The following is a 72,089-nucleotide window of genomic DNA, read 5'->3' as shown; positions in this document are numbered from 1 at the left end:
GGAAGAATGTGGCAGCTCAGAACATGGTACCAGGAAGCAGAGAGAGACAGCTCCCTTCACCAAGCACAAAATAAAATCCAAGGACATACCCCCAGTAACCTTCCTCCTCCAACCACACCTTCAAACTTTCACCTTCAAACTTTCTTGCATTTTCTCAGACATGAGTTTTTGTTGAACACCTCATATCCAAACCTTGCCTGATTTCATAACTTGAACCTTGTGGATTATGCTTCAACAAAGATATGCACAAACAAGGGTCTGCATTTATCTCTAAAGTATGCTGACTTTAATTCTTTTAGGTAAATACCCATGAGAGGTATAGCTGGATCATATGGTAGCAGTGCTGAATTCATCACCATACCCAATTTCAAATTATACTACAGACCCACAGAAACAAAAACAGCATGGTACTGGCATAAAAGCAGGCCTGCAGATCAATGGAATAAAACTGAAGATGCAGAATCATATCCACACAACTGTTATTATCTGACTCTTGACAGGTGCTCAAAACCTACGTTGAAGAAAGGCAGACTCCTTAACCCGTGGTGCTGGGAAAACTGGATATCCATACATGGCATAATGACATTAGATCTCTATCTCCCACCCTGCACAAAAGGCAACTCAAAATGGACCAAAGACCTAGTATAAGGCTAGAAACTTCACAATTGCTAGAATAAAATTTAGGGCAAATGTTTCAACATATAAGCATAGGCAACAACTTATCAAATTCCTATGAGGAATTGATAAATGAGATGATATTAAATTATAAACTTCTGCATAATCACCCATTCAACAGATAGGCAAGTGAACTAAATGTATTTCTCAAAAGAAGAAGTGAAAATGTTCCAACAACTCTATGAAAATATGTGCCATGTCTTTGTCCACCAGGAAAAGGAAATCAAAGTTACACTGAGATTTCATCTCATTCCAGTTGGAATAGCAATCTTCCAGAATGTAAACAACAATAAATGACAGAGAAAATGTGGGGATAAAGGAGCTCTTGTACACTGTTAGTGGGAATGTAAGTATGTACAGCCATTATGGAATCAGTCTCAAGGCTTTTTAAAAAAATATAAATTGCACTACCATATTGTAGTGAGGACCTGACCCAGGCCTGGATACAAAGTAAACTAAGGTCTATAGAAATTAGTGCCTGGGAAAGGGAGAGAGTTCCCACCCATTCAATAATTAGCACCATTCACTCCTTCCTTTTCCTTTTGGATTGTAAAGGACTTTCTCTACGATCTAACTACTTCCCTTTGAAGTGTAAGCCCTCTGTGAAGGTCCAAGGCTAAAGATGTACCGAAGGCCTTGTAAGAGGATCCAATCTCCCTTACCTCACTGGGTTTTTTGTAAACACACCTCCACTTGATAACCCTTACACACAACCATATATTGTGTTTTTTAAAACCTTGTGCACAGTTATGTATTGTTTTAGACTAGAAAATTTATGACACTAGATAGCCTATGAATGTTGTGAAACACTGGTAAGGGATGCTCAGAATTTGGAGCGCTGATCGCCTCTGGGTCTGTCAGCATAAAATAAAGTTTGGTTTCTCCCACTCTATGAGTGCCCTGTGCCACTTCTTGCATGATTCCCATAACAATATGGTTCAACTATAATGCTCCTTAGAGTTATTTACAATTTGTTTTTATTTATATAGTGTACTTACATATCTAAACATTTAAAAATAAAAGGCAAAGATCTAGTTTCTATATGTATTTGTTATGTGACAGTATTTCATAGGTATCATTCAATCACATTGTGGAGCACCTTTTAATTCCTTTATTCAGTTGCACAGTACTTCAATGCCACTTAGATATTGCTACATAACAAACACTCCAAAGTTTAATAGCTTAAGACAACAATTATTTATTTATTTGTATTGGCCTATGAGTCTTTTGGTTGCTCTGATTATGTGCCAGTTTAACTAACCTCAGTTGGGCTTCATCCTGTTTGTGGTCATCTTAAAGTATAAAATGAGTCTTGCCAGATCATTCATCTTTGCTCCAGTTGGTCTCTCATTTCCCAACAGGATGTTATGGTTTAGATACAAGGTATTCCCTCAAAGCTCATGTGTGAGACAATACAGGAAATATTAGAGGTGAGATGATTGAGTCGTGAAGAGTCTTTAAAATAATCAGTGTATTAATCCCCTGATAGGCAGGTAGGTTGGGGCTGGAGCAGGTAGTTCCCCTGAGGGTGCGCCTTTAGGGTACATATTTTATCCTTGTTGAGAAACTCTTTCTCTGCTTCCTGGTACCATGTCCCCAGCTATTTTCCTCCAACATGCATTTCTTCTACGATGTCTATTAGGTCCGAGGCTTAGCATCTATGCAGCCATTTTAAATTCTTACCATAAGTTGCCTTCCCACCCTAGAGGGGTACTTGCAGGGACTTGCCCTTCCCACCTCTCATTAACCACCCTACCAGAACATCCCCTTACTCATCCTGTCAGCCCATCCTAAGTTCTTACACAACAGCTCTTATGAGTTCATGCCACCTTACCCAAGCTGTCCAAACTGCCCTAAAAAATACCCCGAAGCTAATACTTCCTACCTCTCTCTCTCGCTTTTCCCTAGTGATGGCCTTTGTCAGATCCTGATGGGCAAATCAAATTTCTACATGTGACTCTCCTCGCCTGGTTCCTGCGTTGCTCATCAGTGTCACATTTTCCTTTCATTTGATGCCATGACTCTGATGGGGCTCCCCAGTGTGCTTGCTCCCCTTGTTTTAAGGGTCTGAGCTGCCCTGGGACTCCATCGAACCCTCTTTGGAGACCAGGCTTCCTTCTTACCGAGTGCTGTCCTCCACATCCAGACACTGACCTCATTGAGTGAGTGACTCCTTCCCTGGCTTTTGGCTAAATGACCCATGAGACCTGGGAAGTGACCATTGAGCATCCAGCACCTCCGAGGCTCCCCACAGGCCGGGGAACCCTAGCCACAGTTCTTGTGACTATGGCTGAATCCTTGTACTGATTGCTGGGGGAGAGCTCCGGGTTGATGGGGGACTCTTTCCTGGGAGGATTGCCTCTTGTGAGACCTACTTCTGGTTCTGGGTCTCATCTCTATGACTTGTTCTCTACAAAGCCCCAGTGCTGGGCACCCAGGTCCCTACAGACTTAGCCTGGACACTTACCTAGAGGGGATGAAGACTTGCCTAAGTAATCCACCCTTCACTTGGGTGATTCCCTATGGCTGGGGGACTCCTAGCCTCTACATTCACCAATTATTCTCTCACAATGGCAGCTGACACTCAATCCCCACCCATTCCCCCTGGGTTACCTCTTAGCTAATTTAGAGTTCTTCTGCCTCACCCTGGACTTCAAACCAAGGGTGCCCGTTTATGTAATCAAATTTGACCATCCTATACTCTAGATAGTAGCTCCAAATGACTGCTTAACAGCACTCTAGATCCCAACATTTTTTTAGGAATCTTTTTAACTCCTGGGAACGCTGGGGGAAATGGAGGAGATCGCTTACATTCAGACTTTTTCTTTCCTGTGTACTAAACCTTCCCTTCTGTGACTCTTGCTCTCCTTCTCAAATTCTCCTTCCTCTTACTAAACGGGCACCTATTCCACTTAGCAAAAATTTAAACTGCTCGTTAATGAGAGAGAGAAAAATAACACTAACCAGTCCAATGGCCAGTGGCGTATCTCAGAAAGGAGTGTGATGTAGCAGCTCCATTCCTTAAAAGTAGTGGGAGATAATGTTTCATAATTTTCTGCATTCAAACTTGACCAAATTACCAACCAGGGAAAACGGTTAAAAAGCCCTGGGCAGCAATTTCCCTTGCCTGACCTTGCTGAAGCCTACATTGGAATGTAAACTGCAAAAGCCAGTAGGCTCAGCAAGGGACCAACGTGAGACTGAAGGAAAAGAAATCATCCATTTTAAACTTCTCCTGGGTTGCAACACAGAAAAATGGTTTTACGGTTTTCTCTCTTTCTCACTCCCTCCCTCCTTCTCTCTGCCTTTCTTTCTCTTTCTTGCTCTCTCATGCTATTTTACTAAACTAATCAATGATCATTATCATTTTTTCTTCTAGGACTCTTGTTTTGTTTTTCCTAAATGCTATATTTTTTGAGCTCACAATTTTGATCCTACATACCTAAGTTAATGTTTTTTATGATTAGTTCTATTTGTATTCAACTCTAGAGTTTATTTATTTGTTTGTCTTTTTTAAACATCCATAATGTTGCAATGGAGATTCACCTAGAGAAAGCTACAAGGCCTTTGCTTTTGTGTTATGTGTATATTGTGTTATCTGTCTATATATGTGTGTGTATCCATATATCATGTACATGATACCAAAATTGGCCTATAATGAATGCTCATGAATTAAAATTTTAAAAATGTTTCCAAGTACCTTTAATTCAGATGGTTTAAAAGGTTCAGTTTACATTGGGCACACAGATGACAATGTAAAGGTATAAATTATTTCAAGGATTTTTCTTTCAGCAAGGAAGAGGTGAATGCTGCCCAATACACTTGTCTGATTCCCTGATTCTTACAGTTAATAAGTAAATTAGATTTGACACATGGAATTAATATTTATAAATGTGTTTGCTAGAACACATTGATTAATTTCCAAAGTTAAAATGCTAACGAATATAACAAAGTACTCTTAACTTCTTGAATTCCATGGGGTGATATACTTGAATGTTGTTTGTGTTTTCATAAATTGGTAAACAAACAGATGTGATTCTATGTACAAGGAGTCCAAAAGCTTGAACTGTTTCAATTAGAGTACTATAAATAACATAAAGTATTTATTCTTATTAAAATGGAGTAATTAATTTCAATTCAGAAATTTCATGAGGGTTGTTTCAAAATGTGAACAAAAAGAGGGGTCAACAGATGAATAAGGGAAAATAGAAGGTTCTAGGAATGGAAATATATTTAACAGAAGGAAAAGGAAAATGTTTCTGAGTAAGAAAGTCTTTGTGTGATAAAACTCATGAGGGTCTAAATAAGTGCTAAGAAAGTCTGTTTATAAGTAAAGGGCAAATTTCAACAAGTTTGTGTGTAACTAAGTTGGTTATATGTATGCGAGACAATCTGTTAAAGTTATTTAAGATTTTTCCCTAAGGTCAAATATTAATGTGCTGATATAAACCAAGGTTTAATCTATATGTTAAAATGACAAGAATTTCTTAAAAACACTAATTTACTCTTATCATTGTGTCTGTTAAATTTTATTCTTTAAAACAATTAGTCTTAAAAATTAGGGTTTGTACAATTATGGTTAAACAACAACTATTAAATATGCTACATTACAGTGTCTGAATTTTCCTTTAAAAGCTGAACTTAATTAATGTAAAAACATCACTATGACATACTGAATGTGTTCATATCTTCCAGGTATACAATCTTTAAAGCAGAAAATTAATCAAGCTGCTATTCTCCAAACTAAACTTGTCTGTAATGGTAATTTTAAACTTATAAGAATAGTGAATTTTATTGGGGATTTATTTATATCATTTAATGTTCTATAACTGTACCTGAGCCTTATGTTACCTTCTACACTGGGATAAAAATGTAAATGTAATTCTAAAAGATAAGGAGAGACTGATTTGCTCAAAGGTTAATATCATGAAACATGAAAGCATTTTGCCACCTTTCCACACAAAAGGAAAATTAAAAGCTCTCTCAGGCTTTCTCTGATTCATGTTTTAGATATAATGTTATATTGTGTTAACTAATGTTCATGTAGACTCAGGAAACAATATATGTAAACTTTGTAAAGTGACATTTAAGAAAGAGGCAAAAATCAGCTTCAGGACTAGAAGACTTTACCTAAGATTTGTGAAGAGCCTCCACCTTACCTGAGATAAGGCTCTGCATCCTACCTCACTGCATGTTAGAATGACTCCAAAGTAGGCTAGGCTCAAATTGTACTCAAAAGATTCATTTTTGTTGTAATCTCAAATAAGGGATATAATGTATAACTCAGTCAAAATTCAAGATAACTATTATGCAAGCTGAACGTATTTTTACTCTTGCTAATTTCATTTTGTAAAACTGTTATCTGTTAATGTTTTACAGAGGTATTGCTTCAAGAACACACAACCTAGGTTAACTTGAGATAATAAGCCATCACCTACAGGACAGATAGTATATAATGGTAACTTCCAGTACTAATAAAACCCCAATTAAATAAAAGAGTGGATAACTATAAGGTTATAGACATTAAAGTTAAAACCCAGTATTCTTACTTTAAGACTGGTGAGACTACCTTGCTGGATATTTAAGATCAAGTTTAAGATCAAGATTAACACAACAGGGCCAAGAAAACCAGTATTTGGCTCTTGTCCTCTGAGACAGCCTGAACCCAGGGAATGGGAGAATTTCTCTAAGGAGCTTTGCAATTCTGGGCCACATGATCTCCCAATTAGGGAAATTAATGAGACCACTGGAGAATAGAAAGCCAATCAGTGTACCATCTGTAAAAAGGAGGATCATTGGAAAAGGGAGACATACCTAATGCTTCCAAGGGAAGCCATATCATCAAGGAGACCCTACCTAGCAGATTGCACTAAAAGAGCTAAGAAGCTGCTCTTAAGTTCCCCAAGAGGGACCCCTGTGGGAACTCGGCTAGCTCTTCACAACAGATAAGAACAGGGTCAGTTTGACCAGCCCAGTCTTGAAGACCTAGCAAAACCAGTTATAAGGAAAATACAGTCATAACTGGGTTTAAAAAGAAAGACAGTATTTCCTTTATTGGAACTTAAGACCTACACTTGTGTCAGTTCCACAGCCCTGATGCCCCCAAATTATGAGTTTTTATTTCCTCTGACTCATATTTATCCCTGCCTACCAAAATTACTCCTCAAATTGACACTTTATCCCACAACCAAAACCTACCCATTCCAATAAGAGCACACACCAAATACAAAAGTCCCTCCCCCAAATTATTCCCTTACTGATAGGGCTGAAAACATCCACCAGGATTAACACAGGAACAGCAGGGTTAGGAACCTCTAGTCTCTATAAAAATAGTGCAGGGTATTGCAGATATCCAATGGGTCACTGATTTGGTACTGACTTTGCAAACTCAATTGGACTCCCTGACATCTGTCAATCAGGGGTAAGAATGCTGTCTCTATGTAAACCAATCAGGAGTGATGAGAGACGAGATTAAACAGCTCTAGGACCACCTGAAATAAGGAAAGTAAGTCTGACTCAGGAGCCTTTACAAATATCAAACAGTGATTTTCAATATAATAAGTTTAAAATGTTACCCATGTTAATATTTCCTTTCTTAAGGAGTCTTAACTCACAGCAGATGTATTAAATACCTATGTTTTATTATCTGGACTTAGGCAAGTACAATATAATGCCTCACAAAATATATGTTATATTGAATGTGAAAATTCTATGTTACAACAATGTACCAGACTATATGATAGAGTTCAAGAAAAATTGTTATGTTTCCCAAAAGGCCAGTAGCCACCTGGTTCCCTATAAACATGCTAAACATTTTATATGAGGGCTAATAGCCGGCATTGTTACCTTGGCTGGGATAATAACTTCTGCATCTACTGCAGGGGTGGCATTGCACCAGCAGGCGCCACAACTCATTTCCTTCAACAATTTCAAAAAATTTTACTGAGACCAGGCAAACTCAAGTACATATTGATCCTTTTCACAATGCCGCTTTGGACGTGTTAAAATTAAAATCTCAGGTTCTGCTCCTGGTCAATGCAAAAATACCTACTTTTAATAATGAAGTTTGATACAGTTTACCTGAAGGAATTTCTTCTCTTAACCCTTTTAAATGCTTTTCTACACATGTAGCTGGGTTACTAGATGTGACTGTGCTGTAAATTCTATCTCTGTTCTTGTTTTGCATAGTTTGTCAAGCAGAATGGAGGTGGTTAAAACATCAGGAAATTATGGTTCCAAAGTTAATCATGCTTGCTATGCTTCAGAGGACCCCAACTCCTGAAATCATGGAGAGCGCACCCTACATTTAAATGGGGCACAGTGGTCTTGATAAGGAAAACCGGGTCCCAACTATTTTACCTGATGTGTTTTGAGGTGTATGATTCCTGGCATTTTAGAAGAATATGTCCTGTTTTGACACTGGAAAATTGTTTTCCTAGCACTAGCAAATTAATTAATGCTTATAATCTCTAAGTACTTGGATCAACTCCTCCACTACAGGACCCTGCATGCTGGTTACGCTCTCCCCTCAACTCACTCTTTAGAGTTATCCAGAATCCATGCCAACGCTCCCTCCAGCCACCCGACAAAGGCGCACAGCCTTTCTCCCAGTTCTGGTAGACCTCACTCTAACCACCCCCCTCACCTCCTTAGGACTTTTGGGGGAGGCAGGACCCTAGGGCACAGTTTAATCCCAGCCAAAAAATCTGAACGATTGAGTGATAAGGTGGCCAAATCTATCCAGACCTCCACTGAAGCCATTCACATCCTCCAGGCCCAAATTCCTCCCTTGCGGGAGGTGGTCTTGCAGAATAGGTGAACTCTGGACCTCCTCACAGCTGAAAAAGAGTGGAACCTGTTTCTTTATTAAGGAACAATGCTAATACTATATCAATCAATCTGGGAAAATTGAACAAAATATACAAACCTTACAAGATCTGGCCACAAAAATTCGACCAAAGGGCTTCATACCTAGTCTTTCCCCTCTCTCCTCATTCTCTTGGAACCTCTTCCTGTCCTGGGTACTCCCTCTCATAGGTCCATTGACTTTCTTACCCGCTGGGGCTGCTCTTTTCTGCCTTTGGGCACTTATGCAGGATGGAAAGAGGGGATGGGGAGGAGGAGAGGAAATCTAAGATCTATAAACAGGCAAGACACACCCACTCCTGCAGGCACCCAGATCTGGGCCTTGGCTTTCTTAGTTCCCTGTCTCTTCAGAAGCCTCCAAGAAACCATCCTGGAGAGGAACAAGATCTTCGACAATCAATCAACCAGGTGATCCTTGGGGAATACCAACACTTATCCAAAGATGATGACTACCGCTAAATGTTGCCACTGCCTCCAGATTCAGGTCCTCCTCAGCATCTTAATCACCCCCCACACCCCTAACATCTTGAGACTACGCACTGTTCTAGCTGGAAGTAGCTAGAAGAGCAATCTTCACCCATACCCCTGCCCAATATAAGACAGAAAAGGGAGGAATATTAGGTCTAAGGCTTAGCATCTATGCAGTAATTTAAAATTCTTATCAGAGTTGCTTTTCCCACCCTAGAGTGGTACTTACAGAGACTTGCCCTCCCCACCTCTCATCACCCCACCAGAACATCCCCTTTCTTGTCTTGTTAGCCCATCCTACGTTCTTACACAAGCAGCTCATATGGAACCTTATCCAAACTGTCCAAACTGCCCTACAAAATAGCCCAGAGCTAAGTTCTTCCTTCCTCTGTCGCTTTTCTCCAGTGATGGTCTTTGTCAGACCCTGACTGGCAAATCAAATTTTCTATGTATGGATCTCCTCACCTGGTTCCTGCATTGCTCATCCTCATCACATTTTTCTTTCAATGTCCAGCCTCACAATGGTCCCAGAGCAATGTTGGTGACTCTCTATGGAGTAAGACCTATGAATCCCCAAATAAACTTTTCCTCCTCTAATTGTTCTTGTCTGTTCTGATCTTTTGATTTCAGTAGTGAAAAAGCTGACTAATACAGAGATTGTTACAGAGAAGTGGGATCCTCCCTGTTACTAACCTGATCAAATGGTTTAAATGCATTTGAAGTTTTTTGGGATTTGTGGGAGGAAAGTTGAAAAGTTTCAAGATGCAAGATAGAAAATCTCTAGATTATTGTAAGCAGAGCTTAATGGGTGATTATGGTAAGAGTTCAGAAGACCAGAAGGCTGATAGGACTGTACACAGTAAAGACTGGTGTCCTGAGGTTTCAGAGAAGAAGGAGGACTCTAAGGGAAATTTGTATTAGTTTCTGGATGAGAAGTTGTCTGCATTTTGCCCACCTCCTGAGACTTCCTGTGAGGCTGAATTTAAAGGTGATGAACTTCTTAATCTGGTGGAAGAAATTTCTAGGCAGCACAGCATCCAGGTGTGCTGTGGATATTTCTGGCAACTTTTAGTGAATTTCATTGTGATAACTGGAAGCAGAAAGATTTGAAAAACTTGCAGTTTGATCAGAAAACTGTAAGTAAAACTGGAGCTAAAGAAGGTGTGATAGTTAAAGACCTTACAGTCACTAAAGACTGCCCAAAGGCAATAAGAAAGATGGCTTTAGGGCATCTCAGGAATTGGCAAAAGCACACCCAACTCAGGCTCCAAGGTATAAAAGCAAAAATTCTTCTGAGAAGAGACTCAGTGGGGCACCCAGCTTGCAGGAGAGGGCCTAGGAAATCAGCCACCTAGGCACTCAGAGGATTCTGCAACCAGAGTTCCTGGAGGCTTGGCTACTATTTGAGATGGCAATTATACTGGTCTTGGAAATCAGGATTGTGTTCTCCTTCTCCCAGTGTTGAAGATTAAGCACTGAAGAAACACCAAGGCCAAGCATAGAAAGCAAGTTTTATTTAAGAAAGAGAACAGATATAGCAGACTTCTCTGAAGAGAAACTGGGGCCCAGATCTGGGTGCATGCAGGAGTGGATGTGTCTTGCCTTTTTATAGATCTTAGATTTCCTCTCCTTCTCCCCATCTCCACTTTCCATCCTGTATAAGTGCCCAAAGGCAGGAAAGAGCAACCCCAATGTAATCACTTGCATTGGAAAGTGTGAATCTTCATAGATGAGCTGGTTGAGTGGGCGGGGAGAGCAAGATGGAGGTAGAAACCCATTTCCTTTTCTTTGACAATTAGCCCTCATCTGTCTGACCTAATCATTTACTACCTACGCCACCACTACCTGTCCTTTTCCCTTGTCTCAGCATCAGATCTTGGGGCCAACCACACGGTGCTAGTTCTGTAGGATTGTAGGATGCTGGAGTTAGCGGATCATGGAAGCTTCCACAGAGATGTCAAAGGAAGGCCTGGTAGGCCAGGCAAATTGTTCCAGGGTTCGAGTTACTGCAGGGAGCCCTTGAGAGGGCAATGCATGAAAATGTGAGGAGGAAGCTGAAGCTGCAGTGGAGATCCCCCAAGATTAAGAAATGCCAGTAACCTGGGATGTCTACCAAGGAAAGCCATAGGAATTTAGCAGAGAAAAGCTCCGAGGGCTGCAATCAGCAAAGCCATAGTGGGCAGAGCCACATAAGCCCTTTGGAGAGACATCCCAAAGTTATGTGCCTAGGATGCTGGATGTGGAACTATAGGACTTGTTTGCCCAGCTGCACTTCAGTCTTGTTCTAGTTCTGTTACCTCTTTCTATGCTCTTCCATCCCTGTGGAATGGAAATGTTTAATCTGTACCTTTATGTATTTGATACATGTAACTTGCTTTTGATTTTTATAGGGGCTTATGCTGAGAGTTTGCTTTAGGTTTAGGTAGAGATTTTGGACTCAGGCTTTTGGGAAATATTAAATCTGTTAAGACTATGGGGACTCTTGTGAATGAACTAAGTGTGTTTTGCATTGTGAAATAATCATGGGCTTTTAGGTCCTAGGGATGGAATGTTGTGGTTTACATATAAGGTTTGTCCCCAAAACTCAAGTGTGTGACAATGCAGGAAAGTTTAGAGGAGAAATGATTGGGTTATAAGAGTTTTAACCTAATCAGGACGTTAATCCCCTGAAAGGGATTAACTGGGTGGTAACTCAAGGCAGGTAGGATGTGACTGGAGGAGGTGGGTCCCTAGGAGTGCACCTTTGAAGTACATATTTTGACCTTGTTGAGTGGAACTCTCTCTGTTTCCTGGTGCTATGTCTCCCAGCTGCTTTTCTCTAACACACAATTTCACCATGATGTTCTGCCTCATCTAAGGCCCTGAAGAATGGATTTGGGCATCTATGGACTGAGACCTCTAAGAGCATAATCTACCAAATAAACTTTTTCTCCTCTCATTGTTCTTTTTAGGTTTTTGGTTTCAGAAGCAAAAAAGCTGAGTAAAACACAGGATATGAAGCACATGTTCTTCTGGCAAAATCAGGAATACAAGAGGTGGAATATAAAATCACAAACCTTTTTAAAACTTGTGTTTACATCAAGTATATCAACATCTCATTGATCAAAATACTGATCAATGAGTCTCTATTATGTCTGAGTCCACAGTTGGGAAATGAAATTGACTGCCTCACCTAAGTTGAGAGGACCGAGATTAGGACCATCAGTGCAATCAACCAATTACCACTCCATTGTGTAAGTGTGATATATTTAGTAAAAATTAATCTCTTTGTTTTTGGAAAATAGATGACAGCGGAAATAACTATACAGAGGAAGTCAATTTAATTATTATGAAAAGTTAGAATTGTTATGTAAAAAGCAACATGGAGAAATATGCTTGGAATTCAGGGAACTCACTGGGTGGTTCTATACCCTTCCATGCCCAGAAATAATTTCAAATAAGCATTTGGAACAGTCAAGGTTTAAGAAGACAGGGAAGATGAGCTTAGGCCTTCTAGGATGAAGTCCTGGCTCATCCTAAGGGCAGAGCATCCTAGACCATCCTAGGTGCTGGTTGAGAGTGAGGGAAATCTAAAACATAAGGGTAGTGTCTTTCATTGCTCACAGAGTCACATGTTCAGTGAGTTATCTTTACATAGTTCTCATCTTACCTTTAACTTTCAGGGAAAATAAAACCAGATATTGTTTTTCTATTACTGACTGAAATCTCTCTGGTTTAGTCCCCTTCAAATGGCTTCAGCCTCATCCTCTTTGCTCCCACCATTTTTATTTTGTGCATTTTGTACATCCAGAAATATTTCCTTATGAGTCTTTGTCTTTTCACTACATATTTCCAAGATCAGAGACTTGTTGAGGTAGGGATTATGGAATTAGAAATTACCACAGCCCAACTCTGTCAAATTGCCATACCTGTTTTCTTATAGTAAATTCTTCTCCAAAATAAGATTTTATGTGATTGTTTACAATAAAATGATTGAAATTGAGAATTTTCTTGTATCTTGATTCTTTCCAAAATATTTTAGTTAGAAAGAAAGCAAGAAATAAATAAATAAATATAGTTTAAGGTCAAACATAAATGTGTTAAGAATCAGTAGGTAAAGTGGCCTCAAATCATTCTAATTATGCAGGAGTGTTCATTTCAACAATACACATGTAGGAGTGGGCGTGCTTCATACTTTTTCTTGATTGGAATGCAGGAGTCTTCTGTGGCTCACAGTTGTTCTGTTGGTTCTGAAACAAGGTGCTCTCCCATGATCTTGGTCTAAAGCCAAGTGGTCAGGTGTGCCATGTGTTGTGACTTGATCTCACTTGGTGGTGGTACCTCAAGATGATAGAAGGGATGTCGCACTTGTATCAGTTCTAATCATCTCTTGGAGAAAACTGTGAGGCATGATATATTTTAATTGAATAAGCTTAATATTTGATATGGTCTGTACTGGCACCATTCAATCTCAGATGTTGGGAGGAAGGGATAATGAGAAGCACCATAGTATTCAGGGGGTTGAAAGGTAGTGAGATGAATTTTTCAAAACTCAGCATTATTTCTACTCTTTGTAATGCTATGCTTCCCAGAAACTTAATTGCTCAGAACATCTGTCTGCAAGGCTTGTGCTTACTTTCAATATTGGAGGGGTGTTTGTAAGAGATTTGAAAGGTGGAAGAGATCAAAATATATTATAATTGTGTCAAAAATGAAGACATTCAGGGCCTTCGGTAGTGGTAAGGTTTTTCAACATCCTCTCAACATTGTTCTAAGAATTATTCAGCTCAGAAAGAGAGAAACTCACCAAATGAAAATCATGTTTTCCCTAATTCCTACAATTTTTTGATTCTGAAGTCTAGCAGAGAATGTGCAGAAGGTGAGGGAATCCTCTAAAGTTTTATTCTCCTGTGTTTCCAGTGGCTGTTATTGCATCTTGAACTCCCTTTGTAGTCACCTGAAAGGAGTTCAGATGCATTCAGTTTTACTGATCAAGCACTGTTGGACAAGCAGTGAAATACCCACCATATTTCTCAAGATGGGTACATAAATAAATAATGTGTAAATTAAAGAATCCATTTGTATTAGGAGATATATTGTTGAATAGTTTGATGTATCCAAATATCAAAAACCAGGAATAATTGTCTTCTTAAAGTAGTCATCAAATTAAAAAAAAATCAATTTGTTTAATTCTTTATTCTTTATCATAAGAAGTTTTTCAGAGTAGATTATTTCACACTGTTTATGAAACAAATTCCTCTCACAGTATTTATGTTCACCCCATAAATTATACGGAGAATTAACAATACCACTGTTGTAGATTGCTTACTAACAAGGCAGAAATTCTTCATTCTTCTCTGGATTTATGTACCTCACAATGTGAATTTGCAGTTTCTCCTAACAAGGGAAGGAGATCTCCAATCTTTTATGGCCATCAGAGTGCAGTGTAACGGTACTTATAATCTGAAAGGGCACCTTATGTTTCTGAATGCCAGGGTCCCAAATGATGAAATCCCCAAAGATCAAATCCCTGAAGTCCAAAGCCCCCAAAATGACAATCCCAAAAGATCAAAATTCCAAATGTTGAAATCATGAAAGTCCAAATGACTAAAACTGAAATTTTCACTTTAAAAACAAAAAAAGGATACCCAAGAGGAATAGCAGACCAAACTCTGGGGAAGCAATTGACAAAACAAGGACAAAAACTTCAGTTTAAGAATTAATCATGTGTCAGCCTTGCCATTCCTTCCCCACAATGGAATTCCAGGGACTTTCAGAGAATTGAAACCATGATTCCTGAAGAAGCAAGAAAAGTCATGGTTTGAAAATAATTCTGTTTGGGCCAGGATAAGAAGACACCAATAATGTCACTGTTCCATCACCAATACCATTTCTGACAGGTTTTCCTCTCCACTTGAATGAATGTGGTATGGATTTTCATGTACCACAAACCACATAAAATTATGGCACAGAAGATGGGAAAATTTATTAGGAATGTTACTGACTTTGTGTATTAAGTCATAGAAGTATTTCAAAACCAGTAGTGAAGTGCAGACAATGAATATAAATATATTCTCCTAAGAGAGTCATGTTTAAAAAAATAAAAAATAAAAACTATTCCTTGTGACATCAAAATATCATTAACAATTGTGGAAAATGACCCTCTCTGAAACTGTCCATAATCCCTATAATATGGTTTTTCATGTCAAATTGTCTTTTTAGTCTTCTTTTGTTTTGTTCTTTCTTATCATTTTAAGTTTTTTTTTTTTTTATTTTATTGTGAACAAATGGGATACATGTTCTTTCTCTGTTTGTACATAGAGTAAAGGCATACCATTTGTGTAATCATACGTTTACATAGGGTGATGTTGGTTGATTCATTCTGTTATTTTTTTCCCCTTCCCCCCACCCCTCCCATCCCTCTTTTCCGTCTATACAGTCCTTCCTTCCCCCATTCTTGCCCCCCTCCCTAACCCTCACTCTAACCCTAAAACTAACCCCTCCCACGCCCCATTATGTATCATCATCCACTTATCAGCAAGATCATTCTTCCTTTGGTTTTTTGAGATTGGCTTATCTCACTTAGCATGATATTCTCCAATTTCGTCCATTTGCTTGCAAATGCCATAATTTTATCATTCTTCATTGCGGAGTAATATTCCATTGTATAAATATGCCACAGTTTCTTTATCCATTCATCAACTGAAGGGCATCTAGGTTGGTTCCACAATCTGGCTATGGTGAATTGAGCAGCAATGAACATTGATGTGGCTGTATCTCTGTAGTATGCTGATTTTAAGTCCTTTGGGTATAGGCCAAGGAGTGGGATAGCTGGGTCAAATGGTAGTTCCATTCCAAGTTTTTTAAGGAATCTCCATACTGCCTTCCAGAGTGGTTGCACTAATTTGCAACCCCACCAGCAATGTATGAGTGTACCTTTTTCCCCACATCCTCGCCAACACCTGTTGTTGCTTGTGTTCTTGATAATCGCCATTCTGATTGGGGTGAGATGGAATCTTAGGATGGTTTTGATTTGCATTTCTTTTATTACTAGAGATGTTGAACATTTTTCCATATGTTTGTTGATTGTTTGTAGGTCTTCTTCTGTGAAGTGTCTGTTCATTTCCTTAGACCATTTGTCGATTGGATTATTTGTAGTCTTGGTGTTGAGTTTTTTGAGTTCTTTATAGATTCTGGAGATTAGTGCTCTATCTGAAGTATGATTGGCAAAGATTTTCTCCCACTCTGTAGGCTCTTTCTTCACATTGCTGATAGTTTCCTTTGCTGAGAGAAAGCTTTTTAGTTTGAATCTATCCCAGTTGTTGATTCTTGCTTTTATTTCTTGTGCTATGGGAGTCCTGTTGAGAAAGTCTGGTCCTAAGCCGACATGTTGAAGATCTGGACCTACTTTTTCTTCTATAAGATGCAGGGTCTCTGGTCTGATTCCGAGGTCCTTAATCCATTTTGAGTTTAGTTTTGTGCACGGTGAGAGATATGGGTTTATTTTCATTTTGTTGCATATGGATTTCCAATTTTCCCAGCACCATTTATTGAAGAGGCTATCTTTTCTCCATTGCATATTTTTGGCCCCTGTGTCTAGTATGAGGAAATTATATTTGTTTGGGTTTGTGTCCATGTCCTCTATTCTGTACCATTGATCTACCTGTCTATTTTGGTACCAATACCATGCCATTTTTGTTACTATTGCTTTGTAGTACAGTTGAAGTTCAGGTATTGCAATACCCCCTGCTTCATTTTTCCTGCGAAGGATTGCTTTAGCAATTCTGGGTTTCTTATTCTTCCAGATGAATTTCATGATTGCTTGTTCTACTTCTGTAAGGTACATCATTGGGATTTTAATTGGAATTGCATTGAATCTAAATAGCACTTTTGGTAGTATGGCCATTTTGACAATATTAATTCTGCCTATCCAGGAACATGGGAGATCTTTCCATCTTCTAAGGTGTTCCTTAATTTGTTTCTTTAGTGTTCTGTAGTTCTCATTGTAGAGATCTTTCACCTCTTTTGTGAGATTGATTCCCAAGTATTTTATTTTTTTCGAGGCTATTGTGAATGGAGTAGTTTTCCTAACTTCTCTTTCTGAAGATTCATCACTTATGTATAAAATTGCATTGGATTTATGAGCATTGATCTTGTATCCCGCTACTTTACTGAATTCACTTATGAGTTCTAAGAGTTTTCTGGTGGAATTTCCTGGTTCCTCTAAGTATATAATCATATCATCAGCAAATAGGGATAGTTTGAGTTCTTCTTTTCCAATTCGTATCCCTTTAATTTCTTTGGTCTGTCTAATTGCTCTGGCTAGAGTTTCAAGGACGATATTGAATAGGAGTGGTGAGAGAGGGCATCCCTGCCTTGTTCCGGATTTTAGGGGGAATGCTTTCAGTTTTTCACCATTAAGAATAATATTAGCCATGGGCTTAGCATAGATGGCCTTTACAATGTTAAGGAACGTTCCCACTATCCCTATTTTTTCTAGTGTTTTGAGCATGAAGGGGTGCTGTATTTTATCAAATGCTTTTTCTGCATCTATTGAAATAATCATGTGATTCTTGACTTTAAGTCTGTTGATATGGTGAATTACATTTATTGATTTCCTGATGTTGAACCAACCTTGCATCCCTGGGATGAAACCCACTTGATCATGGTGCACTATCTTTTTAATACATTTTTGTATGCGATTTGCTAAAATTTTGTTGAGAATTTTTGCGTCGATGTTCATTAAGGATATTGGTCTGAAATTTTCTTTCCTCGATGTGTCTCTGTCTGGTTTAGGTATCAGGGTGATATTGGCTTCGTAGAATGAGTTTGGGAGGGTTCCCTCCTCTTCTATTTCATGGAATACTTTGAAAAGTATTGGAATGAGCTCTTCTTTAAAGGTTTTGTAGAACTCGGCTGAGAAACCATCAGGTCCTGGACTTTTCTTTGTTGGTAGGCTTTTGATGACTTCTTCTATTTCATTACTTGAAATTGGTCTATTTAAATTGTGTATGTCCTCCTCGTTTAGTTTAGGCAATTCATAGGTCTCTAGAAACTTGTTGATATCTTCGAAATTTTCTATTTTGTTGGAATATAGATTTTCAAAATAGCTTCTAATTATGTTTTGTATTTCAGTCGTGTCTGTTGTGATATTTCCTTGTTCATTCCGAATTTTGGTGATTTGGGTTTTCTCTCGTCTTCTCTTTGTTAGTGTGGCTAAAGGTTTATCAATTTTGTTTATTTTTTCGAAGAACCAACTATTTATTTTGTCAATTTTTTGTATTGTTTCTTTCGTTTCAATTTCGTTGATTTCAGCTCTGAGTTTAACTATTTCCTGTCTTCTACTACTTTTGGTGTTGGTCTGTTCTTCTTTTTCTAGGGCTTTGAGCTGTAGTGTTAGGTCATTTATTTTTGAGTTTTACTTCTTTTATTAAATGCGCTCCATGAAATAAATCTTCCTCTAAGTACCGCTTTCATAGTGTCCCAGAGATTTTGATATGATGTTTCTTTGTTCTCGTTTACCTCTAAGAATTTTTTAATTTCCTTCCTAATATCTTCTGTTATCCATTCCTCATATAATAGCATATTGTTTAATCTCCAGGTGTTGGAGTAATTTCTGTTTTTTGCTCTTTCATTTATTTCCAGTTTCAATCCATTATGGTCTGATAAATACAAGGAAGTGTCTCTATCTTCTTGTATTTGCTAACATTAGCTTTGTGGCATAATATATGGTCTATTTTAGAGAAGGATCCATGTGCTGCTGAGAAGAAAGTGTATTCACTCTTCGTTGGATGGTATATTCTATAAATGTCTGTTAAGTCTAAATTATTGATTGTGTTAATGAGATCTATGGTTTCTTTGTTCAATTTTTGTTTGGAAGATCTGTCCAGTGGTGAGAGAGGCGTGTTAAAATCTCCTAGTAGTATTGGGTCGTGGTCTATTTGATTTCTGGAATTGAGAAGGATTTGTTTGACATACATGGGTGAGCCACTGTTTGGGGCATAGATATTTATGATTGTTATGTCTTGCTGATTTATGCTTCCCTTAAGCATTACGAAATGTCCTTCTTTATCCCTTCTGATTAACTTTGGCTTGAAGTCCACTTTATCTGAAATGAGGATGGATACCCCAGCTTTTTTGCTGGGTCCATGTGCATGGTAAGTTTTTTCCCATCCTTTCACCTTTAGTCTATGGGTATCTCTTTCTAAGAGATGAGTCTCTTGCAGGCAACATATTGTTGGATCTTTCTTTTTTATCCAATCTGCCAGTCTATGTCTTTTGATTGATGAATTCAGGCCGTTAATATTCAGGGTTATTAATGAGATATGATTTGCATTCCCGGTCATTTGACTCATTTTATTCATTTATTTGCTTATTTTTGACACAACTTGGTTCCTCTTTATTTGAGAGTTCCTTTAGGATATCTCCTCCCTTTGCTGATTTGCTTCTTTGTTTTTCATATCTTCTTCATGGAATATTTTGCTGAGAATGTTCTGTAATGCTGGCTTTCTTTTTGTATATTCTTTTAGCTTTTGTTTATCATGGAAGGATTTTATTTCGTCATCAAATCTGAAGGTAAGTTTTGCTGGGTATAAGATTCTTGGTTGGCATCCATTTTCTTTTAGGGCTTGAAAAATGTTATTCCAGGCCCTTCTAGCTTTTAGGGTCTGGATTGAAAAATCTGCTGATATCCGTATTGGCTTCCCCCTGAATGTAATTTGGTTCTTTTCTCTCACAGCCTTTAAGATTCTGTCTTTATTTTGTATGTTAGGTATTTTCATTATAATGTGCCTTGGTGTGGGTCTGTTGTAATTTTGTGTATTTGGAGTCCTGTAAGCCTCTTGAACTTGATTTTCCATTTCGTTCTTCAGATTTGGGAAATTTTCTGAAATTATCTCATTGAATAGGTTGTTCATTCCTTTGGTTTGTTTCTCTAAGCCTTCCTCAATCCCAATAATTCTCAAATTTGGCCTTTTCATGATATCCCATAGTTCTTGGAGATTCTGTTCATGATTTCTTACCATCTTCTCTGTTTGTTCGACTTTGTTTTCGAGGTTAAATATTTTGTCTTCAATATCTGAAGTTCTGTCTTCCAGGTGTTGTATCCTATTGGTTGTGCTTTCTATGGAGTTCTTAATTTGGTTTATTGTTTCCTTCATTTCAAGGATTTCTGTTTGGTTTTTTTTCAATATCTCTAACTCTTTATTGAAATGGTCTTTTGCTTCCTGTATTTGCTCTTTTAACTGTCTATTGGTGCGTTCATTCAATGCCTGCATTTGCTCTTTCATTTCATCGTTTGCTTCCCTTATCATGTTGATTATGTACATTCTGAACTCCCTTTCTGTCATTTCTTCTGCCATGCTGTCATTGGATTTTATTGATATAACATCCAGATTTGTTTGAGGCATTTTCTTCCCTTGTTTTCTCATATTGTTCAGGTATCAGTGGACTGCAGAGATGTTGCAGATTTCCTCTATTGACTTATAATGTCCCTGAAGATTGCTAGTGTATCCCCTCTTATCCTTCAGTAGCCTGAAGTCTTAGAGGAAGTTGATACTTCGGTGTTCCCCTAGGTAGCTGCCTCTCTAGGGGTGGTGGTCTTCAGGTGGGGTATTTTCCCTGCTAGAGGGCAGAGGTGCCTCTACTTGTTGACCAATGGTCATCCAAAGGGGAACTAGACTGCGGGCTGAGGCAATGCCTGTTTGGACCTGTGTCTCTGGTTTTACCGTCTTTGTGGGAAAACCTCACTCGGCGGGGAAGACCCACCCGGTGGGGAGGTCTCGCTAGTCAGTTCCCCTCCTAGAGGTTCCCCTCAGTCCACAACTACCACCTGGGCAGGGCAGCCTTCCCAAGCAACGTTTCCAGGGGCCTGGACCTACCTCCTGGGCTTAGGAGCCCTGCCCTTTGCAGACGAGTCTCCTTAGGTGGCCCCTCCTCAGAGAAGCTGCCCGAAGTCCTGGAACCTTCGCTCCACCCCTCAGCTGGTCTCTGTGTAGCTCTCCTGGGCCTGGGAGCCTCACCCTTCGTAGACAAGTCTCCTTAGGTAGTCCCTTCTTAGAGAAGCTGCCCGAAGTCCTGGAACCTTCACTTCGCCCCTCAGCTTGTCTCTGTGTAGTTCATTCAAGAAAAGGTGCCTAGGTCCCTGGACCGGACCTTGCTATGCACCTAATCGCCTGGCTATGCGACCCGCCCTCTGACCAGTCACTTGGAGCCTCGTACATATGTTCCAAGCCCCAGTGACCCGTCGCTCGTCTCTTCCTCCAGACAGCCACCCGGTGCTCTGTGTGGGCGCTTGGAGACCAAGCCACTCACTGCGTACCTCCAACTCCTCTGGGCAGTCCCCTCCCTGTTGCTCAGGCGGTTGCTGGATCCAAACAACTCGCTGCCTGGGCAGGGCAGCCTTCGCAGGCAGCGTTCTCTTTCTCTGGCAGCCACTCTTTCTCTGGCAGCCGCTGGAGCCCTGGCAGATCGCTTCAAAACCAAGCGGTGTGTCGCACAACCTCCTTTGCAAAGTTCCCCGCTTTCTGAGTTCACTGCTCCAGCGGGGGAGGTGTGTCTTGCCGCCTGGGCAGGGCAGCCTTCGCAGGCAACGTTCCCAGGGGCCCGGACCTCCCTCCTGGGCCTCACCCTTCGCAGACAAGTCTCCTTAGGTTAGAGAATCTGCCCGCGGTCCTGGAAACTTCAATCCGCCATTTTTCGCTCCGCTTCGCTGTCCGTGTTTACCGCTCCGGCGGGGGAGGGGCGACCCGCCGAGTCACTCTACTTCACAAAGTTCTCTGCATTCCGGGGCTACTGCCCCATCGGGGATGCCTCCCCTATGGGAGAAACTCACCCGGCGGCTTTGAGTTGGTCCCAAGTCACTATCTCCTCTTTTGAATCTTGAGTCCTGGAGCAACATGAAATGCAGCCGCCCTCTAGTCCGCCATCTTGAACCTCCTCCTCCATTTTAAGTTTTTTACCTACTATTTAAAATTGTCAGCATTTAAAAAAATTTGCTATGCTGTGTATATCCTGTTCTCATGATTTCCAAAACTGTATATAAAAAAATGTGTAAGACTTTTAGAAAGCTCTATTTAATTTTTCAAATTTTACTCCATGAATGCACATTATCACAGCATTATCAAAACATTAGCATTTATGTGTGCATGCAAAAGTATTGAAACTTCTTCAAAAAATGATGAGGTCTTTACATTTGTGAAAGATAAAATTTCTCAAGATCTTGCTTCTCTGGAGGGAGACTTCATATGTAGTGATGGCTTTTGATCCACCTCTTCAAAAGACTTAGGTTACCTGAACAGTATTTCAGAAGTTCAGTTATAAATCTGGGGAATGCAATTACCAACCATACAGGTATGTATTTATACATTTTGCTTTCTGACTTATTTCTCTATGAATATGATTCTTCTGCTCATAACAATGGCACAATTCAATTGTTGCTTATGATTGTGTGATTATTGATGGTTTTATTGTGTAACATAGTCTACAAAGTGTTCTATAATGTTTCCAAATAAAAATTTCTTCAGAGAAACAAGTCGTACCCCATTTGTTTACAACAACAACAACAAAAAAAAAAGAATGTAAACAAATGTCTTTTAAAGAATTTTAAAGGTTTTTGTTTTGGAAATATATTTTTGGGGTTGTGATGTCTTGGAATTTTAGGCATTAGGAATTTTTATTTTGGAGGACTACGTCATTTGGAATCCTGTCACAGCTACAATGAGAATGCCTGCCAAGCTTCCTACAGAATAAGAGACCACATGAGAGAAAACTGAGGCACTCAGCCTACAGACAGCCAAACCCCAGTCCTTTATCAGAATGCCCCTGCCTGATCTGTGGCTGATTAGAAACATGAATGCAGTCATTTGTTATAAAACAAATGACTGATCAGTATACTCATGAGAAGGACTAAATACCTGGTATTAAGACCTTGAAACCTGCTCAATAAATGAGAGTTGTCTACATTTGTGAAAGATAAGAGTTCTCAGGATCTTACCTTTTTGGAAGACATCATATTTGGTGATGGTGATGAGCCATTGTGGTTTTCGATAAATCTCTTCAAAAGTCTTAGGTGCCTGCATGGTATTTTGGATGACTAGTAATATATCCACATGAACAAAATTACCATGCATAGTGATGGTTTCAGACATTCAATAGCTTATGATCGTTTTAAACTTGAATTCTTCCATCTCCTCCCTGAAGCCAAAATAATATTATTTTATTTACGAATTCTCCTTACTTTCACATCAGAGACTGATTTTTACTAAAATTCAAAAGGTATTGTTCAGCTTCATTAGGGTGTTGACAAAAAAAAGTGTTTGAAATTCTGAAATACCAGACCTGAGAAAATTGTAGTTTTACTTTCCTCTCACATCAATATTTTCTTTTATGACTCTGTTTTAAAGATAGCAGTATTTTTCCTATGGTTTCAAAGTTTTATCCTGAAATCGTGGAAATGATGGAAAATGGAAATGAAGAATGAAAATGATATTTCATTTCATTTATGAAATTGAAATTTCATGAAAGTTACTGTGGCAATACTTTCAAGAAAGGTAACATCATAAGGAATATATGAGAAAATTGATGAAGTTTTTCCAACTATGTATAGAAAGGTAATTTTGTTTTATTTTGTTTGACAGTTTTAAATGCACAATCCAATTCTTTTATGGTATACTGAAATTGTATCCATGGGCCTAGGTATGTAGCGTGACCAGTGATGGAATAAAAACCCTCCAGTTTCCACTGATAATGAATTTATTTTCTGCATTGAACTTACACTGGCAATAATTTAAATTTAAATAGCACCATTTGTACAAAAGTGAATCATTTGAGCATTGAGGTTCTGGGGAGAGATCAATATATAAACATTTTATTAACCCTGCTTTCTCATATGCTCCTAATTTTAAAGTATGAAAGTCACATAAAATATTAACAAAGATTTATCAGTCTTATTTCCAGTTAGTTTATTTATCATTCACTTATAAAAAATAAAGTTAAAATACAACTCCTTACTTCTTCCAGGAACTGTCCTAGGTGCTGAATCATGCAAATTCTACCAATAGCATTGCGTTCTTGGTATTATTTAATCTATTTTATAAGACACACTATGATATTTATAGAAAAAAATTGAAAATTTTTATTATACAAAGTGATATATAATTAAAAATATATATTATATATGTAATATGATGTAATATGAGACTTAGACATGACTTCTAACACTTCATGGAAAAAATTAAATTTTAAATAAATTTCCTTAATTTTAAAACATAGTTTTTACAATTAATTAATATGAATTTGCAATTCTCAAATAATTTCCTGACCACATATATTGCTCTTCTAGAATAGTATCTGCGACATGAAACATACTGACATTTGAAAGCTAAAAACACTTATCAATTATTTGCTGATATGTTCATGATTTCAAGCAAAGGTAAAAATGACAAAATGTTAGATAAAAGTAAGTGTTAACTAGACTGATATTGAAATTACACTATTCTGGATTTTTATTCTCTTTGAAAGTAAGTTGTGTTCAATGCAAAAATAAGATCTTTATGTCTTCAAAAGATCCCTTTTATATTTGGAAATATAAAACACAAAACCACAGTTTCCTAAAAGCAGGCATCTAATTGTTATGCCTGATACTCTCATATGTTAATGGGGTGGCATCTTCTAGAGATTCACAAAGATATAAAGTGTGGACCCACTGTGTTTGGTAATATCGGACGTGAGATATGGTTTAAATGTTCATGCTATAGAATAAAAGAGGATCATTTAAGATGATGTGAAATGGAAAATCCAAATCCAAACACAAAGAAGCACAGTCCTAAATATTCAAATATAGTACTTAATGAACCAATCAAACAGCCCAGTACTGAGGTGTGTAGAATATGGTGCTGTGAAATAGAGGTGTAGATATGAAATGTTATGTGTTAGTTTAAAATTTAGTAATTGGAGTGATGATTTGTCATGACAAGGTGTGAATGACTGCAGTGATTACAGATTCATCTAAGGAAAATTTCATTTAGAAGTAACTTGTGTTTTGCCTTCTGAATGTTAGCATTTATTTTTACCATGTAGGCAACATTTCTGTTACAATAATTCTCTCATGCACACATATGTAACACATATAACAAATTCCATGCAAGAGAATAAGATATTTAATACAGGAAGTTTTATTGGTTACTGAAATAAGATTAATCTTACATAATATATATTGAACAAATTATATGCAGAGAAATAACTGTAAAGTAGTAATAAGAGAAAGATTCCTTTATAAAGCAACATTGCAGATAATTACATTTGGTGGAGATGATAGATATAATAAAATATTATTTCATCCCAAGTTACTTGAGATGAATAATTGCTCATTTTTAAAGAGAAGGACCCAGAAAGTAGAGTCAGAAAACACAAAATTTAGTAATTTTGGCAAGTCTGTAGAAGCCTCTCAGTAGAATTCATGAGGCATGAGTGCACACTATTGGAACTGATCTTGCTCTGTGTGAAGAAATACATTCACACAATTAACTAATATGAATTTGCAATTCTCAAATAATTTCCTGACCACATATATTGCTCTTATAGAATAGTACCTGCAACATGAAACATACTTGACATTTGACAGTGTGTGACTAGGTTGTTTTTCATGGTGACTCTCACACCAAGATGAGGTGGGGAGAGGTATTTGGATTTCTGCTGGTGGCTGACACTATGATGAGCTCTGCTATCCTCCAGGAAATTGGCATTCTCCCCTGGTGCTAGTAGTCAGTGCAAGATATTGTGTTAGACATTGAGTGAGGTATTCACACAGGGCAGTTGGGAGTGGCACAGGTAGTTCATAAGTACATGTGTGAGTTTTGTTCAGAGCACAACTGGGTGAGGAGTGTCTGATGCAGACAGAATTCTTCTCACTAAGCAGAGAGTTCAGATTCTCTCCTAAGAGAGGCCAGGAATCAGGTTAGGGTTTAAGATGAACATTTAGTTTCTGTGTTTGAAATGCTTCTTACTGACATTGGCTGGAAAGTAGATGGAGAAGCCAAAGAGGATTGTTTCAGAAAAACTGAGGGAGGCAAACGAAAAGAGGTGTCTAGGTGACTGAAGGCTAGTTACACAATGATATTAACTGGGATTGCCTGACAAATAAATGCTTGAGATAGATGTTTAACCTGACTTAAATATTTCATAATGTATGTCTATATTGAAATATCACATGGCATTCCAACACTATTAATACACACATTTTTTTTGTTTTTACAAATAAATACAGAAAATAACAGATTTTAATCAATGTTAATTGAATAGACAATTCTCCAAACCACTCCCTTGTCCTCAGTTTATTCACGGTTGCAGAGTAGTTAGGCAAGGGACTAAGAGATAGTCCCTTCTTTCCTCTGACACCAAAGCCACATTCCATTCTGAATATCCCACAGAGGACACAAAAAGAAGTAATTAATATTCTCTGGGTAAATTAACATTATTTTTGCATCAAGAATGTGGAGCTACTTTATATCCTTACTTTCTCACATTCTGTTAAAGTAAAATGAAACTTCAGGAAGACGTTTTTCATCATTAGTCATGATCATTGATTGATTTCAAAATATCAGGCAGCATCTCTTCTAGCTACAATGCTATGATCCTTTACCAATGACAGTGCGTGGAATAGTGGTTTTTAAAAGTATTCATTGCTTGAGAATGTGTCAGTATATAAGGGCCTTTCAGAAAAATCCATCATCCCAAGGAAAAATCAAAAGAGAAGTTTTTGAATCAGTTGTTCAGACAATGGAATAGGACTTCTTCAAATAGTGGAATAAATACGTTTCCTAACTTATGCTGTGGAAAGTTTTTCAAAAGATGCATATATCTTTTGAAAACCTTGAATTGCTTCCATTGCCAAGTGTTGGCATCTGATCCATGCACTAGTTCAGACACTGTTCTTTATTGTCACCTTAGGGATGGAGATTCTTATTCTTCATTATATTGGTTTGGGGAAGAAAGCTAGAGGAAGTGATAAAAGCAGTTTTTGTTTTCTAAAGATTAGAAGTTGGAACAACAAGGTAAACCTCCTAAATTTCAGTGAGAAGTAGTGATCCAGCTTGCTGCAGCATTCACCATTTGCCAAGCAGGGAGCTTTCTCTGGTCCACCTCATCACTAACATGATCACAGACTGATTGAGTACAAGTATCACACCTGGGATATATATTGCCTTCTTTTGCTATTTGTGTTTGACAACTTTAGGAGAAGGAAAGAGAGAGAGAAAGAGAGAGAGAGAGAGAGAGAGAGAGGAGGAGAAGGGACCAGGGAAATAATATACTGTCAGTGATCTACCTCTTCCAACCAAGCCCTAACTCCAACAGTTTCCACCACCTCCCAATAATGGCAGTGAATCATGAATCCATGAGTTGATTGACCCCACTGATGAGGTCAGAGCCCTCATCATAAAATCACTTCCCAGAAGCCCCACTCCTGAAGATTGCTGTATTGGTGAACAAGTCTTCAACACATGAGCCTGTGGACATTGCATACACAAACCGTGGCACTGTTAAACTGTGAGGAGCAGCAGCAGAATGGGAGGCAGACAAATTGCATATGCTGAAGACACAGATCTGAAATATACAGTCTAACTGGGGCTTTAGAAAAACACAAAAGAGAGACACCTCTACCATATGCTAATAAGAAATGGCGCTATTATTGTGTGAAATGTCATTTAAATTGTTCATGTGTGACTACTAGTATTCTCTGTAGAGACGTATGAAAACACAGTATTCATGAACGTGTTGGTATAAAGGACTGGTGGTCATATCCTTAGCTCTAGTAACACGATCTTTGGTACAGTTTATGTATCATGAATGATGAAGCAATGTTCTAGAAGGAGCCTGGATCCCTGGAGACTACAAACTCTGTCGATGAATTAATTCTAGATTTTGTTTAAGAGACAGAGAAAGGGATTCTTAATTTTATGTCTACTATTTCTGTCACTTTCTATACATCTACTTCTAAACAATTCATCAGCATAGAAAGGACATAAGAAAATTTACTAGGAACCTAAATTTTAACTGTTTCTACTTAAAAGTTAAATGTAAAACTGAGAATAATGGCAGTGAAGATAAGAAAAGGAAAGCCACAGGCCAGATTTTTCTCCTTTGTAAAGTCAATTATTTTGTAGAGATTGATTGCTTTAGGAAGTGAATTCTAAAGTGAGATTAGTCACTGGAGTCTTTATATTTGACAAAATGATGGCTTAAGTTACAATTGCCCTTTAAACCTCATGTTATCATATGCACCTATTATTTAAACGGTACTTTTTTAAACCAATAGGCAAAACATATTTCTTCAGTGACCTATCACACAACATGGAGACTAAACTTAATGTTAATGTATATATTTTAAAAAGAATGAATTTTAAGTGTTTTCATCCCAAAGATACAGTAAGCAGTAGAAGTAATGAATATGTTAATTAGCCTGGTCACATTCCACAATGCTGTACACATCACATTTTACCCCATAAATATATAAATTATTATTACTCAATTAAAAATGAAATTTACAAACAATAATTGAAACAAGAAAACTAAACACAGAATTCAAGAGTGTGTAGTTACTTTGTATTTAAATAACTTACTTTTAAGGAGTTCAACTGAATTATTTCAGGTATACCCCTTAAGAACTCATCTACTGATAGAGTTAGTTAAGAGAAGTGATTCTCAAATTATTTGGTCATAAAAATTATTGAGGATCTCAAAAAGCTTATTTATATTTTATCTGTTAGAAATTTAAACTAATTAAAGTATTTATGAATTCATCAAGATAACCATGGTAATTCTATTGCATGTTGACATATATATCACATTTTTAGGAAAAATTATTTCTAAACAAAAATTATTAAGATTATTGGAGTATTTTACATTTTTTACCATTATTTTTAAGATCTGGCTTAATGAAGGGAAGCTTCTGATATCTGTCTTTACCTTCAATGTGCTGTAATAGTGTAAACTATATATTGCATTTATCTGGAAATCTCCACTGTACTTTCTTGAATATATGAGAACTAAAAAGTAAAATAACTTATGAAAATGGTGTTGACCTTCTGGAATCCTTGAAAAAATATTTGGTGTCACCAGACTATAACTTTGATAAACTCTGATCTAAGAGGTGATTTTTCAACCTTTTGGAAAAGAAGATCATTCTGGTGAATGAGTTTGCATTCTGAACAGAAATTAGTCAATTTATTTATGAATTTTGTACATGTATTAATTAGTATTAATTTCAAGTAATTATCAAACATAAAGCATATAAATTTATAATAGCAAGAACTTATAATACATATGCTTAAATATTTTAATAAATTTGGCTTAAGTATTTATAATTCATAAATTTGAAGTTCTAGTTCTAAATGCAGTTTATTATAACTATTGGGAAAAATGTATTGATTGCTCCCTTCACTGAATCATGATATAAATTTTTAATCTCCTTATTTAGTCGTGCAATATGTTTCTAAAATTTGGCTAATAAATATACATCTCCCTTGATATCAACAGATTATTTTTTATAAACTAATTATGAGGTTTTGTTTCTATACAAATGTGGAGAAACATTAAAAATCTTTGGAAAAATTTGAGAATAGAATGGAACATTCTATTTTCACATTTTAATATTATACAGAGATTAGAATTGTATAGATGATACATGTATAAAAAATTCAGTAACATTGCAATGGAAGCAATTTTGAATATCCACTTACAAAATGCAACAGCAAGCTGGTGTACTTTAGGAACTGATCAGTGGGTGAAAGAATGAATACATGAAATGGACTTCAGAACCAAGACGATAACTATAAAAAGACATTTAGGTCCAAAGGGCTGGCATCATCACTCCTTATGTTCTGTTCAGCTGGACTTAGGGTCTATATGAACGATATCAGGCTTGAACATTCTTGTTTGTTAATTAAAAAGAATGTGGCACAATTATATGAGATGGAAGTAGTCAATTATAGCAAGATGGAAACTCAGCTTCTAATAGTACACAATAAACACAAAGAAACGAAAATGTAGAGAAGACTATGGAATAAATAATGTCAATGCTTTGGGATAGTTAGTAATCTCACGTAGGCTTCCATCTTGCAATCATCCACATGCAAAATGAGTAGTGAAAATAAAAATGAAAGCACATATGTGCAAACAGATTAAATTTATTGAAAGTTATTTAGAGATCAAATAGAATATTATGTTATGAGTTTAAAGATATTCTTTATCAACTTGCAAAATAGAATCACAGAAAGTTAATGTCTGCAGCTCATTCTTGATAGCTTTGATTTAGGAGTTTGTCATTTTGAAGTGACAGGGTAAGATGAACGAGATGAGAAATATTAGCTAGGTTTTACAAGTGAACAAAGCCAAAGGAGGTCTAGAATTTTTCAGTAGAATCCTTATGACCAATATCTTCCATAGCATGATGAGTGGCAGCAGCCATATTAGTAGTATCGAAGGCTACCATAGCCGCAGGCTGAGCCATAGCCAAGTCTACCATACCCCTACCTCCCAGGGTTGTTGCATGTTATGATTGTGATATGAGGTGCTCTCTGAAAAGCTCTTGTGTTTGGGAATGCAGGTCTGTTAAGAGGTGAAATCATTAGGTTATAAGAGCTGTAGCATAATCAGGGGATTAATTCATCTGAAGCATTAATGATTTGAATGGACTACTGACTGGTAACTGTTGCCAGGTGGTGAGAGGCTGGAGGAAGTAACTCACTGGGGGTATGCTCTTGGGGATTATATTTTGTCCCTGACTGCTTGCTCTTTCCTTCTCTCTGCTTCCTAGCTTTCATGGGCTAAGCAGCTTTCCTCTGCCATGTGATTCTGCACTGATACTCAATGACCATCTCAGGCCCAGAGCAATGGAGTAGGTAGACCATGAGCCAAACCTCTGAAACCATGAATCCCTAAAAAAAAAAAAAAAAAAAAAACCAAAAAAAAAAAAACCTTTTTCTCCTCTAAGTTGTTCTTTTCAGGTCTTTTAGTCATAGTGATGCAAAGCTGACTAACGTACTGCCATATGTCATGGTAGCAAGTGTGGGTAGATCAGATATGGAAAAGGGATTTTCTGAGTTTCCATAACACCATCTTCACAATATCTTTAATAATTTTTCAGTAGTAGTGTGGCAAATTACGTGCAATGTTGCCCTCAGTAGAAATTGTTTTGCATAAAACAAAAATAACACCAACAGCAAAACTCATGAATGTCTTATTTTGTTAACATAGTGAAGACTTTGCAGTCCAAATTCCTCTATGGTTAGGTCAAGATTTTCATAATCACATTATATACATTGAATACAGTTTTTTTGACCAAGTTTTTTTTTTTTTTTGGAGGGTGAGAGGTGCTGGGTATTGAACTCAGGGGTACTTGACCATTGAGCCACACCCCCAACCTGAGTTTGTATTTTATTTAGAGACAAGGTCTCTCTGAGTTGTTTAGCACCTCACTTTTGCTTTGAACTCATGATCCTTCTACCTCAACTTCCTGAGCCACTGGGATTACAAGTTTGTGCCACCATGCCCGGCTTGACCTAGTTTTAAAGTCCTTCCTCACTGAAATCTTAAACTTATGTTCTATGATGAGATTTTATGAAGTCACAGAAATTATGCGAACAACAACTGATTCAAATTGTTTTGAGCTTATCAACACTCTCAAATTCCTGTGGTCAGTTGCAGGTGAGGAAGACATTCTGTATGATGTTGGGTTTTACCTAAAATATAAGATTAATATTGCCCAATATCTCGTTATAAACATAACAATTCATTCCACTTCATGTACATAACTCAAGTGACATCTTAACAAGGTACAATATTAAGAATGCACAATATATTTTTATTAGTCTCACATCAAATTCTATCTCAATTAACCAATATCTATCCTTATCCCTTCCAGGTAAACTCAACAAAATTGAGACTCTTAGTTTTCTTTTCTTTTTTTTTTTTTTTTTTTTTTGGTGGTGATGGGGATTGAACTCAGGGCCTTGTGCATGCAAGACAAGCACTCTACCAACTAAGCTATATCCCCAGCCCCCAGACTTTTAGCTTTTATGAAAGCAGAATTGCATTAAAGATTTTACTGTCCTCTCTTCCTGAAGTGAATCTCAATGTACAGTGGTGTGGTGTTGTTGGGGAGGGAGCACCTTCCCCTGTCCTCTGCTGACATCTGTAGATGGCAGTGCATATTGCCATTTTCAATAGCCATAACCAAATAACTGGTGGATCCATTACTCAGCATTCAGTGCTCCATTCTATGGCTCTGTAGTTAGAAAAGTCTTGGTTGGCCGAGGAAAATCAGTGAGCCTGCATTAGGTCTGCATGGGTGGAGTTAGATTTGGTCATTGCATCTCTATCTGTTTATGCTGTTGGGGAACTCTTTGAAAAGGAGCATGCTTTTTTCTGCTGTTAGATGCATAGCTTTATTGGAGGGTTTCTGATGCAATGGCACCACCTTAAATAAAGACTGAACGAACTGTGTCTGTGTTTGTTAAACTCATCAACACTCCAATAAAGCTACATCCATGAAAAAAGAAATGGTATGAAAAATATTATAATAACAAACATTATCCTGGTACCTACTGTGTGCTATACACAGTTCTAAGTGTTTGACATGGGCTAATTTGATTCTTAAAATTGCCTTGTGAGGTAGGTTTTATTACCATCCCATTTGAAGATGGGGCAGCTGGAGCACACAATTATGGTGGTTACACAGCTATAAATGATAAAATTAAAATTTGAACCACAGAGGTATTCCATATATATAGCTCTAAACGCTCTACTGATTTGTATAAAGTCATTATGCTAAGAACATAAGTTTGGAGGGTGAGTCGCCTTAATCATTGAATTCATTTCTGAATTTTATTGTATAAGTAAACAAAAATACTTGCCAACAGTAATATTTCTCTCATACTCTGAAGTCTTATTAAGAACTTCTTGTTTGTTAGTGAAAATCTACTAGGTTTAATGAAATGGCATCTGTGCTATTTTTATTGTTTCAAGTAAAGAAAATGCCTGTACTCACCTTTAAGTCAGAACACAAATATAACAAATGTCTTGAAATTTAAAGGAAGCTTTTTCATGAAAATTGAGTTCTATAAAAAAATGAAATCTCAACATTTCCATTTTCTGCTTATGGCTTCAGGTTATAAACTTGAAGCCAAGGGGAAAATATTTGGTGTTTTTAGAACATTTGTAAAGGGAAATATGGATGTAAATGAGAAAGAATAGTTTTCTCTGGCCTGGTGCTTCAGGATTTCAAACTATTGAACTGAGACTGAGTGATCCTTTATGGACATTAGTAATAAAATATTTCTCATGTAAAAATGAAGAGAATCTTCAATGGGGGAAAATGGGTTTGGAGCACTAGGGCAGAGAGGAAGATGCTCAAACTTAATGGTAATTATCACCACCTATTGGATGTCAGTAAAAACTTGGTGAAATTATTAGCTGCCTGGATCAAGTCAGTTTGCCTATTAAAAATGCTATTTCTTGCCCTAAAGCCTGTTTATAATAAGAGTAGTTTAAGTATCTGGTGTGGGTAGGGTTTTGAAGATGAGACACTGAATCACATTAATGACCAACAAGTGAATCAGATGTGGCCAAACAACAGGAAATTTCCTTAGTATCTCTCATGTCAGGCTTTAAAAACGTGTCAACAAATTACTCAGATTGGTTCTGCAAAATAGCCAATGATGTGAGTTGTGTGGTGGGTTCCACCCACACTGAAGGCATATAAAAGGGCCTCTTCAGGGAGAATTGTCCAGACTCAAGTCACCTCCACTCTTCTCTACCCAAGAACAACCTCTCCACTCAACCTACACCATGTGTGGTGGCTACTATGGAAACTACTATGGCGGCTGTGGCTATGGAGGCTGTGGCTGTGGCTATGGAGGCTGTGGCTGTGGCTATGGAGGCTATGGTTATGGAGGCCTAGGCTATGGCTATGGAGGCCTGGGCTGTGGCTATGGCTGTGGCTTCCGCAGACTGGGCTGTGGCTATGGATATCGCTCCCACTCTCTCTATGGCTGTGGTTATGGATGTGGTTCTGGCTGTGGCTCTGGCTTTGGATACTACTAATGAGGACACCATGGAAGACACTCACCCCTCCACCTGTGACATCAGAATTCACCAATTCTGAACCCCACCTGTTCTGAGCCTCACACTGTGGATGATGATGACCCTGCAAAGGGAGTCAGTTGTTGGCCTGTATGGAACCTACCAATTCCCTGGAATTTTCCTGCAGAAGTGGGACCAAGTGAAATTCTCATGAGACCTCACAGTTCTGTCCTGGTCATTGGTGTCAGAGCAACTGCCTTGATGACTTTCAAGGTGGGAGTTGTTCTCTGTTGTCCTAATAAATTTGTTTAACCTGTAAGAGATATTTTGTCAGTCATTTGGTATTCCACATTACTCACAGTTTTTTCATTCAGGCTTGTAATAAAGTTCATAATTGAACTTTATGAATTGATGATTTTTCTTACTTTTCCTAGATTGGTTTCTTTACCATTTCAAAGATCAGCTAAATTAGGAACATAACTTATATTTTATAATCTTCACTTTCCTTTTCTCCTTTTGAGGTAATAATGCATGTGTTTCAGGGTGATTTTCAACACGGAATCCAGTGTTATTTATATGCTACTTTATGTATTGCCTGGCATATGGTACATAGTAAGGAAAAACAATTTTTCTAACTTTAATATAAATATATCTTAAAATAAAGTTTTTCCTGTATTCTCCATATTTTTTAAACTAGAGATATAAACTAGGTAAAAATTTTATAAGCTAGTCTATCCTAATAGATCACAAAAGTGTTTGGCCTTAATGGTAAGCAATAAAATTTAGTTAAAACACAATTTGAGGAATAAACTAAGATGTTTCAAGGTCTTACAAGTTTTCAGATTAAAATGCTGGATGGGACTGTGGTCATACCCAGGCGTGGTTAGGGAAGGATCCACTTTGAAGTTCATGTAATTGTTGGCAGAATTCACTTCCTTGCAGAGATGGGCATGGAAGGATCATTTCCCTGATGAGAATTCGCTGAGTCCCTTGCAGACTATATTCTGGAGGCTACTCTCAGGAACAGAAGGTGTCCACAGATCCTTGCCCGGTAGTTTCCAAACATAGCTGCTAGTTTTGTTAAAGGCAGGAAAGAACGAAAAGATGCTCCAGCAAAATGAGGGCTACAGCTAAGGTAACAAAATCACACATGCTTGTCCTACTCTGGGGCTTAGAAGCATGTGGGGGGTCTCACCCACACACAGGGAGCATCTCACTCAAGACCACTAACTTGAGAGGCAGGAATCAGAGGGCATGTCGAGAAACTGCCTACCACAAATTCTGTGCTCTCTGTCCCTCAGAATAGGGATTAGGAAGTGGTTCTTCATTTTCAGTGCTCTTAATAATTTACAGAATATTGGGATTTTCTAGTTTTTGAAGATATGGTAAAATGCTCCTGAGAAATCATCTGGGCTGTTTTTCAGTGGAGTATTTGTAAATATTCATATATAAAATATATATTGTGTAAATTCTTAATAATTTTCCCCATTACTTCCAAGGAAATTGATCTATGATTTCTAAATCTAATGATTCACTTTGATAAGTTCCTTCCCTAGGAAATTACCTGTTTCATTTTTATACGCTGAAGTCTGCAAAGTAGTCTCCTGATACGTCAAATTTCTTCTATTTCAATTTTTATTTCCCTCTTTTTTTTTTTTATCTTGTGTATGGTTTCTCCATTTCATCTTGACTGAGAGAGTAATTTGTACCTCTGTTTCTTTCAAATAATAGTACTTTGTCTTACTATTTAAATTTTCCTTTTATTCTATTCTCTACTTGACTTGTTTTTTGCTTTTATATTTATTATTTCTATCCTTGGGCATTCTTTGGTTTACTTTCTGTCCCTTACAAAATTTTTAAAATCACATATTAATATTCTTTCATTTTATGGAAAAAAGTTTTTATTTATAAAACAATTTTTTTCTAAATATTGCTTTATATTTCTCAAAGATGTTGTGGTGGACTATTTTCATTAACATTAATTTTTTAAAATTCTGTGATTTCATTTGTATATACCCTCTTTCACCTAGGAATTTTCACTTTTCAGGTTAAATGGATTTTCCATTTAAAAAAATTGTTAGTAATTATTAATTTCTCTTTGCTTGGAGATTTTGGTAGTTGATATTTCTAACTTATGATGCTCACTGATGTTTTCTTTGAAACATGATCGTTATTTGTGGATGTTCTGTGGGGACTATTCTAGGGGCATAAAAGTCAACATATATCCATAGATCGTTTATTGTCTGTATTGTTTAGGTCTTCTCTCTGCTTACTTATCTTTTGCATTTGATCAATTTTGTCCTGAGAGTGATAATTTAAATTTTTATGGTGTGTTTGTTTCCTAGCACCATATATCTGTATTTTTATCTTCATAAAGAAGGTTTTTCTGTTATTTTCTGCATAAATATTCATGCATATTAATTTTATAATTTGCATGGCTTTTGAGTCAAATTGAAAATGTTTCATTTAATATATAAATTAAGCCTATTCATTTATATGGATGTCACTGACATGTTTGGTAATATTCTTTATGTCTTTTATTAAATAGTTCAGAGTTTTTATTTTCTAAATGATTTCAAGTTTTCCTATTTTTATGTTAATTTTCCAGGGAAAATTATTCTCATAATTTCCAGGGGAAATTATTCTCAGTTGGTATCATTGATTTCATTTACAGATATTTTGCAATAAATCCATGTGCCAACTGTTAATTTCTGTCTTGTTATTTATTTTTGGTAGTGGTATAATTTACATAATTTCTAACTTAATGAAATGCTTCCACCAAGATAATACAGTTCATTTTATTTAACGTGTTCTGTTTTGTTTGTGATGATACAAGTTGTATACCTTCAAAATTGTTTTAACTTTGTTTTGGGGGTCCTAATTTTTTCCTTTTACTTATTTTTCCTTCACTACTCGATTTCCAAAGACTGCTCCTCCCATCTCTTTATACTTTTCTTCCTAAGAAGTTACCAGTTTTCCTGGGCATCGTGGTGCATGCCCATAATTCTAGCAATTCCAGAGGCTGAGGCAGGATTGTAAATTCCAGGCCAGACTCAGCAAAAATTAGTGAGGCTCTAAGCAACTTAGTGATACCCTGTCTCTTAAAAAAAAAAAAAAAAATTCTGGATATGTGGTTCAGTGGTTCAGCACCCCTGAGTTCAATCCCTGGTACAAAAAGAAACCCACAACCTCCCCCAATGTAAGTTATGAGTTTTGCCAACTGCATACTTTCCAACTCCTTTCCTGTAGTCTATTTGCTTTTCTACCCTGATCCCTTTCCTTTGCTTTTTCCTCTTCTCCTGTTCTCCCTCCCTTCTTCCCATTCTTCCTGGACCTTGTATTTTTAGATACAGAGTGAGTTATCCTTTAGTGTAGGTTTTTTAGAAGGACCTCTAGTCTTGTTTCTAGTCACTCCACTGTCTTCCTGAACTTTTTTCTGTCTGTTTTTGGTCACCACAAAGTCTAGAAGCAGGACAGGATGGAGTAAAAGAGAGTTCGTGTATAAGTTTTATAATTTAATTTGTTTTGCTGATGTTAGTCAAACTTTGATTTTCATTTTTGCTGAGAATGTGATTTTTCATGTAGTTTTTAATTGCATTCCTTTGTTGTGAGTTGAATTGTATTGCCCCCAAAACATGCTGATATCTTTACCCTTAATATTTCTAAATGTTTCCTTATCAAGAAATAAGGTCTTTGCAAATGTAACCAAGTTAAAATGAGGTCAGATATTGTAGTTGACCAGATCCAGTGAGTGGTGTGTTTGTTAGAAGTCTATATGAAGACACAGGAACACAGAGACTCAGAGAAAATGCACATGAAGACAGAAGCAGAAATTGGAATTATATTGCCGCAATTGGACATATATTGTTAAGGAGTATCAAAGATTGCTGGTAACTACAGGATGGTAGAAGAAATAATGAAAGATTCTTCTCTAGGGCTTCAGAGATAACATACCCTGCTGATATGTGGTTTTCAGGCTTCTAGCCTCCAGAACTGAAAAAAAAAAATAAAACTTTGTATTTTTTAAGTCTTCTGAGTTGTGGTAATTTGTTAGAGCAACCCAAGGAACATATTACCCTTCTTGCTATTCAGCATTTTTTTTTCAAGAAAGGTCTTTGGAAGATCTTTGTTTACTGCTTTTAGCAAAATTGCCTTTACTACTTTGAACATACTTACAATGGCTTCTTTGAACTATGTCTGGTAAGTCTGATGTAAGGAACTTGTTACAGATTTACTTACTATTTCCTGATGGTATTTGTGGATGTGTGTGTGTGTGTGTGTGTGTGTGTGTGTGTATGTAAACCACATCATTTTCTTTTCGTATCATAATTATTTTGAAAACTGGACCTTTTATATTGTATTATGTCGCTACACTGGATACACATCTGTTTACTTCTTTATTTGTTTAGTGACTTGACTAGACCCGATGTTAATGAATTCTATTTCTCCTGATGTGAAGTCTCCATTGTCATTCTGTAGAAGATGCAGTCTATGATTTGTGCAGTGTCATCCTGAAATTTTATTTGAGTCCTCTTAGATGCTTTCTTGCCTTGATTATTCTGTTAAATACTTGGTCTTTCTTGCTTTTCACTTTCAACTGTTAAGTTTGTTAATTTCAGCTAAATATGATGATTTTCTAAAATGTGCTTGTGCATCAATTGCTTCATGGATTTAATTAAATTTTATCTCCTTATTTCAAGTATGTGATGTATTAGTATTAACTAAAGTCACTTTGTTATCACTACATCCCCAGAAATTATCTGTCGGGGTTTCCAGGACCCCCAGCCTTGGGCACGGTCAAGATGGCGCCTGACGCTGAGCCAAAAGCGGCCAGCTATACAGTAAACAACCAGCGAATTCCAATGATTGGCTAGTTAACGATGTGATTAGAGCATGCCCCCCTCGTGTACCTATTCTATGCCTGCAGCTGTCCGCGGTTTACCTCGAGTGCCCCCCCCCCCTGATTGGTTAAAGTGTATATAAGCCTGGTGGGTGGGAGAGTAAGGGCGGCTGCGGAAGAAGCAGCGGCTGCGGAAGAAGCAGAGGCTGCGGAAGAAGCTGAGGGCGGAAGAAGCTGGGAGTGCGCAGAAGCTGAGAGAAGAAGCTGAGAGAAGAAGCTGAGAGAAGAAGCTGAGAGAAGAAGCTGAGAGAAGAGAAGCTGGGAGTGCGCGGAAGCTGGGAGTAAGAGAAGTGTAGGAGAGGGACTGTGCATAATAAACTTCCAAAGCTTCAGACATTTGTCGTGTCTCTCTCTGCGGCCAGAGGGAATGCGATAACTGGTGCCGAAACCTGGGAAGATGAAAACCTTATAAAGAAAACAAGGTAAGATATCTAAAAAAATTTTTTTTATATACAAGTTAAACCGGTTATAAAAAAGTTAAAAGGTATCGGGATACGCCATCAGCGGTCCTGACGCGTGGAACGCGGGTTAAAAGGTATCGGGATACGCCATCAGCGGTCCTGACGCGTGGAACGCGGGTTAAAAGGTATCGGGATACGCCATCAGCGGTCCTGACGCGTGGAACGCGGGTTAAAAGGTATCGGGATACGCCATCAGCGGTCCTGACGCGTGGAACGCGGTCCAATTAATGTGAAAGTAGAAACACGTTTGAAGCGGTCCAATTAGGGTGTAGGTAGTACGTGAAAAGCCGCTATAAAAATTCTAATGCACACTTGATAGTTTTCCTTTCAGTAATCTCATTGCTCCTGGCAGCTAGGCCACTGTTTGTTATTGTAACTGCCATAACTAAAGCTATTCAAATTAGTAACAATGGGGTCAGAATGCAGCAACCCCTCAGGGAGCTATTAAAAAACCATGGGACGCCATTAAAGGAAAAAACAGCTAAAGTATTTCTTGATACTGTGGAAAGGATTTCCCCTTGGTTTTTGGATGAGGGCCTTTTGAATACCCTACAGTAGAAACACTGAGGAAGGACTAGAAAATAAGGAAACCACTGTATGATCATATGTTCAAACCCTAGTAGAAATAAGCCCAGGGTTTATAGAAGAAAAGCTGCTCAGTGTGCCACAAGGGGGGTCTTCATGAACAGGATCTAATAGCAACAGAAAAGAACTCTTAAAGAGAATAAAGTGAGGAAAAATTGAGTGGTGGTGACCTAGAAAATAATTGCTCAAAAAATTTAAGAACAAGGGAAAAAAGGAACTAAGTCTAACACAAAGAACCCCCAAAAGGAATAACCAAGTGGTAGTGAAAACTTAAGAACAAGGGGAAAAGGTAGGAGAAACCTAAGCCTAATAAAAAGAGCTTCAAAATTTGTAGAACCTGCCCGTATTTGAGGAGCAAATGGAGATACCATCAACCATTAGAAAAACTTTAAAGAGGCAGTTAAGACTATTGGAGACAGCTATGCAGAGCAGTGTTATCTGGAGAACAATGTCTAATTGGAGAGCTCAGTGGCAAGAAATAGCTGTTGAAACTGCTTGCAGAAACATAGTGGCAAGGTTTCCCGATAGAAATGTTAATAGGAGAAGGCCAATACGCTTCAATAGATGCACAAAATCAGCAGCAAGGAGATAATGCCCTAACAAAAGATAAGAGATAACTATAGTAAAATCTGTTACACCTTATGCCCCAGGACTTTGCCCAAGGCGCAGAAGGGAAACACATTGGGCTAACGAGTGCAAATTGATTACTGTTGAGGGAAAGCAGCATGCAAGTGATGCTGCTCCTCCTCGCAATGGCGAGCCTGAGCCTTCCTCCAATAACAAAAACTCAGACGGAAAGGCAAACCCGGAACCTATGGGCCATTGTTAGCCTGGCCATATTTTTCACTTCTAACTAACACATTTTTTATCCTTTCTTTTCTTGTTTTTCACCAATTCTTCTACAAGCCTGTCAATTCTACTGATGATTTTTCAGGTCGTGCTGTTTTTGGTGACAAGGATATCTCTAGTCTTTCTTTGCTTTAACAGGAGGAATTTATGCACTTTGCCGTTGGAATCATACTACAAATCAGACCCAGAGTAGAGCAACTCGTTCTGCTGACCCTAGCTGTAATATTGCTTTTCCTCCCACGTCAGCTTGTGTATTTCCTCCCTTTTATGTTTCTACCAACTAACATTTCTAATAACATTTCTAATTTCTCTTAACTGTTCACTAACCGTGTGCTATCTCTCACAATGCTGGAATGGTTCTTTTGCCACCCGTGCAATTTGCACATTTCTATCTTCCTACCAGTCCTAGTTTCTGTTGCAGATGTAGAATTGCCAGTGCTATTGTCGAGAAGCAGGAGAGGCTTTGACATTGCAACAGCCGTGATCATTGCTATCACAGTCCTTGCGGTAGCAGCATTGACACAACCATAACAACGATCATTTGGCCGAGAATGCAGCTGCAGCCTTGCAGACCATAGAGACTCTATCAGAGAGTGGACTCATTATAAGAACAAGTGGATACCTTGCAAGAACTTTTGGGACTGGGATGCGTTTGTTCCCTGAGAGCTGTTTTGTGTTGCCCGTATTGTAACACTACTGGGATGTATATTGTTTCTGTATTTAATATGGCTATATGGTCTTTCTTCTGTTTATAGATTTGTCAAACAGCGGGCAGGCTTAGGAGCTATGGTGGTACTCCTCTGCCTTGGCCTCCTTCTCTTCATTCATTTTGGCATGCATCTACGAGCTAGCCAATAGAGAGATTAAATTATCTTTCATCAGGCCATGACCGCCCTAAAGGCCGACAGCCCCCCATTAGTATGGCTCTTGATGCTGGACCGGTATTCAAAGATGGGTAATGAAGGAGGTGGCTGTGTACCAACCTAAGACAGGAGCTGCAGCATGCTCTGCAGGCTCTGATGACGGGTAAGGACATATGCTGACCACTCAACCTAAGACAGACACGGTCCCGAGCCTTAGTTTAATAATAAAGAAGGGGGATCTGTCGGGGTTTCCAGGACCCCCAGCCTTGGGCACGGTCAAGATGGCACCTGACGCTGAGCCAAAAACGGCCAGCTATACAGTAAACAACCAGCGAATTCCAATGATTGGCTAGTTAACGATGTGATTAGAGCATGCCCCCCTCGTGTACCTATTCTATGCCTGCAGCTGTCCGCAGTTTACCTCGAGTGCCCCCCCCCCCGATTGGTTAAAGTGTATATAAGCCTGGTGGGTGGGAGAGTAAGGGCGGCTGCGGAAGAAGCAGCGGCTGCGGAAGAAGCAGAGGCTGCGGAAGAAGCAGAGGGCGGAAGAAGCAGAGAGCGGAAGAAGCTGAGGCGGAAGAAGCTGAGGGCGGAAGAAGCTGGGAGTGCGCAGAAGCTGAGAGAAGAAGCTGAGAGAAGAAGCTGAGAGAAGAAGCTGAGAGAAGAAGCTGAGAGAAGAGAAGCTGGGAGTGCGCGGAAGCTGGGAGTAAGAGAAGTGTAGGAGAGGGACTGTGAATAATAAACTTCCAAAGCTTCAGATGTTTGTCATGTCTCTCTCTGCGGCCAGAGGGAACGCAATAATTATCCATGTTATAAGTGAACTTTTGTGCACTTGAACAATGTTTCCCCGTTTTCCTCAAATCTCAGTTCCTCATAACCACCATTCTATTGTCTGAGTTTGTTAAGAAATTATATCTTAACAACACACACACACACACACACACACACACACACACACAGAGTCTACTGTGTGATGATAAGTTAATGAGCTACACACACCAAGTTATGTCGCACACCTTAAATACATGGAATTATTTGTCAATGATATCTAAATAAGGCTCTAAAATTACCAAATCATTTTAGGATCATTAGGTACAATTTTTGAGGTCAATCTTAATTTATTCTGAACCCACAGGGGCTTTTATTATTTGTGCTATCTCCTCTTTCTCTCTGGTAAACTAAGTGACATATGACTTAACTGGTTGCTTTCATGGAGAAACCAGGTTTCTCTTGATTACTTATCAACATCTGAATTGTTTTAAGTATACCCTTAAGGTTGAATTTCCAATACATTTTTTAGATAGACTAGTTCATTTGAGGAGATGTTCAGACTCCTATGCTCTTTTGGACTAGATTACTTAGAAAAATAAATATACATGAAATTTCTATAGGCTTTCAAAAGATACTATCCTCAAAGAAAAATGAATTTAGATATTTACCTAATTAAAACTTGCTGATAGTTTATGTAAATCAGATAATAGTAACAACTTCAAACAAGTGTTTTCTAAATTGATGGAAACTCTAGGTCATTTCAATAAAATATTTTCAGATAATGGACTGTAAGTCTAAGATGCAGCTGTCACAGTGTGTTTGAGCAGACATCATTATCACAAATAATATATAAGGAAAACATAGTACCTCATAAGAGTACGACCTAAAGGCACTGGTGATCTTTAGTTCTCAAGAGAAGACAGAAGACCAGTATTCTTTGGCAGCCTGAGTGTTAAGAGGCCATCCATAGCCACCATACCACTCCCATAGCCATAGCCAAGGTCACCCCAGTAGATGCTGCAGAGCTCATTGTGTCAGGAATTGAAGGCCCAGCTCTATAGCAGGGGCGGGTTCCAAAATTTTAAGTTTCTAACCTGAACAGAGCTTGGTAAACCAGCTGAGTGGTATGTAGGGCAAACCACAGGCACTGTTGGGTTCACATTCCAAACTAATAGGCATTGAAGCCATCTAAAATACTTCTCATAACCAGTATATCCAAGATAACTTCACTGTGTGTCAGGATGCTTGTAATAAAATCACCTGCCTTTAACAACAGATTTTTCTTTGCTTACCTTGATGATGACTTGTTTATTTCAGAAACCAGATTTAAATTGGTTACCAGCTACCCATAGAACATATAATCCAAGTAGATTATACCTATTAAAAAATCTTAGATTTATTTAATAATATCCTCCTTCCTATCTGCAAATATGATGAGGTGGGAACAAAAGTGTGGCTTCAAAAGGGAGGGAAATGATGCAGATTAAAGAGAAGACAGGTAAGCAGGATTCACTTCTAAGTGTTGGATAATGAAGTCTTTCATTTGTTTTTAGTGAGTGGGGCAATATTGTGCACTTTGACTTGTACTTCAGATAATACATTTTCATTTATAAGACCTAAAGTCGTGGCAGAGACACAGTTTAACTTCTATTTATCCTACATATATAGAAAGAGATAGGTTTGCTCTATTAGGAATCATGATTGAAATTGATTATAGAAACTTTCAAATGTTTATTAAAATCATGTATCCACTGCTCTATGGAGCACTGAAAAAGTCATATATTTTCTGATATTCTTGATCAAATGTACAATCCCAATTTATAAGAAAACTTCAGACAAATTCAAATTGGAGGATATTCTACAAAATATGACTACTTAAAATTGTCAAGGCCATGAGAGTAAAGGGGAACTCCCACCAGGTGGAGAAGACTAAAGAGATGTGACAAGCAAACGCAATGTGAATTTGACCCCGAAACAGAAGGAAAGGACGCAAAAATAATAAAAGTGGTGAAATAGTATCTTTATTTAGGATATTCAGCAAAATTAATTTCTTTGACTTATTATTATACTGTGGTTGTGAAAGGTGTTAACATTAGCAGATGTTGAGTGATATACACTGTGCATGTCCATTTTATGTATAGTAACATTGGAAATAAAAATTGAGATTACATTTGGGGAAAAGGGTAACAAAGGGATCCGTCTGAACAGAGTTCAAATACAGACTAGGGACTATTGGGGGTGACCAGCACCCAACTGGGAACTCCTAAACTTGGGGAGAGACATGAAGAGAGAAAAAGAAAGGAAACTTTGAAGTAGCAGTTGGTGAGGTTGAAATTAAATCAAATGCCATGATAGGATGAGGGTAGAGGATGGAGCATCTTTCAGGAGTGAAAGAAGGGTTTATTGAACCTGAATGTTGTTCAGAGCTTGAGGACAGTGGTGACTGGATCTCTGGATTTGACAGGACTTAGGTTTTGATGATCCCTGTAAAAGCTGTTTCAAGAGAGTCCTGGGGATCAGAGACCAAAAAATATGAGCAGAGTAATACAGCAATTTTATTACACTACCATGAAAATACACTTAGGAAGTTTTGCTAGGAAACAAAAAAGAGAAGTGAGGATTGCTTTTAAGGATTTGTTGGTTTTGATTATGGATTTACATGAGAATTGAATATATTCAGAAAAATACACTAGAAAAAATGTAAAATAAAATGAATGGCATATCATACAGTGCAAAATTTTTCACTGCTATGATTAGAGAGAATAACTCAATTTTAGGGGTGAGAGAAATTACTTCCTGAAAATAAATTTAAGGAAGAAAAAATAGCAAATGTTGTTAACAGGGACAATGTGTTAAACAAAAAAACAATGTATCAATATATCTTTTAATACAATACAAAAATTAATTATAATTAATTTATTAATTATAGTTGTTTATTTTTTTAAAGTTCCCGATGCAATTCAGTTTTATCAATTTTAGTGATGTTCTCAGAACATAGTCTAGAGAAATAGTGAACCTTGTGCTATGTCAACTACTTTTTTCACCACAAAGTTATTGTTCAATTGGTTCTGCACCAAGAGAGCTGAGGCTATTAGTATTTTCTCTATTATAGATTTGAGTATGAGGTAGTAAAGAGGTTGTATGGTTCTAATATCTTGATCCAGCAGATAGTAAAAGGTCACAGTCATTTATTAATTTTATAAAAATGCACCTACCAAGGAACAAACAGGGAAACAACATTCAAAATACACAACAGACGAATAAATGGATGAGATGCTATAATCCTTGGTATGAAAACGTTTTTCTGTATCATTAAATCAATTTTTCTCTTTCTCTCTCTCTGATCCAATATAAACCAGCCCCAAATCCCAATCCCCAACTCCACCTAGGAGTTCATGAAGGAATATATTAAAATAATATTTTGCCTAAAAACTGGCAGAGGGATGTCAGAAATATGTCTGGAATACCAGGAACCCATGAGAATGTGTGGATAATGCTTCTTTCCCACATTCTTTCAATTAAAAACACAGAGGTATATTTTTAAATTTTAATATGGAAAACTACTCCCCCTTTCTCTGACTCCCTGATAGGATGTTATTGCACTGACTTGAAATGGTGACAGTCAGTACTCATGGGCTATGCAGGAGAGCTATGCACACTCTATTTAGAAAGGGTACTGACTAGGGGCTTTGAGAAAGAAACAGTTCTGTTCAATTCACTGATAACCTCAAACACGTGATGTTAAACCAATGGAATAGCTACTTACGGATAGTAAGTAATCACTAGATATGAAATTCAAAAAAAATAAGTAAATACAGAAATTAGATTCCAGACCATAACATGTATTTTCCTGTTTTTCAGTAGAATTTGAACCTTAAGTAGAAGAGTAGAATGCATTTTGCTCAAACTTGGCAATTAAAAACTATTGAAGTTTTAACTAGTTGTGCTATCAACTTTATGGGTATGAAAGATGTATTTGGATTCAGTACAAAGAAAGAAATCTGAAAGAAGAAGTTGATTCGAATCAAGAGAAGAAACTTATGAGTCTAAAGGATTGTTTTTTCTGTGAAGTGTTTTTATAAGGAATGAAAATATTGAGGCTGTGGCAAGCAGACTGTAATGAATAAAGGTAGGCTTTTGTTATACAAAGGATACATAAAGGAGGTTAACATGGAGGTCTACTCTGAGGCAGGACTGGATGAGTGTGAATTGACTGCTTTTATTGAAGACTTCAATTGGGTCAGGAGACTCAAAACTCTGAGGAAAAGCAAGCTTCTTTAATAAACCTGAGGGTTTATCTTACTGTTGAGAAACAACAACACAATTAGGTTAGTCATAAAACTAGCCAGTGACAAGAGGGCATGTGGTGGGTCCCACCCACACTGAGGGCATATAAAAGGCCTTCTGCAGGGAGACATGTTCAGACTCAAGTCACCTCCACTCCTTCTCTACCCAAGGACAACCTCGACAACCAATACCATGTGTGGCAGCTACTACGGAAACTACTATGGCGGCCGCGGCTATGGATGCTGTGGCTATGGTGGCCGTGGCTACGGAGGCTGGGGGTATGGCGGCCTGGGCTATGGCTATGGAGGCCTGGGTTATGGCTATGGTGGCCTGGGCTGTGGCTATGGAGGCCTAGGATGTGGCTATGGCTGTGGCTATGGATATGGCTCCCGCTCTCTCTGTGGCTGTGGCTATGGATGTGGCTCTGGATATGGATCTGGTTTTGGATACTATTGAAGACATGACGGGAGACTCTCAGCTTCTACACCCATGGCACTGGATTTACCAATGTTGAATCCCACGTATTCTGAGCTTCATGCATGAGCGATTACAAGTTCCTGATGTGATCTTGCTGAAGACTTGCACCCTAGTGCCCTAAGGATCTGATATCTCAGACTTTTCTAGATTTAACTCCTAAAATTTAAGAGAGTTTGGAACTTGTTCTGTAGCGTACTGCATTTTCTGTCACTGAGAGGATGCTGTGATAGATCCTGCATTTTGATTTTCTTGCAGGATCCATTCTTCTGTTTTCCTAATAAACTTATTGAATCTTCTAATATGATCTTGATTTTCTTTATTTTATGTCCAGTATTTTGCTATCCCCTCTATTGTTACTAAAGAAAATGTCTGCATTATTTAGGATATATAATGCTTCACTATTTCTACCTCAGTTGTTCTACAAATCTTTGTGACATTAAGAAGGCAGCAGTCTTTATAGTCCTCAATTTTCTACTCTGTTTCAGCTGTGATATACGTTATGTTGAGTTATGTTTAGGGGAAATGGTGTAATATTTGTCTATTTAGTCAAATATTGACTGGAAATAGTATCTAAAGTGTTTTACATCAAAACCTTCATCTGAATGGCATTCCTTTGAAGACATGAATGTTGGTGTATGATTGCTGCTTCTAATCTTTGGTGTGGGTCTATTTAAGGAAAGAGTATTTTTTATACTTTTCCAGCTCAATCAGTAGAGAAGTTCAAATTAACCTAGGACTATTCCCAGCTAACTTTTACATGCCCTACTTTGGTTTAAAAGTTTAGTTTTGAAAATGTAACATTAGTTCTAACACCCATAATGTCTTTCAGAGTCATTTGACAATATTCTACATTCTCTATCTTGATATATTCCTTCCTTCTGATTTGAGTTGTCACAGTTTGTACCTGCAATAATTTGCATTCCAATCAATTTTCTGTGACTCATGTTTGTAAATCTGACAATCATCTTTTCTCAAGTTGAATTTCTGAATCTTACTTAAGCATGAGTGAATTTAAGTGTTATATTTAGTACAGGGAAGTGGATATGTCCTAATTTATTTCAATAGGTCCATAGTCATAAAATTGTTGACTCACAAAGGAAAAAAAAGGTATCTCTGGAATTATCCAAACTCAACGGAGAACATATTTTCTCTAATTATGTTTATATAAGCACTTGTTTTCTTCTTTACATTATTCTCGAAACTTAGATTTTATATTTCATATTAAATGGAACTTGAATGGCCTGTGCTTTTATGTCTCAGGAAATAGTAGACTTCAAAACTATTTTGGCCTCTTTATGGGTCTTAATCACTGAATACAAATAATGTTTTAAAAATAGACTTGTAGGCTAAAACTGCAGTTGATTATGGTTTTCTAAGATATGTACCTGATCCAGTCACGATGCCACCTAAAATTGATTAGAATTCTTGGAAGGTATGACATTTTGAGTTTGAAGTTAAATGCCAAGATTAATGTTCTCAGATAAACATATACTCTACACTGATGTTGATTCGTTCACTTCTTTATAGTTATCAAATTTTGATTATCTCCTATTGACTTGAAATGCACTTGATATTTTGCATTTTACACTATTCTTTGTTTGTGTCTCTCTTTTCCCCACAGTACAGAACCTCTACCTCAACAACATTGCTGCAGTTACCTTATTTAGTAGTATACCCAAAATACTTCCCAAATTGCTACACTAAAACAGAAAACATAGATCTGCTTCTTAATGGCTTTTGGCAAATTATATAATCTCTTTGGTATTGGTATTTTCATATAAAAAGTATGTAGGATGATAGAACCTACATTCTAGGAATGTTATTAGACATAAATATATTAAAATACACAAAGTCTTAGGACAATATCTAGTATTTAATAAGTATAACTTTTAACTATTATATATGCATGTTTTTGATACTTTGAATATAAAATATTATTTTGTACTTATTGCATGTTATTTATAGAATTCATGTGTCAAAATTCTGTTTGACTAATTTATATTTATCATAAATAATAATATTTAAATAGCATTTATTAGTCATTTATTACAGAGCAATCACTGTGCCTAGTTTTCATATATGAACTTAATCCTCATGAAATTACTTACTTTACACAAACCTCAAAAGAGCTCTATGATATCTTAGAAGATCTCCATTTGAAAACTGAGTAAATGAAAAAATTGCATCAATTTTTCTTTGTCAGGTTTAGCATGACAAAAGACAAGGTTCATAGTCACTAACTGGGTGTCTCTTTATATTTTAAGTAAAATTTTTTAAAATTTATTAAACAGTTATAAATTTTTCCTCAACAAAATGCAAAATAATATTTCAGAAAAAAATTGTTATTAGTATAATTTAATAGTTAAAACCTATTGTACAATTAAAATGTATTTAAAGAACAAATTTATTTTTTACCTCCTCCCTCTAATAAAAATTTGCATTCTTCCATCCTCCTTTATTTTCTGACTATTCCTTTACTTGTGAAATTACAATGTTCTTGCCTTGGACCTCTAGAATCTTTTCTGCACATCTTTTACTTTTTGGCATGATTTTTGTCTTTGTATGCTTTGTTCCAAACTATAGGATAATTTCTTAATCTCTTCCCCTGTTCTTGCCACTGGTTAAATTTTCTGCCTTCGATAAGTTTTATACTTTGCAAGTTTTTCATAATAAATACATATTTCCCTTTTTGAGACTTTGCTATCTGCTTGTATACTTGTTATAACTTTACACATTCAATGGCTCTTAGATATTATGAATTTTAGAATTTCATATATTTTGTTCAAGTGTTCTCCCTTCATTTTTACAGTGCTATTTTGAAAGCTGGCTCATTCTGAGTCTTCACTTTGATCCTTTTATTTTGACAACTGGTTATTTTCATGGACTATTCTTTAAAAACATCGATCTACATACCCAACACTTAGGATAACAATTTTTCCATCAGACATTATGCATGCACATATGCAAATATTGCATATACAGACACCTTCAATGAAAATGTGTAGGTTTCTAATTTTACTTTGCCTTTTTAACAATATCTGTTATTCTCAAGACGTAACCAGGAGGTAAGAGAAGTGGAGGAATTGATTCTCAACACCAGGGAAGAGCATACCTTTCATGTTTATCGTGACGGTCCTCCTGAGGTGTGCCAGGATTTCACGATGCCATACTTACACAAATTCTTTTACTATTCTCCTAAGATTTTTTTTCCCCTTAAGATGCTCGGAATCCTAAGGTACTATTTTTATTTTAATCCAGAATTCTTGCAATTTTCTGTGAATAAATATTAATAAGACTTTTTAAAGCAGACATGTTATCATACATATCATTTTATATGTAGAGTTTTGATATTCAATTGATTTTGAAATGTTGCAAAGTTTTTTATTTATTTATTTTTTACAGACTGCATTTTGATTCATTGTACACAAATGGGGTACATCATTTCGTGTCTATGGTTGTGCACAATGTAGATTCGTACCATTTGTGTAATCATACATGTACATAGGATAATGATGTCTGTCTCATTACACCATTTTTCATGCCCCCTCCCTCTCATTTCCTTCTACATAATCTAAAGTTCCTCCATTCTTCTCTAACCCCACCCTTGATTTATTATTCTAATAATTTTTAACAATTTTATTGAGGTATGATTGACATACTAAGACTTGTACATATTTAACTTGTACATAATTAACAGTGTTTGTGGACATACACCCATGAAAACATTGTAACAATCTATACCACAATAGTTATCTAACATGTCCAAAAACTTATGCCATTACTCTGTATTATGTTATCGTTATACTTATTTCATTATTAGTTTAGTATATAATTACCATAGTATTTACACTATCAGCAAAATCTCAAGTATGAAATTGCAAAAAGAATTATAAATAAATGTAAATTTAAAAACCTACTTTTGAACAACCAATTAATCAAGGTACAACTCAAAAGGGAAATTAGAAAATGCCTCAAGACAAAAGAAAACAAAGCCCTGCTAAACCTATGTGATGAAGCAGAAAAAGTCTTAAGAGGCAAGTTTATAGCAATGCACATATATGCTAAACAAGAAGAAAGATCTCAAAGGAGCAACCTAAGTTTATACGTCAGGGAACGAAAATAAGAAGAAAAAACTAAGCCCAGAGTTGACAGAAGGAAAAAAAAAATAATGAAGATCAAAGCTGAAATAAATGAAACAGAAAAAAAAGACATTAGATCAAAAAACAAAAGGACAGTGGTTGGTTTTGGGAAGACAAAATCAACAAAGCATTGGTTAGATAGGCTAGGAAAAAATAAGAAGACTGAAATAAAATCTGTAATAAAATTGAGGACATTACTGATGCCAGAGAAGTAAAAAAGATCATATAAAACTATTAGGAATGACAAGGACAACCTATGCAATCCTATTCAACCATAGCACTGGAAGTTCTATGAACAATTAGGAAAGAACAATAAGAAAAGGCATTTGAATCAGAAAAAAAGTAAAATTATCAGTTTGTAAGTGGTATGATCTTTTATACAGAAAATCCTAAAGATCTAATAAGGAAATATTATAGTTAATAAATCAATTCAATAACTTTTCAGAATAGAAAATTAACAATCAAATTTCACTTTCATTTCTCTAAGTTAGCAATAAACTTTATAAAAAGGAAATTAAGAAAATAATCCTATTTATAATAGCATCAAAAGAATAAATAGGTAGAAATAAATTTAATCAAAGGTGTGAAGGACATATATTGAAAACAATAAAGAACTGATGAATGAAATAAAGTCAGACACTAACAAGTAGAAAGAAATCCTTGTCTGTGAATGAGAAGAATTAATATTATTAAAATGGCTGGGTTAACCCAAACAATCTTCAGTTCCAATAAAATTTCTATCAAAATCCCAATGACAGTTTTTACAGAAATAGAAAAAATAATCCAAAAATTCACATGGACCCCAAAATGACCCTGAATAGTCAAAGCAGGGTTGAAACTGGTAGCCTCATATGTCCTGATTTCAAAATACATTACAAAAGTACAGTAATCAAAACAAAACGCTACTGATCCTAGAGTAAGCAAAGAGAACAATGGAACAGAACGGATCCTGGCATAAACCCAAGAGTGGATCGTCAAATAGATTTTGATGGCACTGCTAAAAATACAAAATAGGGGAAGGGGAATTTCTGATATCCGGTTAGGAAAGCCTGAAAGAAAGCATGAATTGGATCCTGATCTTACACAACACAAAAAAGAAAAATAAACTCAAGACACATTAAAGATGTAAACTTAAGACTCAAATCCTAACATGTCTATAAGAAAAACATCAAGGAAAAATTCTTGGCATTGACTTTGGCAGTGATTTCCTGGATGTGAAACCAAAAAAACAGGCAACAAAAGCAAAATTTAGTAAGTGGATTAAAGAAAGTTCTTGCAAATGTGTGGGTACCTTCTATTAATTTCTTTCAGAAATATAAATCTTAAAAACTTTGATAATCTTCTTTTCTTTCCTAGAAATATGTGAAAACTAAATGAATCACATTATTTTTGATCACATTTTTTAATTCTAAAATCAATGTAAATGCTATACTCTTGATAAAATATATATTTTGATTGGCTATTCAATACAGCTCTGGGAGATACTTGTTGGTGTCTATTTCAACCATGCAGATGGCTTCCTATTGCAAGTCATTGAGATTCTCAGAATGAGATCTTTCTGCCACAAGTACCAAAACTGTAATTGACCTGGAAGAGACTTCAGCTGGCATAAAAGCAACAAACACATATTCTCCAACCTAGAAATAATGAAGATATATAGATATATAAAAAAAAATATCATGTTTGCAAATGAAGTTACATGTAATGAAAAATAAAATTGGAAATTTTTTTTCTAAGATTTGACTTCTGTAACATAAAAAAATGGATTTGCCCCATAGAAGTTTTAGATGTTATGGAAATTAATGAATTTGTGTCTCTTTACTCATAGCTAGTTTAGGATTTGGATGTTAGTATAGGACACATAATAACACTTATGAAGAATCCTTTTATAATGACAAGAATTATACAAGAGGTCTGTAATAAATAGTGTCTCGATAGTCAGTAGAGTCATGGTTTTCAAAACAACAGGAGTCATAGCAGGCATATCCTTAGCAGTCAGAAATACAGTTATCACCACAACCTAGGCCACAGATGGCCATAGGTCATCACCAAAACAGCCTCAGGTACCAGAAGTGAAAGTTTTAGTTGAGGACTTGAACCAATTCCTTGGATTTGAGTTTCATAATCTGAACAGTATGTGAGAAAAACTAGAGAGGCTAGACTCATTTCCAAACTAATTAAGAAAAATTTCAAGAATTCATTTCTCATAACCAACATACTAAGGACTCTGATGCCTATTATGCAATCATGTGCCTTCAATACAAAAGTCATTTTCTAAATATACAGTGTTTGCCTAATTGAGAACCCAGTCTCATGAGAACTTATAAAAAATGTAAAACCCCATTAGATTTATTATTATTAGTAGTAGTAATAACATAGATATAATACTTATCTTGATGGAAATCAAGGACTGACAAGGGGAGATGTAGAACATCAAGAGGCTGTGGATAAAGAGTCACAAAGGAGGATAAATTGAGTGGATGTGGATGGGTATAGTTTATGTTTAATACAGTGTTTTATTTTCTTGTGAAAGAAGAATTTCTTATTGAATTATATTACACATAGAATCCTAGGTGTCAAAACCTTATTGCTTCTACTGTGTTAGGGCCTAATTTCATGTGTTCCTTTTGTATTTGAAAATTTCCACTTGAGGTTGAAATCCTACATATGCACAGAAACAGTTTGAGAATCATGGCTTTACTAGCTTAGGATATGGACTATGGTCCTTGACTCAAGAATACTTTACACTCCACTGTCCTGGTATTTTTCTGATTATTTTAACTTACTACAAAATATTTCAAAGTATTTAAATTCCCTGATGCCCATCAAAATTCTTATAACTTTAAAATCTTAGTGACAATTTTCCTGGTGAATCTGTCTCTTATCAAATCTTAGATTTTCCTGAATCTACCAAAATCTTTATTTTAACTGGCTAATTATAAAGACTATTATATTTCACTCTCCAAAGGCAATATACTTTTTTTGAAGGTAGGTTAGTGCATATCATTTACATTATTGCTCCTAATACAAAATAGGAATTCATGTATTTTATCTAATCATTTACTTGATTCCACATTTATCTTCCAAATTTCGAGAAGATTTTGAAAGAAAGACATTAAAAAAACAGAGGAACATAAAATCAGAAAGATATATGAAATCACAAGGAATAACTCTTAAATTTTAATCAACATGGACTACTTTATAAATAAAGCAAACATGGGATTCCAAAATTTTGCAAAGATTTTTAAGGGATCCTATGTTCTGTCTTTTTAAATTTTAGACATAGAAAAGGAATACTTATTCCTTAAAAAACACCTATTTTAACTATTCTGTGTAATAAAACTATTCTACATTATTAATTTTTCATTTTTTCACTTATTATTCATACCTGCATTCTGAATACTTCATTTCAAGCATATGGGATATAGAAATGAAAGCGTCATGAAGGTACTTATTCTCATGATTTTGGGGATAACAGGCAATGACAGACAGACAATAGGCAAGTAAACTGTGAACTAAATAAGGTGATTACTGATAGTGATGAGAACTTATAAAATCATGTAAACCAGTTACATAATTTGCAATCATTATTTGGAGGAGTCAGTATTGGAAGGCCAGAGACTCTATAGACATGGCTCTTTGATACCAGAATATGGATTAGAATTCAGCAATTCCTGAAACCATTTTCAGAAAGAGGGATCTGCAGTAAAAAGGCAAGGTCTTCAGAAGAGAATAACTTCATGTCTCTGAGGAGCTGGTCATCCACCATGTTTGAAGCATGGTACAATGGAAGGGGCATGGTAGGAGACAATGTCAGAGAGGTGGGATGCAGTACTGGAGGACATTTGCTGTGCATGTAAGGGAAGTCAATGAAGAATATGCTTCCAGGGGAAGACTGTGATGTTGGAAAATAAGACATGCACTGTCATGAGGCATCATGGACTCTGTTTTGGTGATGTTAAATTTCTGATGGCTGTTGAAGATAAACATGAAATTTTCAACTAGACAGTTGAATATAAAATTACAAAAGAGTGAAGATAAATCACATAGGAAGGCCAAGAACAAAGTTTTGACAATGAGGTTAAGTGGTGGAAGTGATTTTTTTTTTTTTTTAATCCTGAAAAGAGGAAGTTGGAAGCATAGGAAGAGAGTCTCATGCAGAGGGTAAGAAAAGGCAGTCTGTCAAGAAAGAAAAGGGAATCCAATTGACCTGAATTTTGTTCCAGAGCCTCATTAAAATGAGGACAGAGTAATGAACTGTATTTGGATGAGGTAATACTTGGCAGGGGCACTGCTTCAGTGGAGCAGCGGGTCCAAGGTTCAGAAGATTGAGAGAAACCATGGTAAGAAAAAAAAGCGGCCATCTTAGGCACATATTTGCAAAATTCCCTATAAAAAGGGATAGAGTATTAAGAAAGTACTTTGGGAAACTAAAGGGAGTAGCTTGGAGAAATATTTGCTTTCAGTTTGTTTAGCATTAATTATACTATAGCGAAGCATTAATTATATTTCAGAGCATCAGGGTAGCAAAACCCTTTTTTTAAAAAAATAGAATGCCAATATATGGAAACAGGAAAAACAAGAGGATTTTTAAGACAGCAAAATTGTTTTTCATAATACTGCAATGGTGGGTGCATGCCATTAAACATTCATCAAAACCCAAAGAAGGTACAACACCAAGAATGGACACTAGCATGACTCTGGGTGATCAGGATGCATCAGCAAATGTTCATCTGTCATAGATGCACTGCTCTGGTTGAGAATGTCCTCAGTGAGGGAAGATGTATGTTCAGCAGGACAGGGTTATGTTGGAATTCACTCTACTTTCTGCTCCATTTTACGACAAATCTAAAACTGCTCACAAAATGAAGTTCACCAATTTTAAAAAAAGAAGTTGCATAGTTTGTAAAGCACTCATAGGCAATTATAAAAATAAATATCAGTTCCTCGTAAGAGATGAATAATTCCTGAAATGAAATTCTAAAAGAATTGCTCTCATAAATATTTATATTGGAGACCTTGAATTATATGACAGAGTAATTTCTGCAGACATTTTAACTATTTATTAAATAACTTGTCCAATGATATATTGGTTAATTAGTTAATTAGTCATATCTTTTGTAGGTCCATGAAGTTATATAATGAATACAACTTTTGAGATCTAAAACATGGCTATAATATTATTTCAACTAATGGTCATGAAAAAAAAAATTCTAAGTTGATGACTGCTGGATGGAGTCCTACATATGAGATTTGAGGCAACTGATATTTTTTTCAAGGGATTTAAAAAATAATATACTTAAGATTTCCTAACAGTTAATCTCTCAAAGAAGGAGGAACTGAAATAACATTTAACCATAATTATGTGTCTGTTTATGGAAAAACTCTTGCCAATTATGTAAATACAAAATACATTAGAATGCATGGAAAATGATGGTATTTAACCTGATTATTAATGGGAAAAATTGCTCTACTATATGAAGAATTTCTTTTCTCTGGACTAATAAGAATTATCAAGGCAGATGAATTGAGTGGATCGAAAATATCTCATGACCAACATCAAAGGAGGATCAAGTAAAGTGCACAGGGGTCCTCGATGTGAACCCTCTGCATGGCTTCATGACCTAACCCCACCTCTCCAACTCTGCTCAGAAGAAATACAAAGAACACTAAGCATCACTGGGGTGTCATACTTCTGGAGGTTGACTTTGTAAATGTTTGTATAATCACACCTCCTTCTTGCACATTCCCAAAAGGTAGGTGTTTTAGACAATAGCAAGATTCTGTTCACTTTGTTGGGTGTCTTAAGAGCCTGGGTAATCAGACTGGAAATAACAAAATCATAAAATATTTTAATGGTTATTCAAGAGAGTCCCACAAGATTGATTAAAAATAGACTTTCTATTTTACATTATATGTCTTTACAAAGGAATTTACCTTCATCCAATATATTGGGGAAATCAAATATTTGAAGGAAATAAAATACCACTTAGAAAGGTGAATGATTATATCCCAAACTCTCAACAGAATCTTCTCTTGATTAGAGAGGAATTTGATTAAATCAGTCTTGGAAACAATAGTATTTCAAATAGATTAAAGCTTGTAAGCACATAACTGGCACAAATTCTTAAACTTCTAAAAAGTTACAGAATATTATCTATTAAAAATGGCAATGGAGTTAGGTGTGGTGGCACATGCCTGCAAACCCAGCAACTCAGGAGGCTGAGATAGGATCACGAGGTCAAGGCTAGCTTCAGCAACTTAGGAAGGCCCTAAGCAACTTAGTGATACACCATGTCAAAATAATGTATTGATAATAAATAAAAAGGGCTGGGGATATACTCAGTGGGAAATCATCCCTGGGTTAAATTCTGAGTACCAAAAAAATAAAAAAGCAAAGATTAGAAGCCTTAATAAAGTTGAATACATAATAATAAGAATAATAATTATGATTATAATCATGATGATCATCATCTTTATTACTTCTGGTGATAGTCTCTGAAGAGAATTTGAAATCCATAGATGAAATTATTTTTACTGCCCTGAAAAAGAATTAGGCACATGCAAATAAAACAATTTATGTGAATAAATATTGAAATCTAGAAAGGCAGTTGACTTAGGCTAGTCGGCCACAAAATTTTAGAATTTTGGCTCTTTGTTAGTTGTATTACATGAGTAAATAACACTAAAATTTTCTATGCAGCATTCTCTTTAGGTGGAGAGACAGCTGAAACACTGAAGATGATAAATCATTTTGAAAAAAAGACTGTAAGCAAAATTCTTTGGTTAAAAAATGGCTACTTTTGACTGTGGAAGGCATAGAGTATAGATTTTATTTTGTGTCAAGAACAAGTCAAAGTTGGTTTGCTGTAAATGCTACTTTTAGAAATACTGCATGTTAATAGAAGTTAAAATTAATATCTGGTGTAAGACAGGAATTTGCATGTGTGACTGCCTTATTTATTTATTTTTAAATTATTTATTTATTTTAAAATTTTTTACAGACTGCACTTTGATTCATTGTACACAAATGGGGTACATCATTTCATTTCTGTGGTTGTACAAGATGTAGATTCATACCATTCATGTAATCATACATATACATAGGGTAATGATGTCTGTCTCATTCCACCATTTTTCATACCCCTTCCCTCTCATTTACTTCTACATAATCTAAAGTTCCCCTATTCTTCTCTCACTCCCCACACTCCTACCTCCATTATATATCATTCTCCACTTATCAGGGAAATCATTCAGCCTTTGGTTTCTTAGAATTGGTTTATTTCACTTAGCATGATATTCTCCAGATCCATCCATTTATTTGCAAATGCCATAATATTATTCTTCTTTATGGCTGAATAATATTCCATTGTTTATATATACCACGGTGTTTTTTTATCCATTCAATCTGTTGAAGGGCGTCTAGGTTGGTTCCACAATCTAGCTATATGACTGCCTTTTATTATTAGCACTGAATGCTTTCAGAAGAAAATATATCAAAAAATAAGAAAGAAAAGAAACAAGCTTTCTTAGTAACTGAGATTTTATCACATGGTTGAGAAACAAACTAATTAGATCAGTCATAAAATTAGCTAATGGCATAACTTGCACAGTGGGTCAAACCACATTGAGGGCCTATGAAAGGCCCTCTGTGGGGAGAATTTTCCAGGCTCAAATCACCTACACTCCTTCTCTATCCGAGGATAACCTCAACAACAAACACTATGTTTGGCAGTTACTATGGAAACTATTATGGCGGCCACAGCTATGGATGCTGTGGCTACAGAGGCCTGGCTATGGCTATGGAGGCCTGGATGTGGCTATGGCTGTGGCTATGGATATGGCTCAGAAGAAATACAAAGAGCACAAAGCATCACTGGGGTGTCATACTTCTGGAGGTTGACTTTGTAAATGTTTGTATAATCACACCTCCTTCTTGCACATATAGATCTGGCTTTGGATACTACTCTGGAGGAGACTGTGGGAGTGCCATGTCCCACACAGACGACCTCATGATTCACCATCCCTGAATCCCAAGCCCTTATGCCACAACACTAAATTACACCTCAAACTTCTGATGACATTTGTTGGTGACCTGGAATATGGTGGTCCCATCTTGATTTAGCCTTAGGATGGGTGAGATAATGTGGTGTTAATCAGCAAATTTACTTATCTCCTTTGACAGAGTGAAGCAGTCATTGGTCCTAACTTGTTGATTTTATACATTATTTTGCTCCTTGGTATTTTTAATAAACTTGGTAACCTGTAATAAAAACCCTGGTTTCATTCTATTTATTACATGTTCTATAGTTTATTTAATTGTTTTAGATTTTTTAAATTTGTTTCTTCAAAAGGTTAAAATTGCCTCCTTTTTATTTCTGCAAATATTGTCTTAATATTTCTGCCTCACTTTTTATACCACTTCTAAAATTGTGAACTTTAAAAGGCATTTCAAAATGGACACAGTGGTCCACACCTGTAATCATGGCAATTTGGAAGGTTAAATCTGGAAGATCTCAAGTTCAAGATTAGCCTGAGCAATTTAGTGAGACCCTCACTGAAGATAAAATAAAAATCAGGGCTGAGGGAACAGAGCAGAGGTAGTGTGCTTGGCTATTATTTATGAGACCCTGGCTTCAATCACCAGTACCTGCTCTCACACACACATAAAAGCATAGTGGTATTTGTAAAATTTTTCCTTTTTTAAGGTGAAAACTATATCTCTATTGCTGGGAGTTTTCAGGTCTAGACTATATAGTATTTCCAATTCTTAAAATTGTTTAGCATGTAGTGAATATTCTGCACATTCTTTTTCTCTACAAACTGTCATTTGCTAAGTTCCATGCTTCCCTAAATCCTTTTTTAAAAAAAAAATTACTTAAAAATAATAGGTACATCTGCTCTTTTGCTATATTCGAGTTATATAAAATGCAGTACCTGTGGTACAATGATTAAAATTGAGATACAAAACTCTACCATTTATGCAGCCCATCCCCCTCCTCTGCCAATTTTTGCTACCCTTCAATCCCTCCTTAAGCCCCTACACCTAGACAATGACTGGCCATTCTCTACATATCCTTATAGTCTTTCATTCTCTAGAGTTTTTGTTTTCAGAACTTCAATATCATCCCACTTTTGGAGATTATCTAGAAGGAATGATAATCTTTAGTATATAAGTATACTCATGCCTTACATTTATTATAGTAGAATAATAAGGATGCATAGTTAGACCATAAGGGGAAAAGACAGGTGGATTTTGAAGGTATCCACGTGCAGATTTTCTTATGTTGTCTCTCAATCTTTACCAAAAACAAAACAAAAAATAAATGAAGCAAACTGTACAATGTTTCAGCTCAGGGAGACTCATTAGCAACTCAATTCCTGGAGTTTTAATTAGAGGTGGATTGAAAGGCACAGACAAGTCTTTATACTGCTGGACAGAACCCACATACTCCATAAGAACCACAGTGGACTGGACACAGTGAATCAATGTTATCAGTTATTCATGCTTACAGATTTGTATTAAGGTAGTTGTCTCACAAAATAAATGTAGAAGAGGATGGCAGATTAGGGAAAGGAAGCACTACCTTAGAAGTTCCTTAGCTGCAAATGTAAAAAGCAGATGATTGCTCCTCAGTGAGTGGGTAATTAAGGGAACTCACTGAAACTTAGTCCTGGACAGTAAAAGTAACCTTACAGACACAGAAAGTCAGAGACTCCAAACAGAATATAAGAACCAATGCATTAGAGATATGTCGGTTTGGATGACCGCACGGCAGCAGCTGTGGCTGCTAACTGGTGAGGAGCACAAACAGAGAGAGAAAAGTGTGGCAGAAAAAATAATTGGCTTAGGGGAACCTGTGGAATGAAGAGGAAGTCTGGCTTAAAGAACCCAGATTCAATGGAGGAAATCGTTGAGTGAAAAGCAACCACAATCTCCAGGTCCACAGGTGAGAAGCTGGTCACTAGTGAGAACCATTTAAAAGCACTGAGTGGCCATGAGCAGAAAGGAAGTTGCCAACCTGACTCAGCCAGCCAGTCACCTATTATGGTGTGCCTGGATCAGAGTGATTGAAATAGGCCTGATGAGATTTGTGCCCAGGGCACCCAGGCTCCAGAAACCAAGGAGAGAGAGTTCCCTTTGTTTCTGGTGTCTCTTAAGAGTTATTGGGAAAATGCCAATAATGGCCAGACAGGAGCATCTGCACTTCAGGTAACCACATCCTGGGTAATTCACATCTGTGGCAATGACTGTGAAACCTATATACACCCTGCATCCTGAAAGTAGGAATAATAGGAGGGCCCTAAAACCCAGACATCCAGCAGAGATAATAATCTCCATTTAGGGGTGTGGATCAAATCTCAGATACCTACCTACAGAGTTCCAGAGGTCAGCCATGACTAAATTCCAACGACTGCAACTTCAGTTTAGAACTCTGCACCAGCCCCATTATGGGAGTATTCAACTTACGTGCATCCCCAGCCTATTCCACGGTATACTGGGAGACAGGAAGCTGTCAGATGCTAGGACCCACTTTGCCTCCCAACCACAATGGTTGGCAGTCAGGGGTGAAACACAAAGACTTGGATTTAACAGCCCCCAAGGGTTTCAGTCTAAAACTAAATAGAAAGACTGAAAATCCATCATGGCCAACAATTTTCACCACCCCAGCAGAGACAAGACCTACCTTTCTTTCTTTCTTTCTTTCTTTCTTTCTTTCTTTCTTTCTTTCTTTCTTTCTTTCTTTCTTTCTTTCTTTCTTTCTTTCTTATCACTGATTGAACCCCTGAATTCAATCCCTGCTTAAAAAATAAATTTTTATTTCTGTATCCCCCATTTTTATTTTATTCTTATTCTTAGAGTCTCATTCTTATTTTATCTTATTCGTAGTTTTTCAAATCTCATTTAATTTTTTTTTTTTACTTTTTTCCATTCTGTGAGATTGTGTGTATATGTATGTGTACGGTGTTATCATTGTGCAGATAGGTTTGACAACATGTATATTCATATGATTTTACTTTCATTTTAACTGCTTTCTTCTGCACCCACCCATTTATTATTTAGCCTTGGTTTGACACAGGTGGAGTAAAATTATACGTGGGTTTGATTTGTTTTGATCTTAGGTTGGTTCGTCTGTGCCTTGAATTTTCTTCCTCTTATTGCCCCTCTTCACTCTCTTCCACCACTAATAGCCAAATTTTCCTGCTCCCTTTACCTCTCTTTTGTTATTCTATTAATTTTAGCTTTTCAAAAATTCCTTATTAATAGCCATCGTCTGCTATCTCCTGCCTTTCCTCCATTCACTTTTAAAATATTTCAAACTTTTTCTTCTCTTCCTACCCATTTTTCTCTTCACTTAAGCCAGTAACTGATAGAATTATGTAGCTATGTAATTCCTACCCCATCCATGTTCTTATAATTATTAATACAGTCAATGACATAATAGACATCTACTATTTAATGCCTGATTTAGTTCATGGTTGTCTATTGTTGTTGCTGATGTTAAATGCTATCTCCATCATTTCTATAGTGGTGGTAGAGATAAAAAAGTCAGAGTAGATACTGGACATTTGTCTTAAGACTGTACATCTGTTGCTAACATTATTGCTATTTCTAGTCCCTGCTTCTTTTAACGGGCTGGAAAGTGATTGGAACAGAAAAAATATCCTGCTACCAAGCGATACTCACAACTCAGCCCAGTAAAAGTAAATTTTCATACCACACACGTTCCAGCCCCACCTGGACTGCAAGACACATAGAATAGGGGAAAAAAACCCCAAACCAACAACCAGGCCCTGAGAAAGAACTTCCAGATGGTGACCTCAGGTACCACTTTTGGACATCTATTCATACATCAAAAACAGAATTTGCAGAACAAAAATTATGCACAAAAGGATATGCACAAAAGAGGAAGGGGACTTCATCTCAATAGATGTGCAAGTCTAAGACCTCTGAAAACACAAGAAAACAGGCATACAAGTATGCCCCCAAAATTCACAATCCCCAAACAAAGGAACCCATAGATATGGAAGTGGATGAAATTTCAGAGAAAGATTTTATAAAACTATTAAAATGTTCAATGAACTAAAAGAAGATCTAAGGGACAGATTATGAGATCAGCTACAGGAAATGAAAGACCATTTCAATAAAGAAATAGAGATAGAAAAACAAACCTATTAGAATTCCAGGGAATGACACAATGAATCAAATTAAAAATTCACTTGAAAACATTACCAGAGCATTATATTGCACAGAAAATAGAAATTCAGGCCTTGAAGATAAGGTATATGAATTTGAATACTCAGTATGTAATAAAGGGGCCAAAAAGACCAAGAGCAGAATACATAAGAACCGTATGACAGCTTCAAAAGAACATACCCGAGAGTCACTGGGACAGAAGAGAACATGGAGTTACAGGCTAGAGTCATAAAGAACACCTTCAGTGAGAGAGTAACACAAAAATTTCCCTATAGTAAAATAAGATAAAGATTTGCATACATGGGTTATATAGAAACCCAAGTTAACACATTCAAAGCAGAACCTCTCCAAGACACATCATAATCAATATGCCTAACGTGGAAAATAAGAAAAGAATATTAAAAACTGCAAGAAACAAAACTAAAATGAAACCAACTACTATGTATATATATATATATATATATATATATATATATATATATACCCTAATAAAATAAAAAAGAAGTGACTATCACAGTCTCCTAAGAGTGACAAGGCCATTTTAGTTCACTGACTCTGGAGACCTGGTCCCAGACTCAGACAAAGAAGACCAAATCACTAGGGCAATTTTAGACACTGACAAGTTACATACAAATTCAAGAGACTCAAGATGAAACAGGCCTGCTATTATAAACTGAACTCTAGATCAGTGGTTCGCATTCCTAATTGAGCAGTTGAATCACCTGTGAGTTTATTTTTTCAATATCAGTGCTGATGTCCCACCCATTCTAGGTGAATCAGAATGTTTTGAAATGGAGTCTAAGCAATTTTTAAAGGAAGATTAGATAATTCTGAAGGAAAAATAGGGTTAGAAGTACTGATCTAGATTTCTCAACTAGCACCTGTGCCTGACCCACCCTATCATGCTGTAGTATAATGTACCCCAAATTTCTCCCTAAACAGATGATGACGGAAAAAGTTTGCCACACCTTGCAACAAGGACTAAGGAAAATATTCACAGAATTGTGATCCTTAATTCCAGCACCAAACCAATTGAAATGCTTATATGTTCAACTGAACAAAAACCAAAGGGAGAAAAAAAAAAAAAAAAAACAAAAACAAAGAAAAAACAATAAATGGAGAGTTCTTCCTCCTACATTTTTCATCCTGTTTATCCTGTGCTCACTGTCCCCCTCCCCCGCCACTTTTCTCCCTTCCTCTCTCAATGTGTTTTTTGTCCTTTTGTTTCTGCAGACATTTCATATAACTGGTATTCTTTCTTTATTACATGGTTGGTATAAACTTGATGTGGTGAAGGCTTTGGTATTGGTCTTCAGGAGGAATTTGGAATAGTTGATAGAAGCAAGTTTTTTAAAAAGTGTAGAATGCTGTAAGCAGAGTTTATTGGGTGATACTGGTGGGGACTCAGCAGAACAGAATGCTGGTAGAAATATTTATAGTAAAGATCGTGCTGGTGATGATTCAGATGAAAATGAACATTCTATTGGAACTGGAGCAGCATCAACTCCTGCTTCACTTTTACATAGAATTTGATTTTATTATGTCTAAGTATGCTGAGACTTTAAATGTGGTGGGTTACTTTATATGGTGGATAAAATTTCAAGGAAACAGCTTCGGAGAACAGCAGCATGGGTGTTACAAGTTGTGTTTAGACAAATTGACTACGAAAATCAGGAGCAAAGCGGAGCAGAGGAGAATGATTTAAAATATTTGCAATTGGCTAGAAAAGGAGCTTGTGTAAGATTATAGACAAAGAGGGTGCTTTGTACAAGAATTGTAGGAAAAAAGGCTTGAAGGCACTCCAGAAATTAGCAAAGACACAGCCATCAAAAGGTATAGAAATGGAAATTTGTTTCAAAGATTTGCATTTAAGAAAGGAGTACTGGGGTATCCTGAGCGCTTGCAAGTGCCTAAGTATTTATTTCCCTGTATTTAACCATCAGGGTACTCAGACACGGTTGCAACCAGGGTTTAATTGGGGTACGACTTTGGTGACAGACCTTAGCCTTGTCCATATGATGTTGATTATTTATGCCTGCATAATACAAGAGTTTGGGATCATGGAGACTTTCACTAAGATTTCAAAGGAAAACCAGGGATTCCAGACAATGTGTTTTGGAGTCAATCTCTGTAGGCAGTCCCCAGTGGAGTAATGTGAGGCTGTGAGAGTAAAGCTGAGGCTAAAATGGAGGATCCACAAGGACAGAGATTTCAACTATATGCAACAATTGCAGAGGGAAGTAAGTGGTAGGCAATGAGTAAAGACAGCTCAAGAGAATGGACTACAACTAGAAAAGACTTGTGGGGTGAGGTTACCCAGGACCCTGAAGGTTCTCATCCTGCTATAGTGAGCCCCATACACCAGCCACACCAGACAGGAGGATTAGAGATTTAATCGTGTATTTCCTGCTGGGTTTTGGTCTTGTTTGGGTTCAACCTTTCCTTTCTTTTCCTCTATCCCTTCCCTTTGGAAGAGGAGTGTTAACCTTATGCCTTGTATATCCAGCATTGTATTTTGGAAGCATGCAACACCCTTGATTTTTACAGAGTCTGACAACTGAATTTGCCTTGAGTCTCAGAGGAGACTTTAGACCTGGAATTTTGAGCAATTCTGGAACAGTTAAGACTTTTGGATCTGAGGAATTGAGTGAATGTATTTTGCACCGTGAGAACCTTTGGAGGGGAGGGGCAGAATTCCACAGGTAGATCATAAGTGTCTCCCAAGAGATGGGCACTGGTGGCAGGTTTTTTAAATCATGAGACAGGCTGTTGAAGAACACTGTGGGACACCAGCGTATCTTCCTTGCTCTTTTTCACTTCCTGGAAATGAGATGAGCGCTTTTGCTCTGCAACATGCTTCTGCCACGATGTACTGCCTTTCCACTGGCCCAAAGCAATGAAGTCAATTAATCACAAACTAGAAAATCCAAAATGATGAGTCAAAATTAGCCTTTTCTCTTTACAAGTGTATTTATCTCAGATATTTGTTACAACGTTGGAAATACGACTAACACTTCAGTAGAATTATATGGGCCAGGTGCCTTCTTTGTTGGAAGAATTTTAATTACAAATTATATAAATCAATTATTTATGTGACTATTCAGATATCTTATGACTTTGAGCAAGTTTTGGCACTTTATACATTTACTGTATAATTTTTTTCCTAAGTTGTTGAATTTATGGGCATGGGTATTATGCTTGAGTTTCATCATTCTCCTTTTCATTATTATAGAACCGACAGTGATGCTAAATTTCACTCTTACTGTTGATAGAATATGTCTTCTCTCCTTGTTTCTTTGCTAACCTTACCAGAGATTTATCAACTTCATTGAACTTCTCATAGGATCAACATCTGGCTTTATTTATACTCCTGGTTAAGTTTGTTTTTAAATTGTATTGACTCCCAATGTCTATTTCTGTATTAGCTCCTTGCTTTTTTAAAATTACTAATTATTTAGGAAGAAGTTTGAATTACAAATTGGAGAATTTTCTTTTTTTATGATAGTCAAGCACTCAACCCCATACATTTTATTTTATGCATTGCTTTATTCTCATCTCACAAAGTTTGATACATTCTAATTTCATTTTTATTCAGTTCAAAATATTTTACATATTCTTTTTGTAATAAATGACTCATTCATCATATTAATGGACCATTGAGTTTGGAATTATAATGGAATTTTTAACTACCTTTTTTTTTAATTGATTTGTAGTTTAACTCCTAATGGTTTTGTAACACACTTTGTATAATTTCAACTTTTAAAATTTACTATAGCCTGTTTCATTACACAAAATATTATCGATCATAGTGAATGTGTTATGTATATCAGAAAATTTTGAGAGGGTGCTGTGTACATGTCAATTATACAAAGTTAATTGCTGTAATTCAACAGTTTTCTAATTTCCACATTGAAATTCTGTTTACTTATATACTGATTCTAGGAAGAGAATGGTTAAATTTTCCAATATAATTGTGATGTGATTAGTTCTTTGGTTTTTGCTTTATGTATTTTGAGACTTTCTTTAAATGATAGGTCCATAGCCATTGATAATTTTTATGAAGATATGTTAGAATGACTTTTCTATAATTATATATTAGCATTTACCCAAACTAAGACCAGTATAGATTATCAAATGTAAAAACATAAAATGAAAGAATCTGGGAGTATAGAATATAGGTTCCAGTCAGAGATTTTAATTTTATTTTTAATTGTCATTTGCACATCAGGAAAAAACTATAGACTTTCAAGAAAAAAAGTAATTTTCCATATGATGAGTATAATTGTTCTGATATTAAGACAGAAACACCCATATTCTTTTAGTTATTCTTTGCATGGTACAGCTATTCATACACATAACAAATGTGTGGAATATTACTGAAGTAGTAATTACAGGAAAATTTTTTTTTAGTTTCTCACTCTCTTCTCTTTTTTGTTTCACTATATACTAGAAGCTATTTTCTAGCATGACGTAGTGGCACATGTCTGCAGTCCTAGGAACTCCAGAAGGCTGAGGCAAGAGGATTACAAATTCAAAGCCAGCCTCAGTAACTTAGTGAGACCCTAAGCAACTTAGCAAGACCCTGTCTCAAAATAAATAAATAAAAGTACGTGGGATGTAACTTAGGAGTACTGTACCCTTTGGTTCAATCCCTGGAACTGAAAAAAATATATATTTTCTGATAGACAATATGTAGGTGAATCTGATATGAGGCAATTTGATAATCTATGTATTCTAATTATATATTTAGAGAATTATATGCTATTTAATTATTGTTATAATTGAAATTATTCACACTACTCATTTTAGTCAGTATTTGTTGCTGTGACCAAAATACTTGACATGAAAACTTTAGAGGAAAACATTTGGCCTTTGGGTTTTTGGGATTGGCCTATTTCACTTAGCATGCTATTCTCCAATTCCATCTATTTATCTGCAAATGCCATAATAGTATTCTTCTTTATGGCTGAATAATATTCTATTATGTTTATATACCACAGTTTCTTTATCCATTCATCTGTTGAAGGGCATGAAAAGTGGTGGAATGAGACAGACCTCATTACCCTATGTACATGTATGATTACACGAATGGTATGAATCTACATCATGCACAACCATAGAAACGAAATGATGTACCCCATTGTGTACAATGAATCAGAATGCAATCTGTAAAAAATAAAACAATAAATGAAAAAAAAAAAAGAACTTTAGAGGAGGAAAAGATTGTTTTGACTCATGGGTTCACATGAGTCTTGTGACTCCATGCTTGGCCTGCTTCATACCTCTGGGATGGAGTGAGGTAGAACATCATGGTGTAAGGGTATGTTGGAGGAAAGCAGCTAAGGACATGGCAACTAGGAGGCAGAGAAAAAGAGAGAGTCCTGTGATGGGCTGACAGATCTGACTCCATGAGAATGTTATAGGTCAGACTCTAAGGGATATGACTAAACAGACTCCATTTTACTCTGAGACTCCATGTTATGTAGGAAATAAGCTTCTCCCATGGGAACATCCCGCCTCTGTGCCCATCATCAATTACTTAGTGTGACATGTTTAACAATATGGAATGATAATTCCTATGTAAAGAAAAATTGCTCTCTTTTGATTCCTATTGCTCCTAAATAATGTACTATGTGAACGGTGATTGTGTGGATGTTAGTAACCATTCTTTAGTTTGTACCTAGGTAAGTTTCGTTTGGACCCACTTCCCCCTCTGTTGATGATCTCATTATGTTAGTTTGTAATTTCGAATCACAGTAACAGACATTTATGACTGATGTGATTTTTGGTATAAGAACCCCTACAACCCTATGGTTGGAGCTGTTCTCCCAATGACCATTTTTTGGGACATTGTGTGAGATAGTCAACCGGCCAGCTTAATAAAGACTCTCAAATTTGGATTTCTCAATGGTGATCAGTCTGTTCTTAAGTTGCACCCCATACCAGTCCCACTCACAAAGGACAAAATAAAAATCCCAAAGCACTCACCCAGTGACATACTTCTTCCAATCACACCCCACCTGCCTAGAGTTACTGCCCATTTAGTCCCTGTCAGTGGGTTAATGCACTGATCAGGTTACACCTCTCATAATTGAATCATTGCAAGTCAGAAAATTCTTGCATTGTCTCAGACATGAGTTTTGGGGGACATTTCATATCTAAGTCATAACAGCATTTTATTATTTCTTTCTACTTTCTCTGTTCACACTTTTCACATGTGACTAGATTAATATTATATTTTAATGTATCTATTATATTTTTGGCTGCATCTCTTTATTTTGGAGATTACTCCAGCAATTACAATATTCATAACTAATCTTTCACAATGTTCTGAGTTTATATTTTACTTTAGCTACAAGGCCTAAGATTCATTTTAAGTACCTTTACTGTTGCTTCTTTTTGTTATCCTTGTCATGCATCAACCTAACTTCAATCTCCCTCACATAATATTGTAAATTTTGGTTTCCAGTTATGTGAATTTGAAAGAAATTAGAAGGAAAATGATCTATTTTATTTACCCATATGTTTATAAATTTCTATTTCTTTTTGTTGATTTCTGAAGTTCCAACTTTCCCTTTAGGATCATTTTCTTTTAGCCTGAAAAACTTCCTTTAACATTTCTTTAAGAAAAGATTTTGTAGACACAAATTCTGTTAGTTTTCCTTCATCAGAGAAGGATATTATTTCACTTTTGTCCCTGAGGGGAATTATTATTGGATATAGAATATTAGTTTCTTTTCTATCAGGCCCTCAGTTGTTTCTCATTCTCTTCGGAGTGTATAGTTTCTCCTGAGAAAGCCACGATAATTCATTATTCCTTATAAATAATGTGTTGTTTATCGTTAGCTGCTTTCAAGTTCTTTTATGTTTGTTTTTTGGTTTCCAGAAGCTTGACTACAATATAACTAGACATAATTTCTCTTGAGTTTATTCTGATTGGGGTGTACAACTTTTAACTCTGTATATTCCTGACTCTTAGCAAATTTGGGAAGTTTTAACCATTCTCTCTTTACGTAGATTTCTATATCAATTTATTTTCCCACTTTATTTGCTATTCCAGTGCTGTGAATGTTAATTGTTCTGATGGATCCTACATATATTTTTTTTTCTTATTAAAAGTTTTTATTTTTAAAAAGTTAATGTGTGCATTACAGGAAACAGAGAAACAAGGAACAAAGCCATTCAGTCAGAAGTAGATAAGGTGGACTTCCTGGGTCCTGGATATACTTACACAACATCCTGTTGTGCCACAGGGGCCACTTCGTGATGACCGCTGGTCTGTTTCCTGTATCCTGTACTGCTTCGCAAACCTGTGCACAGTGAGCCACCTCCCCTTCCATGGAGAGTCAGGTCTGGGGCACAAGCTGTCTCTGAGAGCTTGTGCTCTTGGTCCAACTTGCTGGTCTGCAATAGTGTGGGTGAGACCGGCCAGCCCTTCCCCACTGGGTCAGCTCCCTCAGTAGAAGAGGATTCACAAGCCTGGACATTCTAGACTCAGCCATCTCCTCTCCTCCACTGACACAGGAGAAACTCCCTGATCACTGCAGAGCCAGCCCTCCAGCGCGGCTCATCAGATAACCCCTATTATTCTATGAAGTAGACCTAGCTCCTTATCTTCTAATTGGCTATTTTTTCATTGATTCTTTTTAATTATACATGACAGTAGAATCCAAGCATGCACATTTATATCTCGTTCTAATTAGGACCCCATCCTTCTGGATGTATCTCATAGTGGGATTCACTTAGGTTTTATGACATACGTACATAGCAAAATTTTGTCAGATTCTTTCCACTGTTTTTCCTATTTCTATCCTCCTTCCTTCCCTTCACTCCTCTTTGTCCAACATACTGGACTCTTCTTCCCCCGCACCCTTATAAGTCCTACAGATTTCTGAAACTTATTCATATTTTAAAGTTTCAAGAAACAAAAGAATATAGAATGCCATAAGTTAGCCATGAGTTAACCCTAAACTTAAATATATGTAAATGAATTTAAGAAAAGATGGTGCCTTTTCAATAAAAATGTAAACTAGGTTAAGGCATGTAAAAGTTAAGTGGAAGGGATCAATTTAAACTTTTCTACCTCATGCTCTGGGCAAGCAGAGCACTTGTTTAATGTGCCCCATATTAGGAATAGAAGTACAAAATCCTGTGTCATTATTCGTATCTTCCAAAGTATTTCACACAGGCATGGTTTTTGTAAAGCAGCACTTGGGATATAGAGAGCTTTCAGACAGCAGTTGAAAAAATAGACAAACATGCACTCCTTTAATACTAACAACTGTTGCTTCATCAGAACAGGAAGTTGCAGGTTACAAAATTATTAAATACTATTGTCAGAAATCAAAGATATTAGAAAGTTGAATTTTCTTTCCATATTTATCTCTTGGTAGATTTGTTTTTGGAAAGCAGATAAATATAGACATTTCTAGAAATTAAAAGAAGATGATTTTTCTTTTAATGAAAACAGAAAAAGAAGTAGTAGATTTCAAA

At 36.6% G+C, this 72,089-nt stretch overlaps 2 protein-coding genes across 2 annotated transcripts; both read left to right on the top strand.

The window, feature by feature from the left end:
• The first annotated feature begins 33,831 nt into the window (after positions 1-33,831).
• On the top strand, positions 33,832-34,086 carry LOC124993755 (keratin-associated protein 6-3-like). Its single transcript, XM_047565531.1, has one exon. It carries the CDS (start codon positions 33,832-33,834, stop codon positions 34,084-34,086), a length of 255 nt encoding a protein of 84 aa, XP_047421487.1.
• Positions 34,087-46,910: 12,824 nt separating this feature from the next.
• Positions 46,911-47,237, top strand: LOC124993754 (keratin-associated protein 6-3-like). Its single transcript, XM_047565530.1, has one exon. The coding sequence runs from the start codon at positions 46,911-46,913 to the stop codon at positions 47,235-47,237; it is 327 nt and encodes a 108-aa protein (XP_047421486.1).
• The last annotated feature ends 24,852 nt before the right edge of the window (positions 47,238-72,089 follow it).

The sequence above is a fragment of the Sciurus carolinensis genome, chromosome 9 (assembly GCF_902686445.1).
Source record: "Sciurus carolinensis chromosome 9, mSciCar1.2, whole genome shotgun sequence".
Taxonomy (NCBI): domain Eukaryota; kingdom Metazoa; phylum Chordata; class Mammalia; order Rodentia; family Sciuridae; genus Sciurus; species Sciurus carolinensis.
This window is presented reverse-complemented; position numbering and strand designations above follow the sequence as displayed.

Excerpts from the sequence above, each read along its gene's own strand:
- LOC124993755 (XM_047565531.1), top strand. The coding sequence starts at position 33,832 with ATGTGTGGTGGCTACTATGGAAACTACTATGGCGGCTGTGGCTATGGA.
- LOC124993754 (XM_047565530.1), top strand. The coding sequence starts at position 46,911 with ATGTTCAGACTCAAGTCACCTCCACTCCTTCTCTACCCAAGGACAACC.